Genomic DNA, 60,948 nt, shown 5'->3' with positions numbered 1-60,948 from the left:
GACACTTTATGGTTATTACATAGATAAATAACAGAATAAAGTTGCAATAATACAAAAAAAAAAATCGTAAAATTATTACACTATAATTATATAATGTTATCACTGTAGTAATAAACCAATTTGATGTCACAAACTATTTAAAAACCAATGTCTGATGAAGCCTCGTGGCAGATAATAGTAAATTAGAGGTGTAGAACTGCTGAGTACAAAACTAATGGTTAACCCAACCCAAAAAAGCTGCATAAAAGTCCCTTGTGAACTCCTTGGTCTCCTTCATGACTTCACATCTCCGTCTGCACAGTGAAGATTTATTTCTCCACAAAATAATTAAGAATTTGATAACAAAATGCCCAAGTTCCAGATTCCGGACATCATAACTTTTGCGATATTGGACTATGTCATTTTTGCAGCGTTGTTTTTGATTTCGGCAGGAATTGGGGTGTTTTTTGCTATAAAAGAGAGAAAAAAGACAACCTCGTCCGACTTTCTCGTTGGCGGTAAACAGATGACATGTGGACCGGTGGCGCTATCTCTGACCGCCAGCTTTATGTCTGCGGTGACAGTCCTAGGGGCCCCGGCTGAAGTCTATCGTTTTGGAGCCTCCTTTGGTTTGTTTTTTATCGCCTATACATTCGTTGTCATTTTTTCAGCAGAACTTTTTGTACCTGTGTTCTACAGGTCGGGAATTACCAGTACATATGAGGTAAGTCTATTCTTTTGTAATAAGACTTCAAAGTACTTATGTCATTATTTAAAGGAAATCTACCACCAGGATGAAGGATTGTAAACCAAGTACACTGACATACTGGTGTGTTCCCCCTCTGGCAGGGTGCACATTTCTTTTAGCTTCTTATGCACTTGTTTTTACAAAAAAATTATAAATTATCTTTACAAATTATGCAATTATGCAAATTAACCCGAGGGGCTCAAGGCTCAATGGATATCTATGGAGTCTGGAGCCCCTGAGGCTTATTTGCATAATTGTAAAGCCTTCTTTGCAAAAACAAGGTCATAATAAGCTAAAATCAGAGCAGATCCTGCCAGAGGCGGCGCACACCAGTATGTCAGTGTGCTGACTTTCCAATCCTTCATCCTGGTGGTAGATGTCCTTTAATTTTGCCATTTCCGAAAATTTTTTTGAAGGGGTTGTGTGGTCACAACAAGTTATTCCCTTATAAACATATGTAATAAATTCCTGATCAATTGGGTCCCCATGGTGAGACTCCATGGATTGAGAGAACGGTGGTCCATTGTACCTCAAATAAATGGGACTCCCACCAATGAGCTCTCACAATTTCTATGGTTTTCTTAGCAACTAAAATGTTGATGACTTATCCTACAGACAGGTCATCAATATTAGATCCTGGGGTCTGACAAGCCGCAACCTCACATTTAGGAATTCAGAGCTTCAACTAGTTGAGCACCATTTTTGAGCACCAATCACATGACCTGGTTATAATTCAGTCCCATTCACAGAAATGGGGCTAAACTGCGATTCCAATATCTGCCACTATAGAATGTACAGCATACTGTATTGTAAGCCGAATAAAGCTGTTGTCTCTTCAAAATAGCTTGTCTGTGGAAGTTAAAGGGAACCTGTCAGCAGAAATCATTAGCAGTGTTGTCAAGCAGCTTAACACCTCCCAGAACTTGATTTATTATGACCTAGCATGGTGGCATCATCCAGAAAATCTACTTCGAAGTCATTTTGCAAACTGGTTGAATAGATTTTAACACGGAAGTCAAGCTCTCCCCACCTTAGCAAACCACCTTTACTGAAAATGACCAATCAGCATCCAGGGAAGTCACTCACCAGGTCTCGTGTAGTCTACTGCTTGATGTTGGCTGAAGAAGCGGGGCATTCTGAGGTGGGGAGAGCTTGACTTTAGCACTAAACTCTCCGCCTCCAAAGGAATTCTCTATGCAGTGTCAAAATGTGGCTGGTTTCTGCTGTTGGGAACACTGGTCACCTGAGATCTGCACTAATAGAGGAAAGTGATGAGCAGAGTCCAGCTGACGGCTCCTTACATCACCCCTACAACATTGGTCTCCATAGTCAATCTAATTCTAACTTCTCCAGATTATGTCTCATACCTTCATCTCATAGGCTAGACACATGAGAAACAAACTCTCCTTCCATAAATTTCTTATGACATTTTTTATTATACAATAAAAGAAAAAACTTGACACTTATTCTCTGGAACTGGTATCTTAGATGTCTGCCAAAAAATCGAAGGAAATCGACTGTGAAGATTAGGAGTTAAGCAACTATAAACATCTTTGACCCCTTTGCTAGAGCCGTAAAAGGTGACGCGATCAATATTGGTAGTTAATGAACAGTTAGTATTGACGTCACTTACATTCACTGTAGCAGGAAGTGATTGGTCGTTACTTAAGGGGTTGTCCAAAATTTAAACTCTTTAAAGGTGATTGGTGGCTGTCTGACCAATGGAATGACAATAGGTTTTCCTAGGGGTGACTCCACGTTTCAGTAGGCCACTGGGCGACAGAGCCTCAGTAGGCCCCTTTGCCGTGAACTCATGTGGCAGCATTGAAACTAAAACAGTCTCCTGTTCCCTAGTTTATCATACCAAACAGCTCCCTCATGGTTATTTTATATGAGCCCCCCTCATACCCTTTGGATTCATTAGATAAAATCCCCCCTCACCCCATTGATTCCTTATGTACAGCCTTACGTGGGCCCCCCAGCTGCTCCGGGCCCGGCGCTTGCCCTGGTATGCCCAGTGCGGGCGCCGGCCCTTGGGGCTCCTATTGCATAGATGGAGATGGCCAAGCAATGTACTAAGGTTCTTTACAGCACATTTCTCGAAATGACTCCATTAATAAGTTGGGGCATGGGACCCCCAAACTTGTCTGACACTTAAAGGGTCTTCTTATGTTTAATATTTATAACCCATTCACATGAGGCATTACAAGCACACGACAGATGATGGTCCCACCATTGGTCAAATTCGTGACTGCTCTCCATTCAAGTCTATGGGAGTGATTAAAATATCTGGGTGTATAGCCTTGACTATTTTCGGTGCTCCAATAGACATAAATAGAAAATGGCCATGATGAATACAAGACTATGCCAGATGTTCTTCAGGAACCAATGTCTTACTATATAGAGGGATACTTTTGATACTCTAGTAAGAGATACTGGGGCACATTTACTTACCCGTCCCGTTGACGCCGCCGATCCGGAATGTCCGATGAGGATTCGGAGCTGCCGCGATTCACTAAGATCGTGCGTTCAATTTCCTGCACGTGTCGCTTCCCCACTCATGTCCGCCGGAGTTCACCTTCTTCCTTCTGGTGCATGTGAGTGCTGATCTTGCAAAACAATTGCATTTTTAAATTCTGCGGTTAGTCCGAATCAGTTGGGTTGTCCGATTTGTGTCGCATGAAAGCCGGTGCTGATGCACCACAATCCGATCGCGTGCGCCAAAAACCCTGTGCAATTCAGGGCAAAGCGAAAAAATTTGGGAAACCCGACGGAAATGCGTCTGACGGACCCTTAGTAATTGTGCCCCACTGAATCAGAACACATGAGAAGCTCCAGAAGAGTAATAGCCTGAATGGGCAGGTTATATTTCACAGTCATCCCAACTTTTCACCTAAGGTGCATTATGCAAATGAGATGATGTTAGTCAAATCAGATTTATAGAAACCCTGTTTTGGGGGTTTTACTCATCAGCAGCACAGATCAGGGTTAAGGGAAGAGTTGCCTTAGATTCAGCTCCAAACAAGAACTTTTTCTCACTGAAGAGGCTTAGCAGTTATAAGACAACTTTTCTTTAGGCAACAGAATGTTAATTAACTGAAAGGGGTATTCCCACCTGGGCATTTACATTTAATTCAATTCATCTGCTTTATATTTACATTTCTTCCATTGCATGTTATTAAAATCTACCCGTGCAAAGATAATTTCCAATAAATGTAACCATGTTGTTTCTTAGAAAAGAGATAGTCGTCCTTGGATACAACCACCACAACGCTCTTTCAGAAGTGTCCTGGCATGCACTATTGAGACTCATCTGGATTCAGTATTCGTTACCACAGGACGACTGTGGGACATGCAGTAACTCCTGACCATTTCATATGTAAAAATAATTTGTTGCTTTGCCCAATCACTCCAGCAGCAGTGGTTGTATCCAAGGACAGCTGTCCCTTGTGTGTTTCTAAGGGACCAAATGGCTACATTTATGGGAAATTATCTCCACACTTGTACATATTTTTTAATAGCATCCAATTGAAAAAATGAATGTATATGACAGATGAATGTAATTAAATTTGAATGCCAAAATGAGAATACCACTTTAAAGCAGCCAAACCGGAAATTCCATGTGTAGGCAACTGTATCAGGGTTATTGCTCCTTAGGAGGAGAGAGCAAGGTATCTATATCGTGGAAGGATTATGAAAGTGGATTAATGAGGGGAGGGGAAAGCTAGAAGGAAAGGACATTGCAACTCCTACAGAAGGATATACTGGGGCACATTTACTTACACGTCCAGTGGAGTTCACGAAGTGCGGAGTATCAGACGATAATGCACTCTGGCGCAATTCAGTAAGATCATGTGCCCCTAAGTGTGATCTGCAAACCCTTAGTAAATAAGCCCCACTGGGGCAGATTTACTTACCCGGTCCATTCGCGATCCAGCGGCGCGTTCTCTGCGGTGGATTCGGGTCCGGCCGGGATTCACTAAGGTAGTTCCTCCGACGTCCACCAGGTGGCGCTGCCGCGCTGAAGTTCCCCGGAATGCACTCAAGTTCACCGGCCTATTCCTAGTGAAGGTAAGTGCAAATCCCGGGGCAATAAAGGGAAAATCTGCGCCATTCGGAAATATTCAGGTAACACATCGGGAAACCGCGAATCGGGCCCTTAGTAAATGACCCCCACTGTCTCTAATTGAAGATATATAGTAGTCTATCATCCAGCCATTCAATTTTACCCATAATAATGAGGGGAAAGGACCCAAAACAACTATTAAGATGATTTTCTTATGGGACATTGCCTAGAAAATAGGTATTGGTTGGGAGGACTAACCTGGAAAAGATTTTTGACAGTCTAAATAATACTAAGATCCTAACTTGATCCCTAATATCCATGAGTTGGAAGAGTATTATGTTCTGTTTCTACAGCAAACTTCCATCAGGTTCACATTTTTATCAGGGGATCAAATGAAGCATCTAAATGGTGCTAGCTAAAACAGTCATTGATTCCAGATTTTAAAGGGAATCTGTCACCAGAGATCTGATTTTCACTAACGGCAGGTTACAGAAGCCCATTACAGCTGCATATGTCTTATTGTGTTATCTAATCATTTGCATTATAATCTAATTGTGTATTATAACTTACCTTGCATGCTGACAGAATCCTCTGTGTAGTCCTAGGGGTTGGGCTTTGGTTTTGATGCATTTCAAAAGACATAATTGATTCCAGATTTTAAAGGGAATCTGTCACCAGAGATCTGATTTTCACTTAAGGCAGGTTACAGAAGCTCGTTACAGCTGCATTGCACATATGTCTTTCTGTGGTATCTAATCATTTGCATTACAATATAATTGTGTATTATAACTTACCTTGCATGCTGACAGAATCCTCTGTGTAGTCCCAGGGGTTTGGCTTTGGTTTTGATGCATTTCAAAAGACACAATTTGACTTGTCTGTGCTGTAGACTCCTCAGCTCTCAGCCCCCACCTTTGTGCTCCTCTACAGCTCCTCCTGCTCCTTCACAGAGCTCACAGCCTAGTGAGCTGACATCAGTGGGAGAGGGAGGAGATGCAAAGGAGCACAATGGGTGGGGGCTAAGAGCTGAGGAGTCTGCAGCACAGACAAGTCACATGTTGTCTTTTGAAAGGCTTGGATGCCTTTCAAAAGACAACATGTGACTTCAAATCCCAAACCCTGGGACTACACAGAGGTTTCTGTCAGGGTACAGGGTAAGTTATAACAATTATATTGTAATGCAAATGCTTAGAGAAGAGATATGTGCAACGCAGGTGTAATGGGTTTTTGCAACCTGTCTTTAGTGAAAATGAAGTCCCTAGTGACAGGTAAATTAAACAAAGAGATATGGGCTAGGTAAAATTTTAAAACATTTTAAAAAATCAAAGGTAAAATATAAAAAAAGTCCCAACTATTTGCACATATATATTCATGATTGATGTTTTGTAAATTTTGAAAGGATGCTCATTGAGTCATAAAATATCTACATAGATTATGCGACACAATGGTACAATGGGGCTCATTTACTAAGGGTCCGTCGGACGCATTTTCGTCAGGTTTCCCGATGATTTCTGTTTTGCGCTGAATTGCCCTGGGATTTTGGCGCACACGATCGGATTTTGGCACATTGGCGCCGGCTTCCATGTGACACAAATCGGGGGACCTGGCCGTTGGACAACCTGACTGATTCGGACAATGCACAAGATTTAACATTTAGAATTGTGTCGCAAGAGATGCACTTACAAGCACCGGGAAGAAGAAGGTGAACTCCGGCGGACCTCGGCACAGAAGCGACGGATGCAGGAACTCGGGCGCACAATCTTAGTGAATCGTGGCAGACCCGAATCCTCGTCGGACAACGCACCTCGGGATCGCGACAGGACCGGGTAAGTAAATCTGCCCCTATGAGTTTGGCCCAATTTCTCGAGTATCTGAATTCTTTCCTTCCTCTTCAATCCCTTCCTTTCTTATGTTGTTTTGCTGAAAATGTTGATAAAATGGTTAAGTTAAAGCTCTCTTCTAAAGCTCACAGGTGGAACATACTTTCAATATCCAGTGGTCATCGGGGTAGATGTTCTAATAGATATTCTTTTCTATTTTGGTGCAAGTAAACCCTAGTTTTATGACTCTCTAGAGCTCATTTATGTTTGTCTAAGTAATGTTTAACCAAATAAAAAGACCGATTCGACAAGAGTGTTATCAGGTAATTAAGCGACGCCATTGGTTCCTTGTCAGCCCTTGGCCTCACCTGAGAACTTCTGAAGATGCAATTTATAGTCAGATACGTCATTGATCTAACTCTTCACACTTCAAGCCATCAATCTACCTCTTGACACTTCATGCTACTGCTGCTATCTTTCCACACTCACTCATTTTGATCCTTTTTATTGACTTTGATGTTGACTCAATGGACTGAGTAGAGGCATTTCACCTGCATTGTCTGAACGTTACGGAGAACCGAAGATGTCGGCTTTTGAGAAACCAGAGATTCCCAATTTTTCGGTGTGGGACTATGTGGTGTTTGCCGCCTTGCTGGTCGTCTCGGCAGGTATCGGGGTCTTCTTTGCAATAAAAGAAAGGAAAAATAAAACATCCAAGGAATTTCTGATCGGTGGGAGACAGATGACATGTGGACCTGTAGCTTTGTCGTTGACGGCTAGTTTCATGTCTGCCATCACGGTTTTGGGGACTCCTTCGGAAGTTGTTCGCTTTGGAGCATACTATTTATTTTTCTACATCTCCTATACATTAGTAATCGTTTTTTCAGCCGAGCTCTTTATTCCGATCTTCTACAGATCCGGTATTACAAGTACTTATGAGGTGAGTGGGAAGTATTAGCATATCTAACAGCAAAAGTCTTAATAGCTAAAAATGCATAATTCGTTGGCATCTTACATCCTTAAAACGGTTAAGGAGGTCACATCGTAAAAGAGGTCCATCTTAACTTTTTGAAGCGCTCAACTCTTGTCTTTAGGCTCAGCCCAGTTCACGGGGCTTGTCCAAACTGCAGGTAAGCCCTTAAAGAAAACCTACCACCAGGGATCTACCTATTAAGGTAGATCCGGTGGCAGGTTCCTCTAATGTAGAGTAGTATTGCCCTTTTTAGGGCTAATTCGTTTGTGGCCCAGAGGTTTTATACATTTTAATTCCCCTAATATGCAAATTTTCTAAAGAGGCTACTGGGCCCAGTAGCTTCTTGCGTTCTGCTAACCAATGCATCTTCAGCCCGCAGCTCCTGGTAGCTACACACACTCGTCTGCGAAGCTGGGTTCTGTGCATGAGCAGTAGCTACGTCTTTGAAGCCGAGACCACGCAGCTGGCGGCCAGCTCTGTGCATATGTGTAGAACCCTTCGTAGCCCTAGTAGCTGTGCGCTGAAGATGTATTAGGCGGAATGCAAGAGGCTACTGGGGCGTGGGGTAGCCGTGCCGTGTAGCCTCAGCTCCGGCTACTCCATGCCCCAGTAGCCTCTTTAGAAAATTAGCATATTAGGGGAATTAAAATGTATAAAAGTTCTGGGCCACAAACGAATTAGCCCTAAACAGGGCTATACTACTCTACACTAGAGGAACATGCCACCGGATCTACCTTAATAGGTAGATCCGTGGTGGTAGATTTCCTTTACGACAAGGCCTATTTCTCGAAGAAAGAAGTTATTTTTCAAAGTCCATTCAACTATTGGTGTACAAAGCTTGACTTTTGAGAAAAATTGAAATTTGTATGGTAGAAGACATTGGAGATTGTCTTATCTGTTGCTGTTTTGTTGCTGTAGTGATTTATAATGTAAATAAGAGTTGCCCATTGTATACAGGTAGATGGGTGCTGGTAGTAATTATACAGTACCAACAGTCAATCAGATGAAGAATCATTAACCGCCCATATAAACAGCAACAGTATAGCCCTGAATTCTGGTGTAGGTCTCTTAAAGTGTGTCATGGGTGCTCCTGTGACCTATGTCCCGGCTCGTAGGCACACCCGTGCCCCTCTCCTCTCCCCAGGACCCCGTTCCCTTTCTCACCTGCTTCGATTTAGTGCTGGCTCCGGCATTCCTGTGCACGTTCCCCCCTCCTAGGGTGTGTGCGGCGGCTTCCAGAGCTTTAAAGGGCAAGCGCGCAGATAATTGGTGCTGGTCGGCCGCCCATTCTGTTAAATATCCAGCCCCTTCCTGTGACCCCTGCTGGATCTTTGTGCCTCATAGCCTTAGGGAAATCTTATTCCTCATGCCCTGTGTTCGTGTTGTGAATTCCTGTTGTGACCCCGGTTCCCTTATTCACCTCGATCCCATGCTGCCTGTCCTGACCTTCCGTTATGTACTACGATTCTGCTATACAAATTTGTACTTCGCCTTGGGCACCATCGTAGACCTGCAGAGCGACCTGGTGGTACCACGCCACAGCAAGTACAACCCGCTTTGCAGCAGGCTCTGGTGGAAACTGGGTACCACTTAGACTCCGATCCCAGCTGTCTTATGTGATCGTCCGCGGTGGTCCAGTGGGTCCACTACCCCTGGTGTCTGACAAAGTGACCGGTGTTATTTACTCATTTTACCATTAGCCATATTTTCTCATTGACCATTCTGATCCATAATCACGCATAATAGTCTTCTGTTTATAGACCAGTATCTACTATTGAGACAAAGTGGTGCCCACTGTATGAATGGATTATTAACACACATTCAACGTCAATAACCAATTAGCATTTATGGCACTAATGGTCATGCGGCTCGGGACCTCAGTAGTAAAACTTCAGAGATTATGGATAGGGAATAAGTGAGGAGAGTGCCTTAGAGTAATGGACTCATTGGGGCTCATTTCCTAAGGGCTCCGCGGCCGCACTTTCGTTGAGTTTCCAGACTTTTTCCGTTTTGCGCTGAATTCCGCCGGGATTTTGGCGCACGCGATCGGATTTTGCCTGATTTTTTGGCCGTTGGCCGTTTTGCACCAGGGAGAAGATGGTGAACTCTGTTGGACCTCGCCGCAGCAGTGACACCTAGTGGACATGGGGCGCACGACCTTAGTAAATCACCGGTAGACCCAAATCCTCGTCGTCCTCTTATTCCATTGTGGGCAAAATATAGTGTATTTTGCTTTCTTTGGGTGGTATATATTAGGCATACCCGTTTGTATATACTATTCCATATAGAAGCATTTAGCAACATATATAGCAAAAGCCATTTTCTTTTCATGGGATCCCATGAATTATGGCTCCCAGATAACATTTCCACTGAAAGCCGTTGTTTTTCATCCGATTTTAACTATGTATAACCCATAAGAACAAGACCTTGCATCTGCCTGGGGGCTCTTGTTAAAGGGGTGTCCAGGTATGGTTGTTTGGCGACAACCTGGTTAGCCTTCTCCCGAGAAATGCCATCGAAGAGTAGTTGGGAAAAACATATCAGAGAACCAATTTGACCATGTGATCGACTTTGTTCCATGTTCAGCACAGATTAAAGTGCAGATAATGGGGCACATTTACTTACCCGTCCCGTCGTTGTCCGACGAGGATTCGGGTCTGCCGCGATTCACTAAGATCATGCGTCCAATTTCCTGCATGTGTCGCTTACGCGCTGAGATCCGCCAGAGTTCACCTCAACGATACCCAACGATAATGCCGGGTTCGGACCCTTAGTAAATGTGCCCCAATGGGTATTGGCTATAAATTAAGGTATACCCACCTTACAAGTAGAGCAATGTTGTGTGTCAGTGAATGAATGTAATGTGGATTTATTCTAAAAACTTACTTCTTACAATTTCTTTTGTTTTCTGTCCTCCAGTACCTAGAACTCCGGTTTAACAAAGTTGTCCGAATTGCAGCAACAATTATGTATATTATACAAACGGTAAGAACCTGTAAATTTGAATAATATTTTTAAAAATATACAGTTGATTACGTTTTGCTATTTCTTCCCTTTCTCACAATACAACAGGCTTAATCCATTGGCAATATTGAATAAATAAAAATTTGGAAAATTATATACACATTGGAAGTATGGTGTCACGGGTGCTCTCGCGATCCCCGTCGCAGGTCGAGGACTCACCCTTACCTCTCTATGTGCCCCAGTGCCGGGCACCCTGACTTACCTGCTTCATCTACGGCGGACAGACCCGCCTCCTAGGGCGCGCACGCGCCAGCTCCCGAAAATTTAAAGGTCCAGTGCACCATTGATTGGTGCAGTCCATTCCCAGAATTCTACATAAGCAAGCCTCTCCCTGTGCACCCTGCCGGATCTTTGTGCCTCATAAAAACTTGTCTGATGCTAGTATTCTGCCTCCCTGCTGTGACCCCGCTTCCGTGATGACTTCCATCCTGTTCTGCCTGTCCTGACCTTCTGCTACGTCCCCGACTCTGATCCCGTGTGGGCCTTTCTCGATCTCCTGCCTGTCCCCTACCATGATCTTGCCTTACGACTTTGTACTACGCCTTGGCCACCACCGCGGACAAAGTCACACCTGTGGAGCGACCTGATGGCACGCTGCCGCAGCAAGTCCACCCGCTTTGCGGAGGGCTCTGGTGAAAACCGGGTGCCACTTAGACTCCACTCCAAGGTGTTGGCTTGCGCCATCGTCCATGGTGGTCCAGTGGGTCCACTACCCCTGGTGCCTGACAAATGGTAGAGATGATGACCCACAATAGTTCTTATAAAAAAAGTTTTTGATTGCATAGATAACCAGCTCAACAACGTAACACCTTCTTTATAATTTCCATTTACAGATTCTGTACACTGGAGTAGTGGTCTATGCCCCGGCATTGGCTTTGAATCAAGGTAAGTCCACATGAGACATTGGGATGGAGAGTGGGCTGTGGACCTATTTTACTTCCAGACTAGTTTGGCTTTAGGCTTGTCTAATGGTCCAGACCATTATATGTGGTCTGGACCACAAGTCTAATCTATTGGTAGCCTATCCTCATTATATCCTCATTATAGACCATCAATAGTTGGTTGGTGGAGGCCAATGGTGGGAGCAACAGGCAGGTGGCTTCATGTTCCCATAGTGTCTAAGCCCCAGAACTGCAGTAATAGTTGTAGTTACAGCTTTGTCCACTACAGAGACCTTTGGGAAGATATATCAGAAGTGCCTGAGAGCAGGACTGTTCTGTTTGCCCATGGCGGCCAATGAGAGCTCAGCTTTCATTTTCCCACAGCTGATTATAAAATTATAGTGCAACTTGAACAGTTTTACCTCAGACACTTTTGATAAATCTCCCCCACTGATCCAACTTTGACCCTTTCTCCTTTGTGCTCTCTGTTTATGTGGCACCATGCAGTTTGTCGGTGCGGATACTAGGTGTCAAGTCAAAACTCATACAGCTCAACCATTGATAATAATAATAATCTTTATTTATATGGCACCATCATATGCTGTAGCGCTCTACATAGCATGGGAGACATATACAAATATAATATTACATTACAGAGTACAAACAGTCATATGGAATAATAGAAGTGAGGGTCCTGCTTCCAAGAGCTTACAGTCTGTGAGGATGAGGGGTGACACAAAAGCTTACAGTCTATGAGGATAAGGGGGTGACACAAGAGCTTACAGTCTATGAGGATGAGGGAATGACACAAGAGCTTACAGTCTATGAGGATAAGGGGGTGGTGAATTCAGAGCTTACAGTCTATGAGGATGAGGGGGTGACACAAGAGCTTACAGTCTATGAGGATGAGGGGGTAACACAAGAGCTTACAGTCTATGAGGATGAGGGGAGACACAAGAGCTTACAGTCTATGAGAATGAGGGGGGTGACACAAGAGCTTACAGTCTATGAGGATGAGGGGGGTGACACAAGAGCTTACAGTCTATGAGGATGAGGGGGTGACACAAGAGCTTACAGTCTATGAGGATGAGGGGGGACACAAGAGCTTACAGTCTATGAGGATGAGGGGTGACACAAGAGCTTACAGTCTATGAGGATAAGGGGGTGACACAAGAGCTTACAGTCTATGAGGATGAGGGGGTGACACAAGAGCTTACAGTCTATGAGGATGAAGGGCTGACACAAGAGCTTACAGTCTATGAGGATAAGGGGGTGACACAAGAGCTTACAGTCTATGAGGATGAGGGGGTGACACAAGAGCTTACAGTCTATGAGGATGAGGGAGTGACACAAGAGCTTACAGTCTATGAGGATGAGGGGGTGACACAAGAGCTTACAGTCTATGAGGATGAGGGGGTGACACAAGAGCTTACAGTCTATGAGGATGAGGGGGTGACACAAGAGCTTACAGTCTATGAGGATGATCTATTACTACAAGAAAGCCCCTTCTTTTCTATCTGATGTTTGAGAAAATATAATGTCACAATGTAATGTCTTTTTCCGTAATGCGGTACAAAATCTCACACTGCCCAAACAAAAACAACAAAGATACACAAAGCAAATAAAGAGACCGTATTGATTCTACAAGGATTATCTGGCAACTTTCCACGTCCGGCCTAGACGGCTACAATTGAGCCTTGTGAGTAATATAAACTAAAGACAACAAGGCGATAACCCAGGCACATTTACAAGGAGCCAATATAAAAAGTTTGTTGGTCAAGTTCACTACAAAACATGATTGGCCATGACCCTGTTTGACATGGGAGATTTATCATCAAGTTTCTGAGGTAAAATCGTTCTAGTTGTCCATGGAAACCAATCAGAGCTCAGCTTTCATTTTATAAACAGCTGTGGGGAAATGAAAGCTGATCTCTGATTGGTTGTCTTGGGCAACTAGAACAGTTCTTTTCTAAGAGACTTATGATAAATCTCCCCCATAGAATCCTGGGGGTAATATAAGTAAAAAGTCATCTGTATATAACATAAAGAAAGTATATTACACTTATAGACAAAGTACATTTGGTGATAAACCTGGCCTGAGCAAACATAATGGGGGTCATTTACTAAGGGCCCGATTTGCATTTTCCCGACGTGTTACCTGAATATTTCCGATTTGCGCCGATTTTCCCTGTATTGCCCCGGGGTTGTGGTGCACGCAAGCGGATTTTGGTGCATCGGCGTCGGCATGCACGCAACGGAAATCGGGGGGCGTGGCCGAACGAAAACCCGACGGATTCGGAAAAACTGCAGCAGTCAAAAAACCTAAAGTGTCGCGGAGCTTGCACTTACCTTCATCCAGGATAGGCCGGTGTATTTGAGTGTGTTCCGATGCTCTTCAGCGCAGCAGTGCCACCTGCCTTAGTGAATCCCGGCCGGACCCGAATCCACCGCAGAGAACGCGCCGCTGGATCGCGAACAGACTGCGTAAGTAAATATGCCCAATGCGGCGGTTTTTCCGAATCCATCGTGTTTTCGTTCGGTCACGCCCCCCCCCCTGATTTCCGTCGCGTGCATGCCAGCGCCGATGCGCCAAAATCCGATCGCACGCGCCAAAACCCTGGGGCAATACAGGGAAAATCGGCGCAAATCGGAAATATTCGGGTAACACGCCGAGAAAACGCGAATCGGGCCCTTAGTAAATGACCCCCAATGGGGGACATTTCCTAAAATCAGTGTAGTCTGTACTATGAGCAGTTCCCTGTGTAGTGTGCAGGGGGAGCCAGATTCAGGAATTGCAATGCCCATTCTTCATGAATTTGCCCCCACCCCCCTGCACAGCTCTGCCAAAGTGCATCAACTTTTTTGTTTTTATTTAACATGGGGCGTGTGACACACTTTTGTCGGCCGCTGCATGATAAGTCTGGGGCAAGGTCCGACTGAGCACCGGAACACCCCTTTTAATGACAAAATGTGTGTTGCATAAAAAATAGTGCAGCTGTGACCGCAAAGGGTCATGTGCGCCACATGTGTCTCGGACACTTCCTAACTACAACAGTCATCACCTGGTCCTTAGTGAATGTGCCCCAATGTCATATAAGGTATTTGTCAAAACCAGGGCATAAGCTGTGGGCACATCTTCCGGTGGACACTATGGAAGTCGCTTCCTACAAATGGTACTAGAATCAGATTCTTGGGGAATGGAAGCTTTCAATCTGTGGTTTCAGGACCTTCAAAGGTCCTGAAATTACTCTTTCGTGCATTTGTATTGAGAGCAGGAACAGATGTACAAGGATTTCATGGGTGAAGGTCCTACCTAATTTAAATTTTAATGAGTGGGCCCCCTAGAAAGCTTGGGCCCTGGGCTACCGCCCAAGCCGCCCGTTTTATAATCCACTACTGCATCCTGTGTAGTGTAGAGGTGATTTAGGAGATACCTTTGTTTTATACTTGTCTATCAAAAGAAAATTAACTTTTAATCTATATGTTAATTAACAAGTTGGTACACGAGGTATGTTGTTTAAGGTCCACTGTAAATGCTGTGCCCTCCCAGACCCCCTCTAGATCCCCCTTCTGCATCATTCTGATGGAAGCCTATACATATGCAATGGTGATATTACACAGATGGAGCCCTCATTGTATGTCCTCTTACTCTATAACCTTATTGATGCCTTTTCCTATAACATATTTTATTTTATTGATTTCCAGTGACGGGATTCGATCTCTGGGGATCTGTATTCGCCACGGGTATAGTTTGCACTTTTTACTGCACCTTGGTACGTTATCATTTATGTAACAATGAAAAAAATGGAAAAAGTTATGTGCAATCTCCAAGTCTACACAAGCCTATAGCATTGCCAGGATCATTCAGTATAGTCCAAATTTCTTAGAATGTAAAGGAGTCTACTATCAATGAATTAGCATTTAAATTCCAGAATTGTAGCTGGACTACTCACTGAGCACAGCACAGTCCCTCACTGCTGCTGTAGCAAGTTTCTGTTTAAATACTACAGCAGTTACTCAGAGGGAAGGGCTTCACAGAAATACAGTAAAGAGATCTCTCATAACAGTGCAGCAGAGTGCTCCAAGTCTAGCTACAATCCTAGATTATAAGAGCATATTTCGCAGTACTGCCGATGCTGCTAACAGCACACACACACAAAGATATGCTTACACAGATCTCAAGGGCCACATTTTTAAAACCAATATTCGGTCACTTTTGAAGGGAATTTTTCAGCTACCAGGTCACACATAAATGAAATGTATGGGAATGTAGTTGAAGTTCCCTTCTTGAAAAAATATTGGTGCACCATGGGCATTGCCCAGGGTCCAGTGTACCTTCTCTTGCCCAGTTTCACCACCAAGTGCCTCCTACTCACCATTGATTTCCAGCGCAGCACCAGGGCAAGACAGGAACTTATTTTGTTTAAATTGGACCAGATGACAGATTTATTCTTAAAGACAACCTGTCACCAGGTTCTGCCCTACTAAAATACTTCCCCCTTCAAGTAGGATATGAAATGTCCTTTCTAGAATTCCATTTTTTATGTGAAATCTCATCCGTTTGCCTATATCTCTCCCAAAGTCAAGCAAATATGACTCTTCTCACCAATCGTTTAGTGGTTAATAATTCATTTATTTATGTAGCGCCAACATATTCTGCAGCGCTGCACAGAGCTTGCCAGTTCAGTCCCTGTCCCCGTGGGGCTCATAATCTAATCAACCTACCAGTATGTTTTGGAATGTGGGAGGAAACCAGAGGACCTGGAGGAAACCCATGCAAACACGGAGAGAACATACAAACTCTTTGCAGATGTTGACCTGGATAGGACTTGGACACAGTACTCCGGTGCTGCAAGGCTCTAGTGCAGGGGTAGTGTCACCAAAGGAGCCGCTATCTTCTGTTCTATAGGACATAAAAACATTTTAAAGATAAGGACCTCATCTTTCATACCACATCAGGCTTATGGCTTTGTGAGCTACAGAACCATAGAAACCGGCAGCTAAATGCATAGTGGGAACTGCAAGCTGCAGATAAAGATCCAATTCCTGACTATTTTAACTGCCTCTATGTCCAGTTCTATTAATCACAGAACCAAAAACCTGAAAAATTCTTAGAGATTTCTTAGACCGAATTCTACAGTGGACCCTTTATACCCTACCTGACAAGACTAGTAGTTTAGGGGGGGATCCTGGTGACAGGTTCCCTTTAAGTCACTAAATCCAGAGAGAGTAGAATTTCCCATGAGGACTACATGTATGTAGTGTCCTGATCTTATGGTACATCCACAATCTAAGCTTTACTGAATGCAGTTATAATGTTTATTAGGGTTTATATTCTGCCCCCATTGACCAGTTTAATTTTGATTCTATCCCTAGGGAGGACTGAAGGCCGTGGTGTGGACAGACGCGTTTCAGATGGTGGTTATGGTTGTCGGATTTCTGTCTGTACTCATTGAGGGAACGATTCAGAATGGAGGGCCAAGCAATGTATGGCAGACGGCTATAAACGGGTCGCGTCTGGATATTGCTGAGTAATTATTATTATTAGTCTTATTTTTTATGCAAAAGAGCAAGACGAGGGGTTAATTATCCTATCAGCAACTTCAACATTGGGGCAGGTTTACTTACCCGGTCCATTTGCGATCCAGCGGCGCGTTCTCTGCGGTGGATTCGGGTCCGGACGGGATTTATTAAGGCAGTTCCTCCGCCGTCCACCAGGTGCTGCTGCGCTAAAAAGCATCGGAACGCGCTGGAGTTCACCGAGCCAGGCTGAGTGAAGGTAAGTGCAAGCTCCGCGACACTTTTTTTTTTTAAAATGCGGCGGTTTTTCCGAATCCGTTGGGTTTTTGTTCGGCCACGCCCCCGATTTCCGTTGCGTGCATGCCAGCGCCGATGTGCCACAATCCGATCGCGTGCGCCAAAATCCCGAGGCAATTCAGGGGAAATTGGCGCAAATCAGAAATATTCGGGTAACACGTCGGGAAAACGCGAATCGGGCCCTTAGTAAATGACCCCCATTGTGATTATGTGCTGGGGTAAGGGGATGGTTGAATTCAGGACTGGTGCCAGCACTGGGCATACTGGGGCAAGTGCTGGGGCCCAGAGCTGCAGGGGGGCCCCACATAAGGCTGTACATAAGAAAAGAGGGGGGCTGTATCTAATGAATCCATAGGATGTGAGGGGGCTAATATAAAGTAACCATGAGAGGGCTGTTTGGGATGATAAACTAGGGAACAGGAGACTGTTTTAGTTTGTAAATTTTTAATTTCGACATGTGAGTTCACTGCAAATGGGCCCACTGAGGCTGTCGCCCAGTGGCTTATTGAAACCTGGAGCCGACCCTGGTTGAACTACCTATTATCCTAAAGTACCTGAAATCCAAAAGATAGTATAAAGTGGGAAGTATCTCAGTGGGAAGTTATGTCCTGTTAGATGAGCAATGTAATGTTTCTATATATTTTAAGGGTGTGTTAGGTTGTTAGAACTCTGTGGATAGATTATTACTGCAGTTTTATGGACATGGACATAAGCAGGCTATGCTCTGCTTGAGACTGTGATTTACAACCTGGCGGCCTCTCTGGGCTGGGGGTTTGCCAAATGTGCCAGTTGGAGTAGCTATTTTACTGCCTTACAATTTTGTACATTATGTTATCTTGGTTATTACTAAGTTTACTTTGCCTTTTGTCTTTCTGTCTCTCTTGTCTGTCTTACAAACCCAGGGTAGCGACCGCCTCCCAGTTGTCACCTACCATTTAATGCAGGGCTGACAAGTAGGCATAGACAGAATTTATGGGACGGGCAGGGTTCTCACTTCTTCCCTGTCTTTACACAGGTCCCACAAATAAAGCCAACCATAGGATGATGCATTGCTATTTCCTCCCACCCCAGTTTTCCAACTACATTTGCAAAATAATCTTGCAGAGTGACTGTTTCCCCTGCAGCACCTCCACGGGATAGATTAGTCATTACATAATTATCAGTTAGCTCCGTGGTTGCATTCTGTAATGCATAGACATATGGTTCATCCAAAACGAGAGAAAGGCATGATTATTATGTATTGTGGACCATTTCTACTTTTGGCGTTTGGAGTGTCCAAGATCTCTCCAATGAGTTAAAGGACATCTACGACCAGGATGAAGGATTGTAAACCAAGAACACTGACATACTGGTATGTGCCCCCTCTGACAGGATCTACGCTCCATTTAGCTTCTTATGCCCTGGTTTTTAAATAAAAAAGGCTTTTAAAAGTATGCAAATGAGCCTTAGGGGCTCCAGGCTCCAGTCTGGAGTCCCTCAGGCTAATTTACATATTTTTTAAAGCTTTTTTTCTTTAAAACAAGGGCAAAAGAAGCTAAAAAAAAGAGCAGATCCTTCGACAGGGGGCAAACACCAGTATGTCCGTGTGCTTGGTTTACAATTCTTCATCCTGGTGGTAGATGTCCTTAAACTTTTTTACTACTATTTAGAACAAAGTTAACTCCTTATAGAAACATAATATATAGCATCTAGTGTATCCACAAATATTATTAACTATACGTGTATTCAATATCTGTGTGGACTCAAATGTTAATGATTCTAAATCATCTATAATTATTTCCAAAGCTTTGATGTGGACCCTTTAAGAAGACACACGTTTTGGACAATTGCGGTTGGAGGAACATTTACGTGGTTGGGAATCTATGGAGTGAACCAGTCGACAATACAGAGGTGCATCTCCTGCAAGACAGAGAAACACGCAAAGATGTAAGTTTTATTAAATCTTCACCAACAAAATTTGGATTAATTAAAAATTATAAAAAAAATCTGGAGTAAGCAGATTCTTGACATTCTTCTCTTTCCATAAATTTTAATTTGTTTTAATGCTGTAGAACAAAATTCCTTTGTCCTATTGTGAACTGTCGCTGCAATGTGTTACATGCTGCAGGACCTGTGGTCATGTGATCTTCTTGTGCAGGACCTTTGGTTGTTCTTATCTGTTCAGATCATTTAGTTGTGGGTCATTGGTTGTATAGGTGGTAGAACATCCAAACCCAGCGAACACAGTACAGGGAATTTATGGCCCTGGTCCAATAGTTGGTTAGGAATGACACATAGATTGGTCCACAGCAGTGGGAAATAAGAATGGCGGAACACAATGGGGGTCACTTACTAAGGGCCCAATTCGCGTTTTCCCGACTTGTTACCCGAATATTTCCGATTTGGGCCGATTTTTCCTGAATTGCCCCGGGTTTTTGACGCATGCAATCAGATTGTGGTGCATCGGCGTGCACGCGACGGAAATCGGGGGGCGTGGCTGAACTAAAACCCGACGGATTCGGAGAAACCGCCGCATTAAAAAAAAAGTGACGCTGGACACGCACTGCGCCAGGATTAGGATCGTGAACTCTGGCGGACCTCGGCGGACTTCAGCGCAGCAGCGACACCTGGTGGACGTCGGAGGAACTGCCTTAGTGAATCGCCGGAAGACCCGAATCCACCACAGAGAACGCGCCGCTGGATTGCGAATGGACCGGGTAAGTAAATCTGCCCTAATGGCGCAAATCGGAAATATTCAGGTTACACGTCAGGGAAATGCGAATCGGGCCCTTAGTAAATGACCCCCATTGTATCAGATATTCACAAGTCGCAAGGTCATGATGTGCCCTCTCATGCCATGTATGAGGCTGAAGGTCATAGCTTGAGTCTCATCCACATAGTTGCTGGCTCTTAGGAATTACGATTAATGCTTCCAATCATCGTTTATTACAGTTTGATAGGTAACTTATTATGAGGCAAATTTGTAATCAGATTTACTCCCAGGCTACTGAATTTAAGTAAAGATTGGGAGACTCGGAAAAGTCTATATATTCTAAGTATTATTTTTACATATTTTTCTTTTGGATATTATTACTATTATTGGACGCAATATTTTAGTTTACTTTGTGGACATTGCCACCTGCTGGTCAAGTGATGGATCTGTATGAAACAAGTCATTTTATGATCACTGATCGCTCTCCAGATCAGGGAAAATCGATATTTTTGTCTAGAAATGCAGGATTTTTGTGATACACAATGCTCAGACCTGGTGTTATTCCACGTGTTCACATACTGTACTAATGCAATGTTTGGTAATAGGTCAGGTACACTTATGCTTTACGCATGGCCGGTCTTGTATCGCTTCCATTCTCCCATTAGCCAAAATGGCACAGAAAAATATATCATTTTATTATTATGCATATTTGGGAAGTTTGTACTGGCTTTGTACTGCGCCAGTTTTCTTAAATACAGGCGGTCCCCGGGTTACATACAAGATAGGTTCCATAGGTTTGTTCTTAGGTTAAATTTGTATGTAAGTCGAAACTGTATATTTTATTATTGTAGATCTAGACAAAAAAATTTTTTTGGCCCCAGTGACAATTGGAGTTTAAAATTTTAAGCTGTAATGGGACCAAGGATTATCAATAAAGCTTCATTACAGACACCTTACAACTGATCATTGCAGCCTGGGACTATAGTAACATCCAGAGAGCTTCACCAGAGGTCACAGTGGGCAGAGGGGTCCGTCTTTAAGTAGGGGTTGTCTGTAAGTTGGATGCTCTTAAGTAGGGGACCGCCTGTAATCACAATTCTTGACGCTTAGCTTACGTCATCTCCATGCCAAGTGGATGAAAAGGGAGCCATGTCATGCTGGGTGGCTGAGTAGTATGGTAAACCAGGGCCGCCATCAAGGGGGAAGGAAAGTAGGGCCTCAGTCAGGTGCTCAGCCAAAGGAAAGGGCGGAGTCCCAGCATTCGTTTGAGCTGGGTGCTGTGAGGCCCATGGTTCGTCATCACTTGTTGCCTGGACCACAGCTCATGATGTTCAAGAGGAAGACGGCGACAAGAGGAACAGGACTAAGGTGAGTATTTTTTTTATTGTATCGGGGCACTATTCCTTTTGGGGAGCGGTAGGTGATTACAGATCCTATTCGCATATTAGGCACTGTGAGTCTAGTGTAGTCCCCATTCTACAAAGTTAGATGGGTTTAGACAAACTCCAATATCCGGTTTCTATATAAAAGTATGGTAACTTATTACCAGATGTATATAAGGATCATTTCAGAACCTACGTAAGAGGAAAATGCAAGTAGCAATTTAGCATGGACCCTATTCAACAAATGTGTCAAAGGGGTTTTCCAAGAATTCTGCAAAATGTCATCGGGGCCAAGAGAGATTTCAGAAAAAACAAAGGTATTTATAAAGTGTATTTAGGCCACTTTGCTGCTTGTATCCATGTCACGGGAGTTATCAGTTCCTCGGTACTCCCTGGTGGACCGGAATTGTTGGTGGCTAATCAATGACATAGAAAATATGACCAAAATCACAGTATCAAAATAATCACTTCTTACACATATATGTGACCACACCTCCAAAGATAAAGGACAGAGAGGACATCGGCCTAGAACATATAGCTATGGACTTTCCTCTCAAAGCCTTCTACACAAAATGATAACAGTTGAGCTACTTTTTCCTGGAAATAGATTTGTTTTGCATACATTTGTTATCAGGGATACCATTTATGCCACAATTTAGTTCTAGGAACCATAAAATGTTTTACAGTTGTCAGTTATCTCCTCCGCATTTATCTTAATTGTGAAATCTGTAGGTTTCTGTACTGTCCTGATTATTAGCTATGATTATTTATACTCCTAAGAAGTATAGACCTGCAGCAGATTTTCTCCTAAAGCTGTTCCTTAAGGCACCTATTAACATGCATAATTGCCAAGTGCAGAGCTCTCAACGTCCCAGATTTGGTGGGACAGTCCCAGTCTGGCTGTCCCGGGTGGTTGGGAGGTTTTCCCACCTCCTGGTCCCCAAATCCCTAGAGCTGCAGAGACAGCATCAGCCCCCCTTCCCCATCATGTCAGAGCTCTGGGGAAAGGAGGAAGCATGAATGGAGAGGTAAGTAGCAAAGTTTTTGTTTAATATCCAGAAACAAAGGAGAACAGGGGGCTACAATATCAGCAGATATAAAGGACAGGAGGCCACTATATGCAGGGAGATGGAGGAGAACAGGAGGCCATTATATGAGGGGAGGTGGAGGAGGACAGGAGGCCACAAAAGTAAAGGAAGGATTAAATTAAAGAGGGGTATTATATGTTGTTGAGTTGCATTAGTTGATATTATAAGATTCCTCGGGGGGAGGTTGGCCACAGGAAGGGGGCATTATACTATGTGTGGGCCATTAAGGTCGATATTATATTATGTTTGGGGGTGGGACAAGGGGCGGGACAATGTGTGTGGTTTCTGGGAAAAATGGAGGGGCTTTTTGCCTCTTTTGTCTCTTCTTTAGCCCAAAAGTTGGGAGGTGTGCAAGTGTGCAAATATTTTAAATGTGAGAAGGTAGTTATCTGCTACCAGATTATCCCATTTAAGATTAGGGAAAGTTAGAGCATCTTTAATGCTTACTTCACAACTAGAGATGAGCAAATCTTCCATGATTCTCTTTGTAAAAGCCTTGTCATATTTTTCAACAGTTTCAGTATGGGTTTAAATTGGACCAAAGATTTTTCATAAATCCCTATCTCGTTTTGTAAATTTTTCTTTACTCTTCCCTTGCCCATCCCCCTTCCTTACGCTTCCTGTAGCTATACATTTTTAAAGATTCCCTCCATAGTGAATAATGGACGTTTTGGATTCTATTTGGTACCTGAAAAATGCCAATTTCCGGCCAAATCTACAAACCAACAAATACATACAATCATTACTGTTCACAACACATTTACCTTTGGGGAGCATTGTGACAAACAAAATTATGTTATTTTTTGCCAAGATTAAATAATGGTAGAATATTAAATATTAACCGCCTAGAGGGCATCCTTTGCTCCCTTGATGACTATCTGGTCCTCCACTATTGAGACCTAGAATTGGCCTAGATGAGAATTCATTGGGAGCAGAAGTACCAGAGAATGGACACTTGCCATAGGTGCCAGGGATGCCTCTCAGAGGGGTAGGTACAGACAGTCTCCGGATTACGTATAAGATAGGTTCTTTTGATTTTTTGAATTTGTATTGCAGCATTGCAGCCTGGGACTAAAGTAAATCCTCCAGAGAGCTTCACCAGAAGTTACAGTGGCAGAGGGGTCCATCTATAACTAGGGGTCATCTTAAAGCATAACTGTAAAGTTAATGACAAAAAATGGTTGTAACACAGCTGGGGAGAGACTTTGATAACAATTCCACCGATAGCTATATCATCCTTCTGACTTCTTTCTATCCTATGATATAGCCTCATATATCTATTATCCCTTCTTATAAATTCATATTTAGCTAGCAGTCCTCCTTGTGACATCAGCTAAGGACAGTGAGGCTAGAGCACTAAGGGCATTCATATGAATCAGGTCAGCTTCTTTGTAATTGGATGACTTGAAGCATTTGATGAGTCACATGCTTGTAACATCACTCCAGGTCCTATTTTCTTGTACTACTGCTCCTCCCAACAAGCCTCCTCTCTTCTTCAGCCATCCTATATGGTTTCCCATGGTTACCAGAAAGCATGACAAAAGGAGAGTAGCCTGGGGGGACAAGGTAAAAAATCTGCTAGCTGCTAAACACCTGCAGATTATTAGAGTAAATTAGAGAATTGCTTATTTTTGCTTAGTGCAGAGTTATGCAAAAGTTTTATACTTTACAGTTGTACTTTAAGTAGGGGACCACCTGCATATAGTTTTCTTTAATTCCCTCTCCACTTATCTGGGGGTTTCTGAAAGAGCAAATCAACCTCTTTGATCTAACGTGTATTCTTGATTATAATATATATAATTGGGGGTCATTTACTAAGGGCCCGATTCGCGTTTTCCCGACGTCTTACCCGAATATTTCCGATTTGCGCCTATTTCCCCTGTATTGCCCCGGGATTTTGGCGCACGCGATCGGATTGTGGCGCATCGGCGCCGGCATGCGCGTGACGGAAATCGGGGGGCGTGGCCGAACGAAAACCCGACGTATTCGGAAAAACCGCCGCATTTAAAAATGGAAAATGTGTCGCGAAGCTTGCGCTTACCTTCACTCAGCCGCCCTCGGTGAATTCCAGTGCGTTCAGATGCTTTTCAGCGCAGCAGCGCCACCTGGTGGACGGCGGAGGACCTACATTAATAAATTCCCGGCCGGACCCGAATCCAGCGCAGAGAACGCACCGCTGGATCGCGAATGGGCCGGGTAAGTAAATCTGCCCCACTGTATTTCATTTGCATTCCAGAGAGAGGAGCCAGCAGATAACATGAAATGTGGATGTTCTTTTTACAGGGCCCTTTATCTTAACCTGGTTGGTCTTTGGATTATTTTGACATGTGCCGTGTTCTCAGGATTAGTCATGTATGCACACTTTGAAGGATGTGATCCTTGGACTGCCGGATTCATAAAAGCTCCAGATCAGGTTTGTAATCATCAAAATTGCTCAATTAGTCCAATTACATTCAGTATTTAATAAGATTCAGCCTAGAACCACATAGTCAGCCACCAGGAGCCCACTAGACGCTAGTCCTGCATCATGTGCAGTGGCAACATTGTGGTTCCTTTAATCCAATCTTATTAACATACTGGGGCACATTTAATAAGGGTCCGAATCACGTTTTTCCGTCGGTTTTCCGAATTATACCGTTTTGCACCGAATTGCCCCGGGTTTTTGGCGCACGCGATCGGATTGTGTCGCATCGGCTGCGGCTTGCATGGGACAAAAAACGGGGGGCGTGGGCGTCGGAAAACCTGACGGATCTGGAAAAATTGCGCTATTTTTTACATGCACCAGGAATAGGATGATGAACTCCGGCGGACCTCGGCGGACCTCAGTGCAGCAGCGACACCTGGTGGACATCGGCTGCACGACCTAAGTGAATCGCCGGAAGACCCAAATCCTCGCCGGAGAAAGCGGCACTGGATCGCGACAGGACCAAGTAAGTAAATGAGCCCCATTGTGACTAAAACTTGTAGAATCTTAACCCATAACGTGTCATGCATTGTTACCTACAGGTATCACCCACAATTCAATGCAAAGGTTGACAGCTGTGGGGGAGCTGTATGAATTCATGCAGAGTTGCTGCAAAAAAAGTGTATATATTATACATCAGCCTAGAGGGATTTTTCCACTACTAACACTTTTCCTCTATCCAAATGGTGGATATTTTTGGTCAAACTTCTGGGACATGACAGACGATTGGTAGTCCTCGATTTTCAATATGAAAGAAGCATTGGTGCAAACACAAGGCCGGTTATGCTTTTATTTCCATGGGTCTGATGGATATTCAAGTCCCATTGATCACTGGAGATTAGAGATGAGTGGACCCGACGTTCCTGGTTGGATTCAGACTCGTATGGCCGGATAGGCATCCGAACAGCCAATATGGCAAATTTACGAGCCATGGCTATGATTGGCCAAGGGGAGTACCCAAAGACAGTCATAGCCATGGCTAGTAGCTAGGGGCATCAATTGGCTGCATGTATATGTATGATACACTATACAAAATTATTGCTCTCTTTGTGCTCGGACAGTATCCAGGCCATGAGTAGCCCCAAATTATCCAACTTTAAAACAGAAAAAGAGAGACAAGAGCTCCCCAGCTCAAGGACTATCCTTGGACCTGTAGTGCAATGTGCAGTAGTGTTGGGGAACTACTCACCAAATCATGATGTTCCCTCCACCATTGCCTCACAGTTAGACCTAAGTGTTGGTCTTTCTTTTCCTGCAAACATTTTCTTAATTTGTGAAAAAAATCTATTACTGAAAACCTCCATATTTTTTAGATGATGCCCTATTTCGTCATGAACATATTTTCCAAAATGCCAGGACTTCCGGGTCTCTTTGTAGCCTGCGCCTTCAGCGGGACATTAAGGTAACAAGTATATTAGCTATTAATATATACTACATAATAATATACACTGAAATCCTCATAGAAAAACTTGTAACAGTCGCTATTATCCTCCAAAAGCTCCACAAAAAATAATTTTGCCACAATTCTTTGGTTCCACAATACTGTTTTGATTTATTTGATAATTTCACTGCATAGGAGAGAGAAAGTAAAGAATTCTGAGAGCTGGCAACCACCACTAGAGGGAGCTAACATAATAATTGCAACTAAAAATAGTTACTATGGCAGGTCACATTAAGTAGGGGGAGCATGAGCCTTAGTAGAAGTAAATTAGTATGTTAATACATGAATATAATAAGTCCAACATTGAACAGAGTTTATAGGATCAGCAAATGGTGGGTTCCTAGTTCATCAGTATCAGGTTGGTGAAAGTCCAACTATTGGAAAAACCAATATTGTTTAAATGACCTGTGTCCAGCAAAGTCCATTGTCCAATGAAGTGCACCTTGTCTGCTGTAGAGGTAGTACAGACTGAATACCAGTACCAATACCAGCGCTATATAGAAATTGCTGATATATGGATTAAGTAAAGAGTAAAAAGGGCACATTTCTCCCATTGGAGGCAAAATCTTCAAAAAGTTGGACGTGGATCTAGTGTTGATGTCCTAAGGAAAAACCCTTTAAGACCCAGTGTATTTAACTTTTGAACCCAATTAGGGTCAATTCACATTGATAACATCTTTTACCTGAGATATTTTAAAAATTGACACAAGTTTTAAAATTAAACCCTATATTTGATCCTGTATCACAGCACAGTGGCCGCCAGCATCAACGCTCTCGCTACCGTCACCTTTGAAGACATTGTTAAGAAAATTTTCAAGAATATATCAGACAGGAAGAGCACATGGATCAGCAAAGGCTTATGTGAGTATGACTGATACAGAATAAATAGATTTCCAATGATTTTTTTCTGTTTTATTTTGTGAAAGTAACACCCCTTTGGGCATGTTTGTATCTTTTTTTAGTATTTTAGTTTATAAAAATGAAATTAACTTTGTGCATATTTTACAAGTGCAAAACAAATGCCATACTATTTATTGTTTACAGTTTCTGTGCAGGCCAATCAGTCTCCATGGTTACAGACTACAAACATACGCTGTGTAGTCTGATGTTGTTATCATATCATCTGCCATCCGACACTAAAGTAGCCAGAGATTAGCAGGTAGCAGGAGATGGATGGATGACCATAACGCCGCAGGATCAGACTACACAAGCATTATTTGTAGTATAAAGCTAAGGGGATAAATAAGGGCTCATTTACTAAGGGTTCGAACGCCGCACTTTCAGCGGGTTTCCCGAATATTTCCGATTTGCACCGAATTGCCCCGGGATTTTGGCGCACGCGATCGGATTGTGTCACATCGGCGACGGCTTTCACGCAACAGAAATCGGGGGGCGTGGCCGTCAGACAACTTGACGGATTCGGAAAAACCGCGGAATTTAAAAAAGAATTTGTGTCGCACGATTAGCACTTACATGCACCAGGAAGAAGAAGGACCTCCAGCAGACCTCGGCGGAGCAGCGACACCTGCTGGATATCGGGCGCACGGACCTTAGTGAATCCCGGCAGATCCAAATCAGTGTCGGAAAACGCACCGCGGAATCGTGACTGGACCGGGTAAGTAAATGTGCCCCATAGTTCCTCATAAAAATTGTAGACTCAAAAAAGTAGGATACTTACAATAAAGTCTATGTAGAATTTTTTTCTGATATTTATTTAAAATAATAATAAGTATTTTAGAAGGTGGACATTAAAAAATTGATTGCGATTGTGATGTTTTGCGATGTTTCAGGTGTCGTGTTTGGTATTCTGTGTACTGTAATGGCAGTGGTTGCCTCTCTGATGGGTGGAGTTGTACAGGTGAGTGCGAAAAAATATTTCCGGAGCATTATTTGTGTGGTCATCAACTTGGTAGTCTGAGGATTTTTTAAATATTTTATTCTAAAAATTAAAATTTCTACTTATTCTACAGGCTGCCCTTAGCATCCATGGAATGGGTGGAGGTCCCATGTTAGGGTTATTCACTTTGGGAATTTTGTTTCCATGGACCAACTGGAAGGTAAGGTCCATCTTATATCACAAAAAATCTTGTCTTATATTTTTTTCAATGAGGAATGATTGTCCTATCCATAGAACTGAGCTTAGTCATACAAGGCTCATGGTAGCCTATTGGATAGGTGATACCCCTTTAATTTATAAATGTGTGTTCCTTTAGGCTACATTTTACCTGTAGTTTTTGAAATCTTTCTACCCCCCAGGGGGCTCTCGGAGGTCTGTTGACAGGAATCACCTTGGCTTTTTGGGTTGCGATTGGAGGATTTATAAACCCTCCACCACCCTCCAAGACCCTTCCTCTACTACTAAGGACAGATGAATGTACATTGCTTAACGAAACAATCAATGCCACATTGTCTACAATCCTACCCACAACCCTGACTACCACCGTACCACCGGAAAGGTAGGTAAACACTTAAAGGGATGGTATAGCCAACTAGATACTAACACATAATCAGTATGAAATTCATGAAAATATCGGAAAACTCATATATTTACAAAGTTTCTTTAGAGACTTTATAAGTTTTACAATATAACATAGGATTTAAAAAAAGAAAGATCCTGAGAATTTCTATTTAATTTTTCAATCAGGTCGTTGCTGGCGGATAACTGGTACAGCTTATCATACCTATACTACAGCGCGGTGGGCTGCATTGGATGCATTATCTCTGGGCTATTGATTAGTTTTATAACAGGTGCGTGAAGCTTTTTTATTTCCAATATTACAGTCAAAATAAGTGTGAGCTGTGAGCTTTCTACAACTTCTGTCCCAGCCTACTTGTCAGCCCTGTGCTAAACCGCAGGCAGCAACTAGGCGGTGGTCCTTACTCTGGATTTGTGCACTGAACAATAAGACAAACAAGAGAGACAGACAAATAGTGAGGTTTGGCAAACCAAGTTAAAATCAAGATGGCAGCGAGATACAAAATCGTAAGGCAGTAGAATAGTCAAAAGGTATTTGCATTTGCAAAAGGTCAGAATCACAGCAAAAACACATTAGTATATAAAGATCACAGGAGCCAGAACTTGTCCAATAGGCACCTGCGTAAGGAAATTGATTACATATAGTGACTGGACACTGACACAGGAGCTGAACGCTCCAGCACACTCACAGGACCATGCGCATGCACAATCACAGCTGGGAGAGGCTACTGATTAGTGTCAATAAGCCAAGGAGAGACTGGGCCCCATAGCAGACTTCTGAATGGGCCCCACTTAAAAAGAAATGATGGGGGTTGGTCATTCACGCCCCTGCTTGCCCACCATCCGCCCCACTGCCTACCCCGACACCCATGCATCCTGGTCAGAGAAGCCAGGATACTAGTGGGGAGAGGGAAATTTATTTTCCTTCTCCGCTAGAAAACTGGAGGAGAAGGAATGAATCACCCACATCGTTTTGGGATTTTGAAAGCTGGAAATCCTTGGGGGTCAGTATGTATTCCAAAAATAAAACCTTTTGTACAATAAAAGTCATGTTTCCAGTTAAGTATAAGGATGATTAACGTGTGACCTGTCTAGAATGCCTCACATAAGATCCCATATTGATTAATTGTCAATACTCTGATGATCCAACCCTAAAATGATCGGTCACCAATATCATGAAAACCCCTTTCATGCTTCATGTCTTGTGAATGTATTCTGTAGGTCATGAGCATGGCAGGAATATTAAACCACTATTCATCAGGCCAGTCTGCAATCTTGTCTGCTTCTGGTCAGATAAGTACAAGAAGAAGTGTTGGTGTGGGGTTCCCCATGATGAAGAAGATGAAGTAGAGCTGGTAAGTAGTAATGTGTATACAGTCAGGAACCTGTTTTCCACCTATTTCTCTATTGTTTTCATCAATGCCTTTTTTCGTCATTAACTTTTTATTTTACGTCCTTATAGATGTATAGGGTCTTGTTTTTTGTGGGATGAAATGTTGTTTTTCAATAGCACAAAATGGGCGTGATTTGAATTTTTTTTTTGTACTCCTTAAGGACGCAGCCATTTTTGTAATCTGACATGCGTTGCTTTATATGGTTATAACTTTTGCACACTTTAACTTACCAACACACTCACTTACATCATGAGTGGTATATTTTGGTTAACAAGTAGAGATGAGTGGACCCCAAGATTCTGTTTGGATACAGGGTTTGGTTGCGTTCCGTGAGACCCAGATATATTGCAGGATTGATAACCGAACGGCCAAACCAGCAAACTGGCTAACTGGCCAACGAGCTATGGCTGTAACTGGCAAACGCAAAGGCTAACACAGTGGGGGTCATTTACTAAGGGCCCGATTTGCGGTTTCCTGACGTGTCACCCGAATATTTCCGATTTGCGACGATTTTCCCTGAATTGCCCGGGGATTTTGGTGCACGCGATCGGATTGTGGCGCATCGGCGCTGGCATGCACTCAACGGAAATCGGGGGGCGTGACCGAACGAAAACCCGCCGGACTCGGAAAACCCGCCGCATTTAAAAAAAAATGTGTCGCGGGACTCGCGCTTACTTTCACTAGGAATAGGCCGGTGAACTTGAGTGCATTTCGGCAGGCCTTGGGGAACTTCAGCGCAGCAGCGCAACCTGGTGGACGTCGGAGGAACTACCTTAGTGAATCCCGGCCGGACCCGAATCCACCACAGAGAACGCGCCGCTGGATCGCGAATGGACCGGGTAAGTAAATCTGCCCCAGTGCCTGTAAGGTCCTGTCTATGACAGGATCAGACACCAGCGCTGCCCAGGAAGTAGTAGTACAAGAAACTTTTTTACATGTCTTATAAGAAAAAAAGTGCTTCTTTTTCTACCTGTTATCTCCTTCCATCCTTATCTTTTTTCTCACCATGATAAAAACTGAAGATCACTGAGATGTCAGATTACTAAAAAGCTCTTTGGGGAGGTGAGGGGGAGCAGTGAGTTACAACAGCTAGGTCTCCAACCCACAGCACAGTGCATACTATAAAAACAGCTGCTAGAAAATAAAGATTACATGTCACATAGTGACAAAAACAAACCAGTGTTACTCCTCATATTTACGCAATTTTTTTTAAAGCTTTGGTAAGTTTTTATGCAAGTCTAGAAGCAGCTTTGACCCTGCTAGAGACAATGTTAGCTATCGGCCCTAGAGAGTTATGAAACCATAAGTTTGTGTGTGTTGTTAATAGCAGCAGCACTATGGGAGTGTCTATACACTGCTGTGTTCTTTGATCTCTACATCCAAACTCCTCCCCAGTTCCACCTCTCTACTGTAATATCTAACCAGAAGCATAATGTAAGCTGTAACTCAAAACAGAAGGGAGCAGACGGGCCCTGGGCTGTATGAATATTATAGCCTGGAATCACTTCCTCCATATGATACTAGAATCAACTTCTTGGGGAATTGGGGATGTGTCCCTTCTTATAGCTTTCAATCTGTGATTTCAGGACCTTTGGAGGACCTTCAAAGGCCCTGAAATGGCTCTTGCGTACATGTGTATTGAGAGTAGAAACAGATATATTGAGGATTTCATGGGTGAAGGTCCTTCTCAGTATTTAATTTGGTGGGTGGTTTGAGTGGCCATGGGCCCCTAGAAGGCTTGTGCCCAGGGCTGCCGCCCAAAACACCTATATTATAATCCACTACTGGGAGCAGAGTCTGTGATTAGTGAAGATATCTCATTCCAGAGTGCACACCAGTGCTTCTAGTTCAGGTACAATCCTGGAATATAAATGCATTTTTCACAGCCCTGCTGCTACTAACAACACAAGTCTTGGTATTGTTACACAGGTGTCCAGGGACAATAGCTTACACTAGACTGGAGCTTTGTATCGTACGGACAGCTTTAAGGCATTAACGCTTTTGCTTTCTTTTTAAGGATGACGGCACCTGGAAGAAAGATGTTAAAATGACTCCAATTGAAGAAAAAGGAATGGAAAACTCATATGATCAAATATCCCTCCAGAAATCCCAACCTGGTTATAATGCGGAAGAGAAATCCTACACAAACACAGATATGGAGAAAGAATGCCGGATGTAGATAAATTATTGCTTTTTATTGTTTTTTTTACTACAGCGACCAATGTACCTACCGCCATGGTCATTGGAAACGCCAGTTTCTATGTTATGGCCTCCAGCCTCTTTATACACCTGCGGTATTGTGCGGTATATTGCGGTATAGTATTTATACTTTTTTATTCATCATATGTTTGATGAGTGTAATATACAGGACACTGGACAAAACATGGACGCCATTGTAAGATTATTGGACTGTGAATATAGGACATTACCAAAGCAGAATGTAAAAGTAATAAAAACTCCAATACAAAAATATCAAGTTCATAATTTAGTTCAATATTTAGGGGCATTTTTCTGGATGAAAATATTGATGGTCTGTTATGCGATGAGTTCAAAGGATAGAAGAAAACGAGGATGCAACACTAGAGTTACTTAAGAGTTCCTTTTTATGTTAACAGTTGTGAATTACCGTAACCACAAAATAATCACCTCCAAAGTCGTACGCAACTGAGCCTAAAAGAGTCATTTATTTGCCTGAGATTTCTTTTTTAAATGTCTTCAGACACCACTATCTTGGTCTCTGTAGCACCTAGAACATTACTTCTGGCGTGATTTAAAAGATAGGAATATCAACTTTAAAAACACATGAGTGATGGTGGTTTATACGAGCAGTTAAGACAAATCCAGCAATTGGTTCTATTATAGCTGCCATTCCCAACTACAGGCGGTCCCCTACTTAAGGACACCCGACTAACAGACTACCCATAGTTATAGACAGACCCCTCTGAGCTCTGGTGAAGCTTTCTGAATGCTTTACTATAGTCCCAGACTGCAATGATCAGCTGTAAGGTGTCTGTAATGAAGCTTTATTGATAATCCTTGGTCCCATTATAGCAAAAAATGTTTTTTGTCTGGATCTAACGTTATAAAATATACAGTTTCGACTTACATACAAATTCAACTTAAGAACAAACCTCCGGACCCTATCTTGTACGTAACCCGGGGACTTCCTGTATAGGCCAGATTTATCAATAGTGATGCAAACTGCACTATGTGAAGTATGTGCAGAGTGCGCCAGATTATTGAAGACTTGCACATGGTCTTCAATAATCTGGTGCACCCTGCACGCGCCGATCCTGCGTAAGCCGAGTGTAACCGTTTCTGTTTCTTTGCTTGTTTGTGGCAAAATAAATGTGGCCCTATGTCTTAAATTGTTCGCATCACATGGTTCTGGGACTTAAATTATAAATAGTTTACAACTATTTGTGTGCCTAGCATTTCCAAGGCTTCAAACACAGGTAAAATATGGAAATATGACTGATTTTTGTCACTGGAGCCAATAAAAAATAATGTAGACTTAATACTGATTCATTTATTTTGTTGCCTTCTTAAACTGTGTAATGGGTTTTCGAAGAGAAGGTTTTGCACACAGAACACACAATACAATCTACTATCTGAATATAAAGTATAGATACTCACACAAAACATCTGTGTCCTGGGACAAGTTTGTAGATAGGGTGGTGCAGTGCACCATAAGGTTTACAGCTACAGGAGGTCATTTACTAAGGGCCCGATTTGCTGTTTCCCAACGTGTTACCCGAATATTTCCGATTTGCGCCGATTTTCCCTGTATTGCCCTGAGATTTTGGCACACGCGATCGGATTGTGGCGTATCGGCGCTGGCATGCACACGACGGAAATAAAGGGGCGTGGCTGAACGAAAACCCGAAAAAAGTGTCGCGGGACTCGCGCTTACCTTCAGCAGGAATAGGCCGGTGAACTTCAGTGCATTCCAGCGGGCCTCGGGGAACTTCAGCGCAGCAGCGCCACCTGGTGGACGGCGGAGGAACTACCTTAGTGAATCCTGGCCGGACCCGAATCCACCGCAGAAAACGCGCTGCTGGATCGCGAATGGACCGGGTAAGTCAATCTGTCCCACAGTGGTAAAATTAGAGAATGATCGATCTGACACATAGAACTGTTAAAGAAAAAGTTATCAATCACACAGGGTTGGATTAGGAGTGGACTGGAACATACAGGTGTTGGAATAGGATTGGACTAGAGAAGAGTTGGCATTGCATGGCACATCAAACAGTTGGGGATAGAAGTGTTTGGCACATGGAAGGGTTTTAGGTGGTAGAGTCTGAAATATGGAAAAGTTGGAGAGAGATTGGTGCTGGCACATGGAAGGCCAAGTACATGGAAGAGTTGTAGAAGGAGTGGCCTGACAGGGTAAGTAAAATAATGAGTCTCCTAAAACATAAAGGAGATGGAGAATGCATAATCTGGCACATAGAAGGGCCAGAGAAGAAGCTGTCTTCTGTCTTCTTGAGTTGGAGAAGGAGTGGTAGGGCAAATAGTAACATTGGAGTGATTTGGCATATGGTAGATTTGTAGAAGGAGTGATCTGGCACATAGTGGAGTAGGTGAAGGAGTGGTCTGGTACATAGAGTTGCAGAAGGAGTGGTCTGGCACATAGTAGAGTAGGAGAAGGAGTGGTCTGGCACATAGTAGAGTAGGAGAAGGAGTGGTCTGGCACATAGTAGAGTAGGAGAAGGAGTGGTCTAGCACATAGTGGAGTTGGTGAAGAAGTGGTCTGGCTCATAGTAGAGTTGGAAAAGAAGTGGTCTGGCTCATAGTAGAGTTGGAGAAGAAGTGGTCTGGCTCATAGTAGAGTTGGAGAAGAAGTGATCTGGCTCATAGTAGAGTTGGAGAAGAAGTGTTCTGACACATAGAAGAGTTGGAGAAGGAGTGGTCTGGCTCATAGTAGAGTTGGAGAAGAAGTGATCTGGCTCATAGTAGAGTTGGAGAAGAAGTGTTCTGGCACATAGTAGAGTAGGATGAAGGAGTGGTCTGGCACATAATGGAGTTGGTGAATGAGTGGTCTGGCTCATAGTAGAGTTGGAGAAGATGTGGTCTGACACATAGTAGAGTAGGAGAAGGAGTAGTCTGGCACATAGTAGAGTAGGATAAGGAGTGGTCTGGCACATAGTGAAGTTGGAGAAGGAGTGGTCTGGCACATAGAAGAGTAGGAGAAAAAGTGGTGTGGCACATAGTGGAGTTGCTGAAAGAGTGGTCTGGCACATTTTAGAGTAGGAGAAGAACTGGTGTGGCTAGTGGAGTTGCTGAAGGAGTGGTCTGGCACATAGTGAAGTTGGAGAAGAAGTGATCTGGCATATAGTGTAGTGGCCTGGTTTATGGTTCAAATGGAGAAGGAGTAGTGTTGCAAATGAAAGAGTTGAAGAAGGATTGGTTTGGAATATGTCAGCGTAGGAGAAGTAATAGGCTGGCACATTACACACTATGCTAACATGTCTCCTGGTATATCCCAGAACTGCTTCTAATTCACTTTAGGGGAAGCTTTGATAAATATGCATCTCACCTTTCCCTGAATCCCTAAATCGGTTGCCCCTTTAACAACAGATCTGTAAAAATTGGCTGCATCTCACCATTATGTTTTTCTCCCAATCTCTGGGGTGGCAAGTAATTCCATAGGTTGCATTATGGGTAAATCCAAACAGTAAGCTCCTCACATAGTGTGCTGAACATGAACTTTCTCCAAGGCAACCTGGCATCAAGTATTATTTCACTGCAGCAACCCTACAGGAGAAAGGCAGTATTGCAGAGTTCTATCTATGTAATACGCCATTTTTAAGAAAAAAAACGCTTTTATTGCTTATGAGTTGTGGGTTGCAACAAAAGCTTAACCACCAGTCTGAGAATTGCTCCAATATGCCTCTCTCCTTCCTGTGCAGGAGTTGGTCATGGTTGGCCTTGATTCATTTCACTGCGCATGCGCCCGAAGAGACGTCAGACAGCCTGGCAAGGGAAGCGCTTCTAAAATACTGGGGCAGATTTACTTACCCGGTCCGTTCGCAATCCAGCGGTGCGTTCTCTGCAGTGGATTAGGTCCGGCCGGGATTCATTAAGGTAGTTCCTCCGACGTCCACCAGGTGGCACTGCTGCGCTGAAGAGCATCGGAACGCACTCAAGTACACCGGCCTATCCTGGATGAAGGTAAGTGCAAGCTCCGCGACACTTTTCTTTTTTTAAATGAGGCGGTTTTTCCGAATCCGTTGGGTTTTCGTTCGGCCACGCCCCCAGATTTCCGTCGCGCGCATGCCGGCGTCGATGCGCCACAATCCGATTGCGTGCACCAAAATCCCGGGGCAATTCAGGTACAATCGGCGCAAATCGGAAATAATCGGGTAACACGTCGGAAAAACGCGAATCGGGCCCTTAGTAAATGACCCCCACTGTGTATACAGAAGACATGTCCAGTGCACTCGCATCAGTTTGCAGGTCTGGAAGCTAACTGCACAGAGTAATAGGATTCGAATCCAAGGGTGACATTGTGGCTGAAGATGGGAGGGGAGAAAGGTTGGAGAATAGAAAAGATGGTGGTGTAAGGGAGGGAGAGCTGCGATGGGATGGTGCTTGGATGCAGATGGCAATGCCCCAGGTGTGCAGTGAAAATCTTTTGTACAAAGAATAACATTTTTTTACAAAATGGAGTCGAGCAAACAGTATAAAGATATGTTTGAATTCAAGATGCTGCATTCTATGGGGTGGTGGAAGTGTTTGAAGACTATCTGAAAAGTTCAGAGTTCCTTAACAGCATACTTGAAGTTGACTTTGTTGAAATATACATGTACATGAAATAATTTTCCCCCAAACTTTCAATTTCCAAATACTACTATCATATGCTGCATTATATTGCCCCATAATTCTCTTTGCTAAAGCCACCACTGGTATTGATGACCCGTGAAGTGTTCCATCTTTCCCCATAGAGTGCTGGGATCAATCTCCGAAGACAAAATGCAGAACTCTCTCCGACTCTTAGATTAACTTCAAGCTACGAGTCATTATAGTGATTGTAACTGAAGGGATTCCCTGTGCAATGTCAAAATTCTGTCTGGAATTCTAAAGAAAATCAACTATTAACTTTGGGAGCAACTATACAAAACTTTGACCCCATGTTAGAGCGTCAAAAGGTGAATATTGGAAGTTAATGAACACTCAGTACTGACGTCACTTACATTCCATGTAGAAGGAAGCAAATGTGTATTATTAGAGGGGTTGCCCTAAAATTGAAACTAAGTACTTATCTATAGCTGATTGGAGGAGTCCTGCCCAATGGAATCATAAGAATATCAGTTCCTGTAGAGTAGAGAGACTCGATGGGACTGATGGAGATAGCAACAGCTGTACTAGGGTTCATTTACAGCAAGTTTGTGTGTCTCTTATGCTCAGTTCACACCTCGTTCATCAGGCTCCGTTATTGAATGGTGAAAAATATAGCGCAGCATAACAGAAGGGAACCTTCCATACATTGTAGACAACGGGGAAGAAAAGATAAATGGAAGACTTTCTGTTCACCATTCCGTTCTTAGTTTCCGTTCTGCTCTCCTAAAAAGAAAAGTACAATGAGAAACCAATGACTCAAGTTAACAGACAACAATCCCCACCCTCAACTTACTCTGCATTTCATCCATTTGCTAATAAAAGTATTTTACCACATATGTCTGGGCAGAAGAAAGTAAAACTAAAGATTCAAAAGGTTTCAATTTTGTCTTTACCATAGAGACACATACAGTTGGTACGGAAAGTATTCACATTAGAGATGAGCGAACATGCTCGTCCGAGCTTGATGCTCGGTCGAGCATTAGGGTACTCGAAACTGCTCGTTGCTCGGACGAATACTTCGCCCGCTCGAGAAAATGGCAGCTCCCGCCGTTTTGCTTTTTGGCGGCCAGAAACAGAGCCAATCACAAGCCAGGAGACTCTGCACTCCACCCAGCATGACGTGGTACCCTTACACGTCGATAGCAGTGGTTGGCTGGCCAGATCAGGTGACCCTGGGATAGACTAGCCGCTGCCCGCGCTGCTCGGATCATTCTGTGTCTGGATGCCGCTAGGGAGAGAGCTGCTGCTGGTCAGGGAAAGCGTTAGGGTGTTCTATTAGCTTACTGTTAGGCAGGAGTGATTCTCCAAGAACCCAACAGCCCTTCTTAGGGCTACAATAACGTTCTACTTTTTTTATTTTAATTTGCATCTAGTACCATTTTGTGAGGAATTAGCAGGGGGACTTGCTACCGTTGTGTTTAGCTCTTAGTGGCACACATATCCATAGCAAAGACCGAAGTGGGAAAATTCAGTAGGGGTTGGATTTCAATTAGGCACTAACTCAGTGTCATCTCATCTGGCATAGTAGTGTGCTTTGATACTTGGCTAGAAAATAGCCATAGGAGAATACAAAGAGCTTACTTACGCGTACAGTAGCGTTCTATATATTTGATTTCTGGTTGATCTGCTGGTGGCTGTACTTTCTGCAGTGCATGTACTTGCCAATTCTGAGCAATTTGTAGTGAGACTTGCGACCGCTGTGTTCTGCGCTTAGTGGCGCACATATCCATAGCAAAGACCGAAGTGGGAAAATTTTGTAGGGGTTGGATTTCAATTAGGCACTAACTCAGTGTCATCTCATCTGGCATAGTAGTGTGCTTTGATACTTGGCTAGAAAATAGCCATAGGAGAATACAAAGAGCTTACTTACGCGTACAGTAGCGTTCTATATATTTGATTTCTGGTTGATCTGCTGGTGGCTGTACTTTCTGCAGTGCATGTACTAGCCAATTCTGAGCAATTTGTAGTGAGACTTGCGACCGCTGTGTTCTGCGCTTAGTGACGCACATATCCATAGCAAAGACCGAAGTGGGAAAATTTAGTAGGGGTTGGATTTCAATTAGGCACTAACTCAGTGTCATCTCATCTGGCATAGTAGTGTGCTTTGATACTTGGCTAGAAAATAGCCATAGGAGAATACAAAGAGCTTACTTACGCGTACAGTAGCGTTCTATATATTTGATTTCTGGTTGATCTGCTGGTGGCTGTACTTTCTGCAGTGCATGTACTAGCCAATTCTGAGCAATTTGTAGTGAGACTTGCGACCGCTGTGTTCTGCGCTTAGTGACGCACATATCCATAGCAAAGACCGAAGTGGGAAAATTTAGTAGGGGTTGGATTTCAATTAGGCACTAACTCAGTGTCATCTCATCTGGCATAGTAGTGTGCTTTGATACTTGGCTAGAAAATAGCCATAGGAGAATACAAAGAGCTTACTTACGCGTACAGTAGCGTTCTATATATTTGATTTCTGGTTGATCTGCTGGTGGCTGTACTTTCTGCAGTGCATGTACTAGCCAATTCTGAGCAATTTGTAGTGAGACTTGCGACCGCTGTGTTCTGCGCTTAGTGACGCACATATCCATAGCAAAGACCGAAGTGGGAAAATTTAGTAGGGGTTGGATTTCAATTAGGCACTAACTCAGTGTCATCTCATCTGGCATAGTAGTGTGCTTTGATACTTGGCTAGAAAATAGCCATAGGAGAATACAAAGAGCTTACTTACGCGTACAGTAGCGTTCTATATATTTGATTTCTGGTTGATCTGCTGGTGGCTGTACTTTCTGCAGTGCATGTACTAGCCAATTCTGAGCAATTTGTAGTGAGACTTGCGACCGCTGTGTTCTGCGCTTAGTGACGCACATATCCATAGCAAAGACCGAAGTGGGAAAATTTAGTAGGGGTTGGATTTCAATTAGGCACTAACTCAGTGTCATCTCATCTGGCATAGTAGTGTGCTTTGATACTTGGCTAGAAAATAGCCATAGGAGAATACAAAGAGCTTACTTACGCGTACAGTAGCGTTCTATATATTTGATTTCTGGTTGATCTGCTGGTGGCTGTACTTTCTGCAGTGCATGTACTAGCCAATTCTGAGCAATTTGTAGTGAGACTTGCGACCGCTGTGTTCTGCGCTTAGTGACGCACATATCCATAGCAAAGACCGAAGTGGGAAAATTTAGTAGGGGTTGGATTTCAATTAGGCACTAACTCAGTGTCATCTCATCTGGCATAGTAGTGTGCTTTGATACTTGGCTAGAAAATAGCCATAGGAGAATACAAAGAGCTTACTTACGCGTACAGTAGCGTTCTATATATTTGATTTCTGGTTGATCTGCTGGTGGCTGTACTTTCTGCAGTGCATGTACTAGCCAATTCTGAGCAATTTGTAGTGAGACTTGCGACCGCTGTGTTCTGCGCTTAGTGACGCACATATCCATAGCAAAGACCAAAGTGGGAAAATTTAGTAGGGGTTGGATTTCAATTAGGCACTAACTCAGTGTCATCTCATCTGGCATAGTAGTGTGCTTTGATACTTGGCTAGAAAATAGCCATAGGAGAATACAAAGAGCTTACTTACGCGTACAGTAGCGTTCTATATATTTGATTTCTGGTTGATCTGCTGGTGGCTGTACTTTCTGCAGTGCATGTACTAGCCAATTCTGAGCAATTTGTAGTGAGACTTGCGACCGCTGTGTTCTGCGCTTAGTGACGCACATATCCATAGCAAAGACCGAAGTGGGAAAATTTAGTAGGGGTTGGATTTCAATTAGGCACTAACTCAGTGTCATCTCATCTGGCATAGTAGTGTGCTTTGATACTTGGCTAGAAAATAGCCATAGCAATAGGATAGCATTGTTTGGTTTTAAAAACTCAAAAAAAAAAAAAAAACACAAAAAAAAACAAAAAACACAAAAAAAAACAAAAAGAAGTAAAAAAAAAAAAAAAAGTTATAACTCTCATTTTAAAAATGTTTAACCCGAGGGCTAGGGGTAGAGGACGAGGGCGGGGACGTGGGCGTCCAACTACTGCAGGGGTCAGAGGCCGTGGTCCTGGGCGGGGTGAGACACCACCTGCTGATGAGGGAGCAGGGGAACGCCGCAGAGCTACACTCCCTAGGTTCATGTCTGAAGTTACTGGGACTCGTGGTAGAGCACTGTTGAGGCCAGAACAGTGCGAACAGGTGATGTCGTGGATTGCTGACAATGCTTCGAGCAATTTGTCCACCACCAGTCAGTCTTCCACGCAGTCCACCCATGTCACCGAAATCGCCACTCCTCCAGCTCCTGCACCTCAGCCTCCTCCCCCCCAGTCTGCCCCCTCCCAGGAAAATTTGCCATTTGAACCGGCATACTCTGAGGAACTGTTTTCTGGACCCTTCCCACAGTCACAAACCACTTGTCCGGTTGCTGCTGAGCAATTTTCCGATGCCCAGGTTTTCCACCAGTCACAGTCTGTGGGTGATGATGACCTTCTTGACGTAGTGGAAGCGTGTAAAGAGGTGTCCGACGATGAGGAGACACGGTTGTCAGACAGTGGGGAAGTTGTTGTCAGGGCAGGAAGTCCGAGGGGGGAGCAGACTGAGGGATCGGAGGATGATGAGGTGACAGACCCAAGCTGGGTTGAGAGGCCGGGTGAACACAGTGCTTCTGAGACGGAGGAGAGTCCTCGACCAGAACAGGTTGGAAGAGGCAGTGGTGGGGCCAGACGGAGAGGCAGGGCCAGAGCTGGTGCATCAGCGCCAAATGTGTCAACTAGTGAAGCTCCCGTGGCGAGGGCTCTTGCGGCGAGGGCTAGATCTTCAGAAGTCTGGAGGTTCTTTAAGGAAACACCGGATGACCGACGGACTGTGGTGTGCAACATTTGCCAAACCAGGCTCAGCAGGGGTTCCACCACTACTAGCTTAACTACCACCAGTATGCGCAGGCATATGAATGCTAAGCACCCCACTCAGTGGCAACAAGCCCGTTCACCTCCGGCCGTGCACACCACTGCTCCTTCCCCTGTGTCAGCTGCTAGTCAGCCCCCTGCCCAGGACCCTGCCACAAAAACCCCATCGTCGCCTCCACGATCCTCCACAGCATCCACCAGTGTTCAGCTCTCCATACCCCAGACGCTGGAGCGGAAACGCAAATATAGTGCAACCCACCCGCACGCCCAAGCCCTTAATGTGCACATCTCCAGATTGCTTAGCCTGGAGATGCTGCCCTATAGGCTAGTAGAGACCGAGGCCTTTCGCAACCTCATGGCGGCGGCCGCCCCTCGGTATTCGGTCCCCAGCCGCCACTACTTTTCCCGATGTGCCGTCCCAGCCCTGCACCAGCACGTGTCAGACAACATCATCCGTGCCCTGACCAACGCCGTTTCTGACAAGGTCCACCTGACCACGGACACGTGGACGAGTGCTGCCGGGCAGGGCCACTATATATCGCTGACGGCACATTGGGTTAACTTGGTGGAGGCTGGGACCGAGTCTGACTCTGGGGCTGCTCATATACTGCCGACGCCGAGGATTGCGGGGCCTACCTCGGTCCAGGTGTTTCAGGCCTACTATGCCTCCTCCTCCTCCCACCCCTCCTCCACCTCCTCCTCCGAACTACCATCCGTGGGCACGGCGCCATCAGTCGGTAGCTCTAGGCACAGCAGCAGTGCCGTCGCTAAGCGACAGCAGGCGGTGCTCAAACTGCTGAGCCTAGGCGACAAAAGGCACACCACCCAAGAGCTATTACAGGGCATCACGGCGCAGACTGATCTGTGGCTGGCACCGCTGAACCTCAAGCCGGGAATGGTTGTGTGTGACAACGGCCGTAACCTGGTGGCGGCTCTGCAACTCGGCAGACTGACACATGTGCCATGCCTGGCCCATGTGTTAAATCTGATAGTTCAGCGTTTCCTCAAGACATACCCCAATCTTTCTGATTTGCTCACGAAGGTGCGCCGCATCTGTGCGCATTTCAGGAAGTCCAGCCCAGATGCTGCCACTCTCAGGGCAGCGCAGCGCCGCCTCCAACTGCCCGCTCACCGACTGTTGTGCGACGTGCCCACGAGGTGGAATTCAACACTGACCATGTTATCCAGAGTTTACCAGCAGCGCAGAGCGATTGTAGACTGCCAGATGTCAACTTCCACCAGAACTGGTAGTCAGGTCAGTCAGCTTCCTCAAGTCTACAATGAGGAGTGGACGTGGATGTCTGATATCTGTCAGGTGCTGAGTAACTTTGAGGAGTCAACACAGATGGTCAGTGGCGATGCCGCCATCATCAGCCTCACCATCCCGCTGCTTGGCCTGTTGAAAAACTCTCTGGTCAGCATGAAGTCGGAAGCTTTGCGCTCGTCACAAGAGACAGGGGAAGAATATTCCCTTGTTGATAGCCAAAGCACCCTCAGGTCTGTTTCTCAGCGCATATCGGAGGAGGTGGAGGTGGAGGAGGATGAGGAGGAAGAGGAGGAGAATGTTGGCGAGACACAAGAGGGGAGCATTGCTCAGACCTTCGCTGTTCAGCGTGTATGGGCAGAAGAAGAGGAGTTGGAGGAGTTGGAGGAGGAGGAAATGGACAGTCAGGCCAGTGAGGGGAGTGAATTCTTACGCGTTGGTACTCTGGCGCATATGGCAGATTTCATGCTAGGCTGCCTATCCCGTGACCCTCGCGTTCAAAGAATTTATTCCAGCACCGATTACTGGGTGTTCACTCTCCTGGACCCACGGTACAAGCAAAATCTTCCCACTCTCATCCCTGCAGAGGAAAGGAGTGTGAGAATGCATGAATACCAGCAGGCCCTGGTGCACAAGCTGAAACAGTATTTCCCTTCTGACAGCGCTAGCGGCAGAGTGCGTAGTTCTGCGGGACAAGTAGCGAGGGAGAGTAGGCGAGCAGGCAGCTTGTCCAGCACTGGCAAGGGTACGCTTTACAAGGCTTTTGCCAGCTTTATGTCACCCCAGCAAGACACTGTCACCTGTCCCCAGTCTCGGCAGAGTAGGGCTGATCTTTACAGAAAGATGGTGAGGGACTACGTAGCTGACCATACCATCGTCCTAAATGATCACACAGCTCCCTACAACTACTGGGTTTCAAAGCTGGACATGTGGCACGAACTGGCGCTGTACGCCTTGGAGGTTCTTGCCTGCCCTGCCGCTAGCGTCTTGTCCGAGCGGGTTTTCAGTGCAGCTGGTGGCATCATCACCGATAAGCGTACACGCCTGTCGACTGACAGCGCTGACAGGCTGACGCTTATTAAAATGAATAAAGGCTGGATTTCTCAGAATTTCCAATCTCCACCAGGTGAAGGAAGCTCAACCTGAATAATTGATCCACTCCTCCTCCTCCTCCTCATTTTCCTCCTTCTCCTCCTCTTTGTACAGTAAAGCAGAGGAAAATGGCTATTTTTTGACAGGGCCCACTGGCTCTTGCTATAGTACTTCATGCATTTAATTTTTCTGGAGGGCCACCTACCCGGTCCTCTGTTTGAAACAATTTTTGTGAGTGCCACATACAGGCACTCAATCTATTCCATTTTTCTGGAGGGCCACCTACCCGGTCCTCTGTTTTAAAAAATTTTTGGGACTGCCACATACAGGCACTCAATCTATTCCATTTTACTGGAGGGCCACCTACCTGCTCCTCTGGTTTGAACAATTTTTGGGACTGCCACATACAGGCACTCAATCTATTCCATTTTACTGCAGGGCCACCTACCTGCTCCTCTGGTTTGAACAATTTTTGGGACTGCCACATACAGGCACTCAATCTATTCCATTTTACTGGAGGGCCACCTACCTGCTCCTCTGGTTTGAAAAATGTTTGGGACTGCCACATACAGGCACTCAATCTATTCCATTTTACTGGAGGGCCACCTACCTGCTCCTCTGGTTTGAAACATTTTTGGGACTGCCACATACAGGCACTCAATCTATTCCATTTTACTGGAGGGCCACCTACCTGCTCCTCTGGTTTGAACAATTTTTGGGACTGCCACATACAGGCACTCAATCTATTCCATTTTACTGGAGGGCCACCTACCTGCTCCTCTGGTTTGAACAATTTGTGGGACTGCCACATACAGGCACTCAATCTATTCCATTTTACTGGAGGGCCACCTACCTGCTCCTCTGGTTTGAAAAATGTTTGGGACTGCCACATACAGGCACTCAATCTATTCCATTTTACTGCAGGGCCACCTACCTGCTCCTCTGGTTTGAAACATTTTTGGGACTGCCACATACAGGCACTCAATCTATTCCATTTTACTGGAGGGCCACCTACCTGCTCCTCTGGTTTGAAAAATGTTTGGGACTGCCACATACAGGCACTATCCAAATTAAATTGTCTCCATAGCAGCCTCCACACGTTGTCTCCATTGCTACCTCCAAAAGTCGTCCATATAGCTGCCTCCATACATCGTCCCTTTATCAAACGAGGTGTGTCAGGCAGAAATTTGGGTTGTTTTCATGGATTCCACATCAAAGTTGTTAACTTTGTCGCCACCCTGCTGTGTTATCCACAAAATATACTGGCAAACTTTTACCATTTAGGGATATTATTTCAGCGCTTCTTGCGCATCTGTTTACATTCCCCTCACCCGGCATATCCTAAACTTATAAGAACGCTACTACACTTGATCTTATACAAAAGGTTCTTAGAAGTGCTGTTTGGGGAGTAGCCTATAGACAGGGGCTTGGATTGGCGAAAGCTCGCCTGGCAGCGGAGCGCCAGCTCCATGCCAAGATCCAACTAACATAGTTTTAACTGCAGCACCTTTAATCTACTACTAGTTCACTGCCTCCATACATGGTCCCCTTATCAAACGAGCTGTGTCAGGCAGAATTTTGGGTTGTTTTCATGGCTTCCATGTTAACTTTGTCGCCACCCTGCTGTGTAATCCACAAAATATACTGGCAAACTTTTATCATGTACCGATATTATTTGAGCGCTTCTTGCTCACCTCCTTTGGTTCCTCTCTGCCACCCATTGGTTTGAAGCCCGAGTCCAATTAGGGTATGTCGCCATGCCACTCTCTAGCCTGCTGCCGCTGCCTCTGCATGCCGTCCCCTATAGTGTCAGGGCAGGGTCGGACTGGGGTGCTAAGGGCCCACCAGTGAAATTGATTCTGGGGGCCCACTTGCTGTTACATAGAAATAATAAATGTTTATTTTAGGCCTCCTCATATGGACGTGTGGATTATAGCGCATCTTATAAATACAATTGTCTTGGCCACTGCAGTATAGTAAAGGGGTCTGGGGGCTGAAAGACATAGCTGCTTTCTTCCAAAAACAGCTGACCATGGGTTGTACCTGGTATTGCAACCAAACTCCATTCATTTCCAAACAGCTAAGTTGCAATACCTGTATATACCATTTGTGGTGTTATCGGAAGAAGGAAGCCATGTTATATAAAATGTAGTGGTCACATTTCATATCTCTGTGCAAATCTATAATGAGTCCTTGCATACAAATTATATTCTAGACAAACAAAGATAAGCAACATCAGGTTTTATTGCAAAAACCAACAATAAATAACTTTAAATAACTTTAAATAATATTAAATAATATTAGTTTAACTCCACATTACAAATAACTTAAAAGAAGCAGCATTAATGTAATACAATACAAAATGAATACCATCATCATTAAACCATAGAAAGGTATACATCTCTTGCCCCCACTGAACACAGTAAAAAATTATACTGGACCATGTGGAAATCTACTACAGCAGCAGTTTTTGGAGCAGGGAAGACGAATTTGCAAACTGATCAACAATGTCATCACTATCTAAGGACATTGAAATATCCCTCTCAATGTTCAATAAAATTAATGATTCTAAAAGATTTTGTCCAAGCAATGACCTCAAACGATTTTTAACAATTTTCAGTTTTGAAAAGACTCTCTCACAAGAAACCTGAGTACAGGCCAGGGTAAGGATCGCTTTATAGACCGCAAAAAGATTGGTATATGCTGCAGAATGTAGGTTATGATCATATAAAAGCCTATAACAACACGTCAGACAGTTCTCACAAGCTACATGTTTTCTGTCACTGATGTCATCTTCACCATCACTATCATCCTCAGCCTCTATTCCAGGTGTATCAGCAGGGATTGGTTTTTTAAGAGAGGGATAGTTCTCTTGGAAGCTAAGAAGCTCAAGCTTTAGTTGTACATCATCTACATCTGCCAACTTAGCTACTGTTTTTAAAGCCTCAGTTGGAATGTCTTTTTGGGTAAACTGGCCAAACCTTCTTGGGTCCAATTGTGATAGATCATGGATGAGGGCTTCATTTTTGGAAAATTTTTCCTCAATACTGGCTGTTGCACGATCTATAACAACATTAAACACTTGACACTGAAAACCCTTAAGAGGGTCAGCAGGATGCTCATCTTGAGCCAATTCCCCAGGCATAATTTTTTTCTTCGCTGCCCTCTTTTTGGGTAAACTGTGTTCAATTACAGCCTGCACAGAATGCTCATCAAGCACTGGTTCAATAATTTCAATGAACTTGTCTACCAATGTAGTTAGGTCTGAAAATGAATCCCTTAGGCAGCTGATTTGTCTTTTCACATTCTCAACTATTCGCCAAGCCTGAAGCACATCCAGCCCTCTAGTTTGTAGATAGTCTGAAGCTGGACTTGCTATTTGAAAAATCTGCAGAAACAGAAATGCAATAAGCAAGGTTTCATACCTTGTCCAGCTATGAAGTAAGCTGTTTGCTTCACTTACAGTTTTACTGTCAAATCTAGGAGAAGCTGCAATGTGTTCCAAACAGTACAACAGAGTACTATAAAGCTGTTTGGAATATTCATGGGATGAGCCAAAAATCGTGCTCAGTGCCCTTGGCTTACTCCACCATCGAGTGTCTCCTATTTTTTTTAGTCTGGTTAATTTTGCAGCACCCTGAGAATGGGATGATACCTGTTCTGTCCAAATGGATGATCTCTTGTATGATTCAGAGAAAAATATGGATGTTTTCTCCAGTAGCCCAAAGAAGGATTTAACTGAAGTCACACACTGAGTCACATCAACGATCACTAAATTGAAAATATGAGCGTAGCACCAAGTATATATTGCGTTACATGCTGTGGCTTTTATGTGAGCCTGGACTCCATTGTAACGCCCGCTCATATTTGCTGCACCATCAAATGAACATCCAATGATGTTGTTAATACTTAGAGAGAACTTTTCTAATTCTGCTTGCAGCTGTGAATAAAGCTCTTCTCCTGTTGTGCTACTGACAGTGATTAAAGAAAAAAGACGTTCATAAACATTTCTGTCCTTGACATATCTTAAAACAATGCTGCATTGTTCTTTCACTGCAACATCTTGAGTGCTGTCCATTTCTACACTAAATTGTACAGCGTCTGCAACATCTTGGCTTATTTTTTGTTTGACCATATTAGACATTATTACAATCAGCCGATTAATGGAGGATTTGCTTAAGAATGTAACAAGATTTCCCCTTCCTTTACTTTCTGGGTGTTTGCTTTTTCTTTTTTGGCTTAAGGCTATTACCTCATCAACATGTTTTTTAAATGTAGGATCACATTTACTACACAATAATGCCAATTCCAGAAAATTACCATGATTTAGCTCAGCATTTAGTAAGGCATGAGCACCCTCGTCCTTCCCTCTGTAGGAAAGAGCCATCTTTGCAATACAAAGAATAATATCAATGACTCTTTTAACTACTGCACGATTTTGCAGTACTTTTTCTTTATTTTTATTTGCAAGGTTAACATTGATCAGCGTTTCAATGTCTGCTTTCTTTTCTGCAGACAAGTAAGCAGATACAGAGGACTGATGTAAATTTGACTCCTCATGTTCTTTAATGCGTGTATATATATGTGCTTTCACAGTCTTCCACCCATTAATAAACATGCTTTTTCTGTTAGGGCAGAAAGCCATACATGTAGAGCAAAACAGCTCTTGTGTTTCTACACGATAGGAGAGCCATTTCCTTTGAATTGCGCTGCCACCAGGTACAGAACGCAGATAAACCTTGTGTGCCTGAAAAGGCAATGTATGGTTGGCATCAGTCATCGGTTGAACTGGGTGGGCTTTCATGAAATTTAATTTAGTTGCCAAATTAGACATGGGGTCTGGTGCCACAAACACATTGCTAATACCATATGTCAATGGCATAGCTGGCAAAATAACATCAGAGTCAATGCTTTCTAATTCTGCCTCTTTCTCAAGGTCATCTAAGTTATCAGCCACATCTTTACTATATATATCTTTCATTACTTCCGATAAAGACAATTCATCATCTTCACCTTCAAAGAGTAAAGATGTTGCTTCATTGGCCACTGCTTCAGAGTGTGGAGCACCTTCTGAGCAAGAAGCCATCGGTTGCACAGAGCTTTGGCTTGCAGCACCTACTGAGTGCCATAACTTCTGTTGCCCTGGAGCTATTCCCGCTTTTGCTAAATCTTTTCGGGTAGCTTCCAGTCTCTTTTGTGCACCGGTTTTATATTTTTTCTTTTTGTAGACCCCTTCCTCAGATTTTTCTTCGGAAGCACTAGGCCGTTTAGAAGACATTGCCCTACAAGTGAGATTAAATTCAAAAAAGAAGATTTAACAACTGTTAGCTTTGTCCAATTTGTCTATTTATGTAAAATTGAAGACAAGAACGGTACATTTCACTATTCAGTGTTGCAAATTACAGCCTTCAGTAGTGTTCACTGCACTTATTTGTACTGAAACTTGCTTGCATGTTACTAGAACAAACCCAGAATCAATTAACTAAACAAAGGTGGTAATTATAGGTTTGGTCCAGTCCTGCAGGTGCAAGGAGCAAGTTTTTCAGAACAAAATCCTTCATGGTCAACTGTTACTGCTGAGGTCTGTTATTTGTTGCAGTGGTAACAGTACCACAATTTTAAGGGTGTTGCCACAAGGTCCATTCTTGGACTGTTTTTAAACAGACTAAAAACTAATGCGTTTTTGAATGTTTACCATGCATTTTGCTGGTTTTAATCCGTTTCATGGCTGCCTACATTTCTAGAAATTGAGATAAACAGGTTCAAACCAGCCAAACGCAAGGTTTAAAAACGGTCCAAGAACGCACTGTGTGGCAGCACCCTAGAAAGCACACCAGTAAGAAAACATACACATTCATGCTACAGCAGTGCTGACCCGCAGGCCAGCTTTGTAACTGAAGGATAAGGCCCTTTGTACAAAATGTGTATTAGGACTTCAAGCAGACAAGCATGGTGAATCAAGGAACAACATTAGTGTTGGGGACAGGACTCCATGCATCATAAGGATATATATTCATTTAAGATGCAAGGAATCACTGCACTGAACTGTATTCATAATTATATACATCACTATGTTGACCATAGTAGTCAGTCTTAGGCCCCTTCCAGACTTGCAAGTGTGATGCGCTGAACTCGCATCACATTTTCAGCGCATGCTGCCTGGATCGCCCAGCCCAAACACTGTAAACCGGAACTGAACTGACATGCTGAGTTGAGTTCCGGTTTGCAGCGTTTGGGCCGGGAGATCCAGGCAGCACTCGCATCAAGTGTGGAAGGGGCCGATCACAATTCCGTTTCCAGTGAAATGCATGTGATTTTACACACGTGGCGTTTTGAACCCGTTTTTGGCCCGTTTTTAAGCAGTCCGTTGTTTTTTGAAAACGCATCCGTTTTTGACTTGTTTTATTTAAGATAATTGGTAAAACCTGTCAAAAATGGATGCGCACGGCCCAAAAACAGGTTCAAAACGTCACGTGTGCCACCAAACGAATACACTGGCAGCATAGTAGATGAGATTTCATCAAATCCTGGCCACACAATGCAAAAAAAATCTGCTGTGAAAACTGATTTCACTTGCTTAATTAGAATGTGCAGCATGTCTATATAAAGCTCGGGATTCTGGGGCAGAATTCATGATTTGCTTTACAAATAATATCTCTGGACTCAAAAATGCATCCTCACAATTTTAGTCGGTTTCTCCTGCTGCAGAGTGATCATGTTAGTTTTAAAGAAGCACTTTAGAAAAAAAAAAAGTAACTGTCTTTCTTTTATAGATGTTTAGTTCACTTACCCGTATCACTGTCTATGCTACCAATATGCAAGTAAAAGAATCCAACCAGTCCAACCACCGATGCAGTATGTTCCGCTTTGCAAGAAGCTTTATGGTATCCTGCATAGAAGAACGCCTAATTCTATCATTTCATTCATTGCAAATTGGGCAGCATTCAATAATTGGACTCAATTTAAGAAGATCTGTCTTTGTTGCCCAAAACTACTACTTATAGTTCAGTGTAATTGTTATGAGCAACTAGGTTAATTTTACTATTATGCTGTTCCAAAAACATGGAACAAAAACTGTGAGGGGCAGTTATTATTTTTGGCACAGGGTGGCACTAGAATTGCGCTATATTTTAAGTGGGATGTAAGTTTGTGGCACAATTAAAGAATTAACCTCCGCTTCCACAAAAATTGTGCGGAAAAACCTCACCTCCGCTAATACATGAGTCAATTTTTAAAAAACCTTACATACTCACCTTCTGGCGCTCTGATGCTTGGCACGGCTCCTGGTGCCTCCTCTTCTATATGCTGTATTAGCCGGCGGAGACGTGTACACGCGATTTGCCGGCGCACACTATGATGTGGTGGTGTCGCCGCTGATAACATCATAGTGTGTGCCCGCCAACAGATCGTGTGGACGCGTCTCTGCTGGCTGTTATATCAGAGAGAGGAAAGAAGAGGAGATGCCAGGAGCCGCACCGAGCATCAGGGCGCCGGAGGCTGAGTATGTAAGTTTATTTTTTTTATGTGCTAGGCAAACCGGGGGCTGGCAGCCTATATACTACTGGGGGCTGGCTGTATACTACATGGGGCTGGCAGGCTATACACTACATGGGGCTGGCAGGCTATACACTACATGGGGCTGGCTGCATACTACTGGGGGTTGGGAGGCTGTATACTACATGGGCCTGGCTATATAGTACTGGGGGCTGGCTGGCTGTATACTACATGGGGCTGGCTGTATACTACTGGGGGCTGGCAGGCTTTACACTACATGGGGCTGGCTGTATACTACATGGGGCTGGCTGGCTGTATACTACTGGGGGCTGGCAGGCTTTACACTACATGGGGCTGTCTGGCTGTATACTACTGGAGGCTGGCTTGCTGTATACTACTGGAGGCGGCTGTATACTACATGGGGCTGGCTGTATACTACTGGGGACTGGCTGTATACTACATGGGGCTGGCTGTATACTACATGGGGCTGGTTGTATACTACTGGGGGCTGGTTGTATACTACTGGGGGCTGGCTTGCTGTATACTACTGGGGGCTGGCTGTATACTACATGGGGCTGGCTGTATACTACTGGGGGACTGGCTGTATACTACTGGGGGCTGGCATATACAATGTATATATATATATAATATATCCCTTATATTTTATATAAACCCCACTCTGGGGGGTCCTCTCGTTTTTATATATATATATATATATATATATATATATATATATATATATATATATATAAATAATTTAGGGCAAAGGGGACCCTGGGGGACGGCAATATATATATATATATATATTACCCCTTCCATATACAAGGGGGGTATATGGGTTTATATAAAATGTAAGGGGTTTCCCTCTGGGGGGTACTCTAGTTTATATACATAATACCCCTTCCATATACACAAGGGGGCGTATATACTGCCCCCCCTGGGGCCCTTTATGTCCACCATCCTTTTAATAAATGCTGCCCCCCCAAGGCCCCCTTTGTCCTAAATTCTTTTTAATAAACATTGCCCCCCCCCCCAAGGGGGCCCCCTTTTCCCTCCATGATTTAATAAACATTGCTCCCCGGGGGCCCCCCATTCTTTGGCCTGAAGGTGTGAGGAAGAAAAAAAAAAAGAACTTACCTAAGTACAGTCGGCCGCGCGTCTTCCTCCTTCAGCTCTTCAGGTCCGGAGTGAAGAGCGGTGACGGATGCGCGGCTGCGTAATCGCGTCATTACGCGCCGCACATCCGGGGTCTGGGAGACAGTAAGACTCGCGGTACTAGTACCGCGAGTCTTACTGCGGCTGTGCCTACTTCCCACTGGCCACCAATGACACCGATGACAGTCCGGACCAGACATGTCATCTACATCTTAAAGTTGCAGATGACAATGCCTGGGGCCGGCTGTCAGCAGGTGCCGCCGGCGACACACCTTAGCGGCCGCGAGTAGCGGCCGGATCTGTATACTATGGCAGGGGCCTCCGATACAAACGGAGGCTCCTGCAACTTTGTGACTTGTCGGACTGTCGGTGTCTGGGACCGGGGCCCACCGGGGGATTCCCCGGCCCCCCGCCAACCCAGTCCGAGCCTGTGTCAGGGTCAATTATTGGATGTTTTAGATGCTATCTAGCTTCATTCTGTCACTCTGTCATGGCCATGCTGTTGCCCATAATTTTGGCATAATGGTGCGATTAAGCAGCCTCAGAGGCATCCATGCATGCTGCCCCTGCTGTTTCCTGTCCATTTCCGTGGTGTTTCCATCCTTTTCTGAGGTTTCCAGGTGTTTGGCCAAGCTTCCCTGTGCAGAGCCTTGGTCCCCTTGAAAAATGCTCGAGTCTCCCATTGACTTCAATGGGGTTCGTTATTCGAGACGAGCACTCGAGCATCGGGAAAAGTTCGTCTCGAATAACGAGCACCCGAGCATTTTAGTGTTCGCTCATCTCTAATTCACATTATTCAAATTATATTCCTGTACATAGGGGGCAGTATTATAGTAGTTATATTCTTGTACACAGGGGGCAGTATTATAGTAGTTATATTCTTGTACATAGGGGGCAGTATTATAGTAGTTATATTCTTGTACATAGGGGGCAATTTTTATTAGTAAAAACAAAAATTTACAATACATTCTTGTCAGAATGAAAAATAAAACAATTATTTAACAGAGATTAAACACATCAGCAAAATAATGAATTTAGAGTAACTTCAAATTAAAAAGTCCATCACTGGTAATAAGGAAAAAAAATAAATAAACAGAATTCCATGACATATAATCCATCAGTGTAGATATATGTTCCTCCATAACTGAACATTCTGGCTCTTTTTCCTAAACTCTAATGATTGGATCCACCTCAGCTCTGATAGTATCTGTGTGACTGCGGTCATGGGCTGGAAGGACTCATTATGGACGGACACTCTGGTCCTGGTGTGCCAGTGGTAGTATTTAGTTACCGTGATGATCAGGTACATGGTCCCCCTGTCGATGCCGGCTACCTGTGGTGTCACCCCATAGATTACATCAGGGTAGGTCAGAGACTGCAGTCTTGGTATCCTAAGCCTGCGGGACACCTCCTGCCATATCCGTCTCCCTCCCTGGCACTCGGTAATGAAGTGCTGCATCGTCTCCTCCTGCTGACAACCCAAGGGGCACATACGGTCTGAGACACTTAAAAACTTTAAATTACCCCTAACAAAAAGCTTCCCGTGCAGTGATAGCCAAGCAATGTCGAATAGTTTTGCAGGGAGCCTAGGACTATTGAGGAGCTTCAGACTTTTCTGCAATGTGGCCGTTGTGCAGTCCCTCAGAGCTGGCTGTAAAGTATAAAAGGTCCTACAGACACTCATATAAAGGTCCTTCCTGGTCTTACTCTCCAGATAGGTCTTATCTATTCTCCACTTTTTCACACACCTGAGACCATACTCCAGATACTGGGGGAGGAAGCCAGGAGTCCATCGGCCCCTCTTGAGACTGCCGCCTCGCACCCAAGATTCTGCAAAAGGCAATATCCAGTCCCTGACACTACTTACCCACATGAGACCATTATTTGAGTCCAAGCCTCCAAAATTAACTTTCAGAAACATGGAGTCAAAAAATACCCTTGGATTTAACATATCCAGTCCACCCTCTCTCCTCTGCAGGTAGGTGATCCCTCTTTTTACTGGGTTCAACCTGTTCCCCCATAAAAGCTGGAAGAACAGGCTAAAGAGCCTAGCGGAGAAAGATTCTGGCAAAGGAAAGACGACAGAGACGTAGAGGAAGACAGGGACCAGGTAAGTCTTCATCAGAGTAACCCTTTCTCTATAGGTCAGCCTCCAGTTCTTCCATCGCTGAACCTTTGCATTTCCGGTATCCAACTTCTCTTCCCAATTTAGTTTGGCATTATCTTCCCTCCCAAATTTCACCCCAAGGATCTTAATATGGGTGGAGGCCTTGGCGAATTGTGGCAGATCAAAGCCAGGAGCAGTATCCAATGTCCAGAAAGCCTGACTCTTCTCAAGGTTGACCAGAGACCCGGAGGCCTCTGAGTAACTTCTGATGGCTGCAGACAACATCTCCACCTCACGAGGTTCAGATATCACCACAGTCACATCATCCGCGTAGGCGACTACCTTCAAAGGCAAGCAATGGGGGACCGGCACCCCCTGAAAATCACACCGCTGCAGTGATCGCAGAAACAAATCTATGGCAAACACATACAGCAGTGGACTCAGGGGGCAGCCCTGTCGCACCCCGGCCTCTACTTCAAAAGTGTCCCCCTGCCAACCATTGATCAGAGGAAAGCTCTTCGCCTCTCTATATAAAGTTCTCAGCCAATCTATAAATTGTCCCGGAATACCGTACTTTGACAAAGTGGCCCATAGATAATCGTGATCAACCCTGTCAAAGGCTTTAGCCTGGTCCAGACCTACAACATATCTCCCACACCTCAGAGCTTTACATCTCTCAAACATCTCCCTTATCGAGATAACTGCTCCAGAGATGTTCCGCCCTTTTACCGTGCCGTACTGAGAGCCTGCCAACAGTGCCGGGGACAAACAGACTAACCTAGAAAACAGAATTTTTGCCAAAATCTTCCGGTCAACATTCAAGAGGGCGATCGGCCTCCAGTTCTTGATGTCACTAGGCTCCTTACCTTTGGACAGCAGAATAAGGGAGGACACTCTCATGGATGGAGGCATCAGGTGATTTTCTAGACAATTTGTAAATACATCCACAAGGATCGGGGCTAAGAGGTCTCTGAACTTCTTATAAAATTCACATGTTATACCATCAGGACCTGGTGCCTTCTTCAGATGTAACTTATCAATGGCCTCTTTAACCTCCTCCTCTGTTATTCCTGCTGTCAAAGGAGAAAAGTCCAAATCTTTAGTGTCAGGACCTGGAGTTGCCTCCAAGAATTGAGCCATTTTCTCTTCATCCAAAACCTTCTTCTGAAATAACTCAGCATAGTAGGATCTCACCACCCCCAGGATACCCTCCCGAGATTCCTGTAAAACTCCCTGGGAGTCAGTGAGACCTGTGATCGATTTTTTTGCCACACGTTCCCGGCAATTTTCATATGGATCTGGAACCCCCAGAGTCCCGTAATCCCGTTCTACAACAAGAGACGTGTAGCGGCTGTACTGATACTGCTTTATTTCAGATTTCAGCCGGTCTATCTTTTGTTTGTCCCCCCCTCCCGCCGAATACAGTGACTCCAATTCTTTCCGCAGCTTGAGATACTGGCTGTACTTACTCTTACCCTTCTTCACTGACAGTCTCTTTAAGAGGGACCTGATCTCCTCCTTGACGTTCTCCCACCAGTCAGATATGTTGTCATAGAAGTCTACTCTCTGGAGCTGGTCCTGAAAAAGGGAGTGAACACAATTCTGGACACAGACATCATCCAGGATGCTAGAATTGAGCCTCCATAACCCCCGACCAATGTCCGAGCGGTTAGAGGCTCCCATACAAAAAAATAACGCCAGGTGATCAGAATATGGGACAACTCTCTCGCTCATCTCACTAACAGTCTCTGAGGGACTCACAAACGCCATATCTATCCTACTGCTCCTGTCAGCACATGTGTAGGTGTACTTGGGTTTCCTGCCACCCAGGGTAAACACATCACATAAATGGGCCTGTGATACGATGTTCTGTAGGACTTTGGAGTCTCTGACCACTGCTCTGCCCGAGGACCTGTCACCTGATGTCATGGTAACATTGAAATCACCCGCCATTACTACAGGGATTGAGGTAAATAGATATTGTTTCACCTCATTGAACAGCTGAATTCTCTCTGTCACTGTCTGTGGGCCATAGATGTTGATCAGCCGGAGCCGCCTACCATGGATGGTCACCTCTAGCACCAGGCACCTCCCCATAGCGACCTCCGTCAGCCTGTGCACCGTCACGTCTGTGGTGTTAAACAGTATGGCGACCCCGGCGTACGGCTCCACAGCCAGTGACCAGTAAGAAGGACCAGACCGCCACTCACGCTCAGCCTCACGGAGATGCCCTAAGGTGGTCAGACGGGTCTCCTGCAGGAAGATAACATCAGCGTCCAGATATCTCAGGTGGTCATATACAGCGTGTCTGGTCCTTCTTACTTTAATGCTGTTAACATTGCTAGAAGCAACTCTTAGAGAGAATCCAGCCATCATAAGGAAAAAGAAAAACAGAGCAGCGACCCCCATCATCATGAGTCAGAGTCAGATTCCCTCTGCCTACCACCAGTCTCCATGTCTGACAGGGGGTCTCCAGCTTCAGAAGAAGGGGGCTTCTTTTTTGTCGGAGGGTCTTCTGTATCCCCGTCACACTCATTATCGATGCGTTCTAACTCACGCTCAAAATCTCCATCTGACTCTGATAAGACATCAAATCTATTGGAAAGGACCATGACCCCGGCATCACCACTGGATTTTTTCATGGTCTTAGACCCTGCACCATACTCTGTCTCAGGCTTACGGGTGGATTTGTCTTTTTTCTTTCTTTTGTTCTTTTTGGACTCCTCATATTCGGTAGTAGATGTTATAGAGGCTGCTGCCTGAGGCTGGTCCTGAGTGACAACCTCCATATTCTGCTGAGTGCGGACTGCTCTCTGAGGTTCTGGCGCAGTATCACCTGACCCCTGCTGTACCTCCTGCCTAGTTAGTATTTGACCTGACATCAAGGCCTCCTCCTCTAAGGCGTCTGCCTCCTGTACTATCTCGTCATCAGAGAAATCCCTGGCAATGTTATGCCAGGCCTCCGGGCAATCCTTGTGTGGGTGGCCCATCTCACCGCACAGATTACACTTGACTGTCTCGCAGTTGGCGCTGAGATGGCCGACCTCCCCACACAGGTTGCACTTTACTACTGTGCATACTTTGGCCACATGACCGATCTTCCCACACCTAAAACACTTTCTCGGCTGCCCGGGATAGAAGCAGACGCCTTTCTCTCTGCCTATGAAGAAGCTGTTGGGGAGGTGCAGGGTGATGTTATTATACTGGCGTAACTTCACCAGAACCTTCCACCCTCCAGTCCAGATACCGTCGGCGTCTCAATTCTTGGTGAGGTCTGACACAAGATCACAATGGCGCCTGAGCCACACCAGAATATCCTGAGGGGGAACAGACTCGTTCCAGAAGATGACATTAACCACCACAGTACCTGGCCTGGATATGGGGACAAATGTGAACTTACACCAGCCATCGGTGTCCCCGAACCGGGGGAGTTTATCCCAGAACCTGTCCAGACTAGACATGAGCTTAAAGCTGACATCATAGCCCTGTCTGTCTGGAAGGTTGATGACTGCCAGGATGTCATCAGGCGTGAACCCCATCTGGCGGCACAGGAGATCCCGCACCACAAACCTCCTATCTGGGAGATCTTCCTTTGCGCCTCTGTTCTTAAAGCGCACCACGTTCCTCCTCTTAAACGCCTGCCCGGAGTATTGTGCACTGGAGGTAAAGGAGGGAGCGCCGCGGCTCCAGGCATTTCTGGGAGGTTCATGATGGGGTTCACTCTGGCTATTAGGGGGAGGGTCTGATCTAGGGGGATCTGACTTATTTGGGGGGCTTGATGTTAGAGGGGGGAAATCACATACATCATCCTGTACAACCCCCTGCGCCCCATCCACCTCTATGCTATTATTAGATGGTTGCATATCCCAGACAGACTGAGGGTCCCCTCCATCCCCCAACCCCTCAGGTTCATCAGAATGTTCCCCAGTCTCGGTCACAGCAGCACAGATCTCCTGGGACAGTGCATCAGTCTGACACACAGAGGAAAATGCTTTGTCTTGCTGCTGCGCAGTCACTGCTGGGACTTGTTGTACCACATCCTCGTGCTCCTTCTCAGTGACTGCTGCAGAGGTCTGCGGCTGATCCTGCGACTGTCCCTTTTGGAAGGAGAAACTAGCAGGTTTCAGTACAGGTGTTGTAACACGGGGCGCATCTGGGATCTTGGGTCTGGGGTCACAGCTCTGCCTCTGCTGTGAGAAGCGCTCCATATTCTGATATGTCTCAGCCAGGGGTCCCATCTTCTCCAGAACACAGTCCATGTCCCTCACCACCTGTGCCAGCTCTATGCTCAGTGAGTGCAGCTTGGTATCATACAGTCTCTTACTCTCTGGATGCGCAGTTTTCAGGTTATACATACAGTCTATCTGCATTTGCAGCATTTCCTTATGGTGGCTAAGCTCCCCCATCCTCCTTACCAGTCCTGGGATCTCCTCTGCTAGCCTCAGCTCAGGCGCTCGCACGGTCTCCTTCCCCTGCTGTGCTGGTCGGGGTGCTGCTCCAGGTGGTCTAGGAGCACCCGTCTCCTTTGCAGCTCCAGTCTTTCTGCCTGCAGTGGCAGAGCTTGAGGCCTGTTCACACTGTGCAGGGACACTCAGCGGCTTAGCTGTAGATCTTGTGCGGCCTGTGCAGGCCATGCTGGACACCACATCCTTCAGCAGTAAGTTCTCTTGCAGGGTTTGTCTCTCCAGGGATGTTCTTCTCTGTCTGGGTGCAGGAGTGGGGGGCTGTGCACCTGCTGCTCGTCCTGCACTCACCACCTGTGCTGCTCCATGCTGGCCAGGCCTGGGACTCACTTCCTTCATTGCTTCACTCACTTTGTTTTCTTGTATCTTCTTTACAACATCCATATTCTGTTGACTTTCTTCCTTACAAACGACTCTGGGATTTCCATCCCTTGTAGAAATTGTATGGGAGTTTTCTCCCGGTGTAGGCCTGGAAGCCTGGGCCTTGCTTGGGTAATCTCCCCACACGGGGTGGCCCCGCCCTGGGCTCGCTCCAGACATCAGGAGACTCAGGAGCTCACACTGCACACAACCTCTCAGCAAGGGGGCAGTATTATAGTAGTTATATTCTTGTACATAGGGGGCAGTATTATAGTAGTTATATTCTTGTACACAGGGGGCAGTATTATAGTAGTTATATCCTTGTACATAGGGGGCAGTATTATAGTAGTTATATTCTTGTACATAGGAGGTAGTATTATAGTAGTTATATTCTTGTACACAGGGGGCAGTATTATAGTAGTTATATCCTTGTACATAGGGTGAAGTATTATAGTAGTTATATTCTTGTACATAGGGGGCAGTATTATAGTAGTTATATTCTTGTACATAAGGGGCAGTATTATAGTAGTTATATTCTTCTATACAGGGGGCAGTATTATAGTAGTTATATTCTTGTACATAGGGGGCAGTATTATAGTAGTTATATTCTTGTACACAGGGGGCAGTATTATAGTAGTTATATTCTTGTACACATGGGGCAGTATTATAGTAGTTATATTCTTGTACATAGGGGGCAGTATTATAGTAGTTATATTCTTGTACACAGGGGGCAGTATTATAGTAGTTATATCCTTGTACATAGGGGCAGTATTATAGTAGTTATATTCTTGTACACAGGGGGCAGTATTATAGTAGTTATATTCTTGTACATAGAGGGCAGTATTATAGTAGTTATATTCTTGTACATAGGGGGCAGTATTATAGTAGTTATATTCTTGTACATAGGGGGCAGTATTATAGTAGTTATATTCCTGTACAGAGGGGGCAGTATTATAGTAGTTATATTCCTGTACAGAGGGGGCAGTATTATAGTAGTTATATTCTTGTACATAGGGGGCTGTATTATAGTAGTTA

The 60,948-nt window shown here is 44.5% G+C and overlaps 1 protein-coding gene across 2 annotated transcripts; it reads left to right on the top strand.

Moving 5' to 3' along the window:
• The first annotated feature begins 297 nt into the window (after positions 1–297).
• On the top strand, positions 298–32,820 carry LOC140069030 (sodium-coupled monocarboxylate transporter 2-like). 2 transcript variants are annotated; one of them, XM_072114370.1, is made up of 15 exons: positions 298–703; positions 10,506–10,571; positions 11,444–11,495; positions 15,197–15,264; positions 16,868–17,022; positions 19,094–19,234; positions 24,754–24,883; positions 26,248–26,336; positions 27,124–27,236; positions 28,166–28,233; positions 28,346–28,432; positions 28,632–28,831; positions 29,020–29,123; positions 30,073–30,206; positions 32,263–32,820. In XM_072114370.1, the coding sequence occupies exons 1-15, from the start codon at positions 347–349 to the stop codon at positions 32,422–32,424; spliced, it is 1,926 nt and encodes a 641-aa protein (XP_071970471.1). In that variant the 5' UTR covers positions 298–346; the 3' UTR covers positions 32,425–32,820. The 2 variants fall into 2 exon arrangements, with proteins under 2 accessions (XP_071970471.1, XP_071970470.1); XM_072114369.1 differs by lacking the exon at positions 298–703 and adding an exon at positions 7,025–7,553 and having other exon boundaries at positions 32,263–32,813.
• Positions 32,821–60,948: the final 28,128 nt, after the last annotated feature.

The sequence above is a fragment of the Engystomops pustulosus genome, chromosome 7 (assembly GCF_040894005.1).
Source record: "Engystomops pustulosus chromosome 7, aEngPut4.maternal, whole genome shotgun sequence".
Classification (NCBI taxonomy): domain Eukaryota; kingdom Metazoa; phylum Chordata; class Amphibia; order Anura; family Leptodactylidae; genus Engystomops; species Engystomops pustulosus.
This window is presented reverse-complemented; position numbering and strand designations above follow the sequence as displayed.

Bases quoted from the DNA above. Each gene is read 5' to 3' on its own strand.
- LOC140069030 (XM_072114370.1), top strand. From the start codon at position 347: ATGCCCAAGTTCCAGATTCCGGACATCATAACTTTTGCGATATTGGAC. The intron at 10,572-11,443 runs GTAAGAACCTGT...TTCCATTTACAG, and splicing joins TTATGTATATTATACAAACG to ATTCTGTACACTGGAGTAGT. The intron at 11,496-15,196 runs GTAAGTCCACAT...ATTGATTTCCAG, and splicing joins GGCATTGGCTTTGAATCAAG to TGACGGGATTCGATCTCTGG.